This window comes from Silene latifolia, chromosome 9 (genome assembly GCF_048544455.1).
Source record: "Silene latifolia isolate original U9 population chromosome 9, ASM4854445v1, whole genome shotgun sequence".
In the NCBI taxonomy this organism is placed as follows: Eukaryota; Viridiplantae; Streptophyta; class Magnoliopsida; order Caryophyllales; family Caryophyllaceae; genus Silene; species Silene latifolia.
This window is the reverse complement of record NC_133534.1, coordinates 140,453,906-140,525,994: the sequence shown is the minus strand read 5'-3', so window position 1 is coordinate 140,525,994 and position 72,089 is coordinate 140,453,906. Positions and strand designations below refer to the sequence as shown.

General features: G+C 41.8%; 1 protein-coding gene and 1 non-coding gene across 2 annotated transcripts; one reads left to right on the top strand and one right to left on the bottom strand.

Moving 5' to 3' along the window:
* The first annotated feature begins 30,893 nt into the window (after positions 1–30,893).
* Positions 30,894–31,000, top strand: LOC141604395 (small nucleolar RNA R71). The gene has a single exon (XR_012526096.1). It is a non-coding gene; the product is annotated as a small nucleolar RNA R71 (small nucleolar RNA).
* A 35,719-nt stretch (positions 31,001–66,719) lies between these two features.
* On the bottom strand, positions 66,720–67,229 carry LOC141601666 (uncharacterized). The gene has a single exon (XM_074421959.1). The coding sequence runs from the start codon at positions 67,227–67,229 to the stop codon at positions 66,720–66,722; it is 510 nt and encodes a 169-aa protein (XP_074278060.1).
* Positions 67,230–72,089: the final 4,860 nt, after the last annotated feature.

The window sequence follows — 72,089 nt, the reverse complement described above, 5'->3', positions numbered from 1 at the left end:
ATTCCATATTTCTCAAATTTTATCTTTTGGCAAATCGCCTATCCAATGTAATTAATGTAATTTTTATTTATAGTTTATTGTATTTCATTCATTGCTTGTATGTTTCACATGTAAATGAGCATTAAATCCAACTTCGACATTAATTGTATGCTAATTATGTGTCAACCGACTTAGTTAATTCTCACATGTTAGGATTAATCTATGGATGTTGCATTGCATGCATATAGCCGACGATATATCAAGTACGAATAACTTCCCTAATCATTAGTAGAGGCCGCTATCGAGGCGGGCGGGATTAGGTGTTCGATCAAAAGAGCTTCCTAATACGTACCCTCACTCCTTACTCCAGATCTCCGTGAGCACCCGTGTTCATTGGCATCCACGAGAGTCATTCTAGACATAGAATGCTAAGGGTAACGATTGCTTAGTGTTCATGTCACTACTTTGTGTCTTGACATGACACGAGGTATTCGAACGGTTCCAATTTCCCATAAAAATTGGTGGCGACTCCTTACAAAATGCAAACGCTTGTTTTCGAGCCCCTTCACCAAGCGCCCCCGTGGGCGGCCCGCTGTCCACAGTAGGTACTTAAGAATGTTCTTGACAGCCATCCAATGTGATTCACCTGGATGCTGTTGGAATCGACTTGTCATACTCAATGCATATGCCACGTCCGGACGTGTACATATCATGGCATACATGATTGATCCTATAGCCGAGGCATAAGGAATCCGTGTCATGCGCTCTTTCTCTTTCGGTGTCTCTGGTGCCTGAGACTTGCTCAAGTGCACCCCTGGAGCCATAGGAAGAAACCCCTTTTTGGAGTTGTTCGTCCGTGAAAGTGATGAAATACCTATAGCCTTCTCGTGCGGTGATTGACATAGGTCCACACACATCCGTATGTATGAGTCCTAATAGGTCAGCAGCGTGCATTCCAACACCTTTGAAGGAAATACGAGTCATCTTACCGATGAGACATGATTCACACGTGCCAAATGATTGAAAATCAAAAGCCGAGATAGCTCCATTCTTTATGAGCTGTTTTACGCGTTTCTCATTAATATGTCCCATACGGCAGTGCCATAGGTATGTTTGATCTTTGTCACCAACCTTTAACTTTTTATTCATTACGTGTAATATTTCGGTGGTCTGATCTAAAACATAAATTCCGTTCATGGAGACTGCCTTGCCATAAATCATATCGTGTAATGAGAAAATGCAAGTATTATTCTCTATTACAAATGAAAAACCAAGTTTGTCAAGTGCAGAAACTGAAATAATGTTTTTGGAAAGACTGGGTACATAATAGCAGTTATATAAAAATAACTAAAATCCGCTAGGAAGCTGGATCACGTATGTTCCCCTCGAGACGGCAGCCACTCGTGCTCCATTCCCGACACGCAGGTCCACCTCACCCTTTACGAGGGGTTCGATGTTTCGGAGCCCCTGCACATGATTACACAGATGAGAACCACAACCAGTATCTAGTACCCAAGTTCCGTAACTTGCGTGGTTAATCTCAATCATATGAATAAAAGTAGAAGAGGAAGAAGACATACCAATAGGTTTAACGCGACCTGCTTTTATGTCCTCATGATAAACAAGACATGTGCGCCTCCAATGCCCAGTCTTGTGGCAGTGATGGCATTCCATGTTTTCGGTTTTGCTCTTTGTCGCGCCTGATGAGTTACTTGCCTCACCAGGCCCACTCTTACCGACCACGACTTCTTGAACTTCGGTTTACCTACGCCTAGGCGCTTGAGCTTTTCCCTTACCCTTGCCCTTGTTTGACACAACGAGAACATCCTGTTTCGAGCTCCCACTGAACTTCATGTCCTTCTCGGTCTGTACGAGAAGGGAGTGCATTTCATGGGGACTTTTCTTCAAATCATTCATATAGTAATTCGCTCTAAAGAGCGCAAAACCATCGTGGAGTGAATGAAGCATGCGGTCAATAACAATGTTCTCGCTGATTTTACAATCAAGCGCCTCCAGTCTCTCGACATTCTCAATCATGCTGAGAATGTGTGGGCTAACCGGTTGGCCCTTCTGGAGTCTCGCATCAAAGAAGTGAGTGGTATGCTCATAGGTCACGATTCTCGGTGCTTTCGAGAATTCCTTGGTGAGCGTGGTGAAAATCTTGTTTGCACCTTGGGCTATGAAGCGTTTCTGCAAATTGGATTCCATTGCAAAAATGAGTACGTTTTTAATCGCACCCGCTTCCATGACGAAGTCGCTATACGTGGAGACCTCGTTAACTCGAGCCGTGGGGCCTGGGGTTGGCGGGAGGGGCTCAGTCAGATACTTGAGCTTCCGTCCAGCAGTGGCAACATTCCGTAATGCCGCTTCCCATTCCGCGAAGTTTGATCCATCATTCTTGATCTAGTAGACCGATTCATCTCGATTCATAAAGATCCGAAGCCAGGACTCACGGTCCAATGTGGCACTTGGCATTGGGTCATCGAGGATGCCAGCCATTATGTTATTAGCAGTTTAAAAACGTGATCTACGCTGAAAAAGAAAGAAAAACAAAACGAAATAAGCAACTCATCGAGGTGATCTAAGTCTATTTAAAAATTCATTTTAATCGTGTAGACTCAATGCACTTGTATAATTGATCTCCCTCAAGAATAATACAAGTGATCCCAAGACTCAATTTCCGTAAATTGATAAGCCAACTGTTTAGCTAGTTCTTCCGTAAGAACTCTTAGTCGATAGATTTCCGTAAATCCTATCTATAGTCCACCATAATCACAGGATCGTACGAGTGACCATAGTGTTGAGATAAAATAAGTCAATCAGTTCCAACTTACCCGACGTAGAAGGGGTCATATTATGCCTACCGACGAAGAAGGGACTCATTGGAGTTTGACCTATAAAGACTATTCTCAATTTTGGTTTATACGAGGAAGATCCCATCAACTTAGTTTAAATTCATTTTAAGTGAACGAATAACTAGCAACTGCGTGAATGAATTAATTTAGATGATGGCTTAAATCGTGTGACATATGAATGTCATAGAAAACTAACGCGTGACCTCTATATGAGTCAGTTTTCATGCAATTATTAGGTGGTTTGGTTTTTAGGCGGAATATGATGCAATCTATCGTTACGAAAAATAAATGAAAGAATGCAAAACGTAAATAAAAATTCCTAGTGTGGCCTATCCTCGTAAAAAGAACATAATACAACTTTGGAATCCACCGTTGGACCCGAGAAGCTGTCTTGATGTTCCATCTTTGTCCATGCAGCGGGAGTGAGCATCCGATCTCCATCTTTAGTCTTCTCAAAATTACAATTAAAATTTACAAAATATAAACCTATTTACATTCTGAATAAAAACTGTAATTACAAAAAAAATACAAATGGAGATACGAGATCTCAAAATACAACCAAGACCGTATTCCATCATTACGGTAACACGTTCTACTAAGGCCACACTAAGTTACAACCGTTTGTAAAAAAGAATAAATACGTAATAAAAAGCATTCAACGCATTCAACAATAACGATAAAAAAAATGCATCAACTAAAAATTAAATTTATTCGTGACATAATTCCGTAATTATGTTAAAATTAATCCAAACCACCAAAGATAATTAAAATTATGTGATAAAACCGCTTCTATCAGTTTGATTTTAATTCATCATAATCCGTTACTTTAAATTGTTTTAAAATAACTAAATGGTACGTGAGTGAACCGTTTCACTATTAAGCGAATGCATAAGATCCGTGTTATGCACATGTTAAGGCCAAAAAAAATAAAACAAAATTTTTTTTTCTTCACGTCAGCCGTGAACAGTACCAGTAAATTTTTTTTTTTATTTTTTTTTATTTTGGAGCTAATGCCGAGAGCTCAAAAGGCCAAAAAAAAAAATTCAAGCGGCTGGAAAAAAAACGAGAGCCTCAACAAAACAAACTAAATCGATTTGTTAACAAACAATTGTAAATTGAACATAATCCGTATTAAAACAAAATTACAATTGACATGATCTTAAGATATTGTTATAATTATCGATTAAAATAACAATACGCAAAGAACAAATCGAAAAACAAAAGATCGTGTGATCATAACCATGTATGAACAAGGCACAGTTTTCAAGAAAGGAAAAACAGCCGTGCAAAAAAAAAAAAAATTCAGCCGAACATTTTTATGCAACAAGAGCAATTGATAGATCTTTAACATATTGCAATGAATATCGATTACAAAAACAATATGCAAAGATCAAATCGAAAACAAGACATGCAACAACCACAACCGTGTAAACTGGACACGGTTCCCAAGAAAGAAAAACGCAACAGGAAAAAAAATTTCTGCCGAGATCAAAACAGGCTGCCGCACGAAATTTTTAAGCAAAAATTATCGATTCAAATTCGTTTAATGAAAATCACATAGAAATATTTACGTGGCCTCGCTCTGATACCACTTGAGGGGTAATATCCGTATAATACCCTTAAATTATAGGACTATAACGTAAATTTAATATGCAATTTATTGTCATAAACGAAAAACAACAATGAAACGATAAATATTAAGAATCAACCTCGGGTCCTTTGTAGTGCGGCATAATGAACAGAAATCAAAGTAGATTTCCTCCTAATCGTTGCACCCAAGACCGTCTGAGACTATGCCCTTGTGCTAGAATTACTCTCTAATTGACTTGCAATATTGAGAGAGTTGTTATGTGAGTTTTTCCGATGTGAGATCTGAATTTTGAGAGGCAATGTTCTCAAAACCCTAATGATTTTTCAAATGAATAACAATTAGGTTACAAAAGAGAGAGAGCTCTCTTTTGTTTGCTTGGTTCGACCAAACCGAGTGGAAGAGGAGGAAATGGGCTTTCATTTTCTCCTTATTTTAACTCGTGGTCCGATGCTAAAATGTATATGACGCGGTCTTTATTATAAATCGTCATCGGTTATCGGTTATTAAAACATCAACTAATGACACGGATTAGTTGAATTATTAATACATGTCCGACAAAGACAATATTGTATAATTAATTCAATATACATTAATTAAATATAATCGTTTATATTTAATTTACGAATTAACTGTTTAATTCGCCTTAGCCCATTTTATTTAATCCGTATTAAATAAAATATCTCAACATCGCATTTTTGACTAATAACTCGGACTAATCGCTTAGTCAATTTTTCGGCATCAACATGATTGTATTTTCATACCGTCACATCTCTCAAACGTATCCTATAGGTGTGACTTTTAGGGACCAGTTGATCACCGCCATCTGTATGACAATAACGTCAAACTTATCTAGCAAGCCAAGCGTTATTGATAAACGTGGACCAACTGATTATGATACAAAAGTATACCCTTTGATCCTTTTAGAGATTTATAAGTCCTTGCACTAACTGTAAAGGACACCAGCCCCAACACTGAGGATGACCAAGACCCAGACCCAATCGAACTACCTCCCTACGTAGCCAAAGAAATATTACAGGAAGGGGAAGGGGGACCAGTAATAGAGGACACCGAACCTATCAACGTAGGAACCGAACTAGAACCCAAAGAACTTAGGATAGGGACTACCTTGAGCTCTACCGAAAGGGCCGATTTCATAGACCTCCTAAATGAATTCAAAGACGTTTTCGCTTGGTCCTACAAAGACATGCCAGAATCGACAGGATATTGCCGAACATAGGATTCCGATTAAGCCGGTGTTTCAAACTGTGAAAAGAAGCTTGACGAATGAGAACAGAATGGGCTCTAAAGATTAAGGAAGAAGTTGACAAGCAATTCAAAGCCGGGTTCATCAAAGTTTCCGAGTATTGATTTGGGTAGCTAACATAGTACCCGTACCCAAAAAGGATGGGAGAATCCGTGTTTGTGTTGATTTTAGGGACTTGAACAAAGCGAGTCCAAAAGATGACTTTCCTCTACCTCACATTGACATATTAGTGGACAATACTGCAGACCACGCATTACTATCCTTCATGGATGGATATGCGGGTTATAACCAAATCAAGATGGCCATGGAAGATATGCATAAGACCGCATTCGTCACCCAATGGGGAACCTATTGCTATACAGTAATGCCGTTCGGATTGATCAACGCCGGAGCTACATATCAACACACCGCAACTACACTCCTACATGACATGATGCACAAAGAAGTTGAGGTATACGTAGATGACATGATTGTCAAATCTAAGGAAAGAGAGGGACATATTGCGAACCGTCGCAAGTTCTTCGCAAGGCTACGAAAGTACAACATGAGACTCAATCCTCAGAAATGCACATTTGGGGTAACATCTGGCAAACTCCTGGGATACGTTGTTAGCCAACGGGGTATAGAAATAGATCCTTCCAAAATCAAAGCTCTGATTGAAATGCCACAACCTCAAACGGAAAAAGAAGTCAGAGGATTCCTGGGAAAAGTACAATACATAAGTCGATTCATATCGAAACTTACGATGATTTGTGAACCTATCTTCAAGAAACTCAAGAAAACAGACCACACCATGTGGGATGATGATTGTCAAAAGGCGTTTGACCGAATCAAAGAAATATTGGCTAAACCACCAGTACTCATGCCGCCACAACGAGATCAACCTCTTGGTTTATATCTCACAGTAACTGAAACCGCAATGGGTGCTATGCTGGCTCAAACTGTAGGAAGTGAAGAAAGAGCTATTTACTATCTAAGTAAGAAGTTCTTGGAATATGAGTGCAAATACTCACAACTCGAAAAGACATGCCTCGCTCTTGTGTGGGCAACGAAGAAGCTACGTCACTACATGCTTAGCTACTCCGTCAAGATATACTCCAAAATGGATCCAGTCAAATACCTCTTCGAGAAACCCGTCCTCAACGGACGTCTGGCAAGATGGACTCTGATGCTCTCAGAATTTGACCTTAAGTATGTGCCACTGAAAGTTATAAAAGGTCGCGCCGTCGCCGAATTCTTCGCAGAAAATCCTATCAACGACGCACAAACCGTAGATACTTGGTTATTTCCCGACGAGGATATACTTCAAACAGATGTAGACTCCTGGGATCTATACTTTGATGGAGCATCAAACTTAAGAGGATTCGGAATAGGAGTGTTGCTCATTTCTCCTGAAGGTGAGCATACACCGATTGCTGTCAAACTCGATTTCGAGGTGACAAACAACGCTGCAGAATATGAAGCTTGTCTCATTGGACTACACGCGGCAGTAAGCTTAGGCATTAAAAACCTCCGAGTACATGGGGATTCATCACTGATCATCAACCAAGTTACAGGATCTTGGAAAATCCGAAGTGAAAGCCTCGCACCCTATCAGGTTAGGATAGACCAAGTCGCTCAATTCTTTGATCACGTAACCTACCTACACCTACCTCGGGAGGAAAATCAATTTGCAGACGCTCTTGCAAAACTTGCATCTTTGATAAATATGCTAGATCACATGATGGAAATGCCTTTGTGCATCGAACGACGGTCAGAGCCGGCTTATGTCCACCAAATCACCGATGAAGAGGAAATCGCACAAGAGCCCTGGTTCCAAGCAATCCTGAATTTTAAGCTTAATGGTACATATCCACCGGATATGGACAAGAGGGGACAACGTGCTATACGCCTATTAGCTTCCCAATACATTCCGATGCAAGGAGAATTATACAAAAGAACACCTCTTGGTGTAGTCCTACGTTGCCTTGATCATTCACAGGCACGAAAGGTGATGGAAGAAGTCCACGACGGAGAATGCGGTCCTCACATGAGTGGGCCTATGATGGCAAAGAAAATCACACGTTTGGGATATTATTGGACCACAATGGAATCCGATTGCATCAAATACGTAAGACATTGCCACAATTGTCAAATCTTCGGGAATGTACAACATGTCCCTCCTTCACTGCTCTACACGATGACGTCTCCTTGGCCATTTTCTGCATGGGGAATTGACATAATCGGAAAGATAACCCCAGCCGGAACATGAGGTCACTGTTTCATTCTAGTGGCAATTGACTATTTTACCAAATGGGTAGAAGCAGCTTCCTACACTGGTCTTACGGCCAAAAATGTGGCAAAGTTCATACAAAACAACATCATCTGTCGATATGGTTGCCCACACGAGATCATTAGCGATAATGGGTCACACTTCTAAGCTGAAACCGAGCAATTGCTAGCCAAATACAAGATTAAGCATCACCACTCTTCGCCCTATAGACCACAGACTAACGGCGCGGTAGAGGCGGAAAACAAGAATGTTGTCACGATTCTCAAGAAAATGATTGACAACTACAGAGATTGGCCAAGCAAAATACCCTTTGCCTTATGGGGATACCGTACATCTGTCAGGACGCCCACTGGGGCTACGCCTTTCTATTTGACCTACGGCATGGAAGCCGTACAACCAGTCGAGCTAGAAATACCATCCCTGCGTATTCTACTAGAAAGTCAAATCCCGGAAGCAGACTGGAAGAGGGATAGATATGAAGAACTCATCCTCCTGGATGAACGTAGGCTACGTGCCTTACATAATGTCCAAACATATCAAGCGCGTATCAAACGAGCTTTCAACAAAAGGGTTAGACCAAGAAACATCAAAGAAGGAGACTTAGTACTCAAATCGGTTAGAGCTCTTTTACCTGTTGACCCAAGGGGAAAATTCAAACCTAATTGGGCCGGACCATTTCTAGTCAAATCCATACTCCCAGGGGGTGCGGTTAGAATTACAGACCTAGACCAACTGAAACGGTACTATGCCTAGAATAAGAACAAAAACGCGCCTCGCGTAAACCCACGTGTCGCTCTTGTGGCACTAAATAAACGGCCCCTGGCCAAGCTGAAATAAGCTAAATGTCACTATGCTCTTGCATTTTGACAAGTTTGTCATCCTCATATCATCAAATAAACTAAATTCGCACCTCCAGAGTAAGCAAAAGCTCATGCTTATTTTCTATGTTCATTACAAGCTCTTGCTTCGAACAATTATTCTTTTACATTTACTTGAACTACGCGCAAGGGTTTGATTTCGCTTTTTTAAGTGAATACGTAGGCAATCCTTCACGGGATTCAACCCATTATATCTAAAATGTAAATAGAAGGACATTTGCATTGCATTTGAAATTCGACAAGAATAATAAGTAGAAAATCTCAACGGTTTCATAACCATTTAACCTTTTATTTCATTCGTTTCCTGAATAATAATAGTACGTTACATAATAAAATAGAATAGGCTAGGATTCTAAAAATCCCTCCTTTTTATTACAACAACAATAATAATAATAATCAAATAATAAATAAAGACTCGGGCTATTCCTCCACCTTCCCCTTGCCCTTGTCATTCTTGGCATATTTCTTGTCACGACCTCGAGCTGGGCGCTCTTGCACCACTTCAGACCTAATCACCAACGGTCTTTCTCGAGGCCTGACTCTTCCATTCTTGCCAACCACCATTTCTGCGACAGGAGTAGTCTTTGATTTCTTTGAAGGATGAATGACTTGAAACCCGGCTTCTTCTTCTCCCTCTGTCAGATGCTTCTCCTTCTCTTTCTCTCCCTCGCGAACCTTGTAGTCAACAGGCTCGCGTTTCCTCAGTCTCTCGCGCTCTTCCGGAGTTGCAGCCTTTCTCCACCTCAGATAGGAATCCGACACCCACAAAGCATTGACGGAGAAGTTCAAGAACCACATGTTTCTTTGGGCCCATTTAATAGCCCACTCCCTTCGGCTCTCGGTAGTAAGCGCCATAGCGATCTGCAGACGGTGTCAAGCCTCGGGATAAATGCGCCCAGCCCAACTTGCCTCATCGGTCTTTCCGGGAAGATGCATACCATAAACTCCAATCCAGGAATGCGCACGGACCTAGTGGGATCCAAAGAAGACACTCCAGTGACAGACTTGAGGTGCCACCACGGTACGACCCACCTGATCAACGGGCCATCATCATTCCTCAACTTATTCTTCCAATAATCACAGACCCGAGTGAAGTCCACCATGTACAACCGCGTCCTCATCGCAATCGAGCGGGAATGATAGGAAAGTGCATGAACTGGGGGCTCGATCAATCGGAGCCGTTCCATAAGCCAAACCTACCAAAAGCAGGTATTAGACAAAAAAAAAAAAAAAAAAAAGAGAAAGATGTCTTTTACCTGCAAAATGACGGGACTCCCCAAGAACGGCAGATCGCGGTTGGATTTCCTATTATCCAAGCCCAAAATAATCTCTCCTAAGCATAAGCAAGCTGGGCTCCTGCGCAGCTCCATTTGCTCAATAAGGCCCAAAAGACGGGGATCACCTCTCAAGTCTTCATCAACATGCCCTTGGAAGACATACACATGCAACAAACAGAAGCCAAATGCCCTCTTCCTAGCAACATGAGAAACAGTAGGGTCGGCCCTGTTGATGAATCGGTCCACAAAGTCCAACATCCTCACGCCTTTCGGGGTAACTAGACGATCCACCTCAAGTCTGGTCAGCCCAAGCAAGTCTCTGAATTTGCTCTTATACCCTTGTGAAGTGGAAGGAATGGCGGGTAAATGTTCGGGATCCCACCCACCAATAGCAGCAATTTCTTCAGGAAATGGGCAAATGTCACCTCCTGGGAACGCGAAAACATGATAATTCGGGTCCCAATAGTCAAGGCAAGCATCCAAGAACGGTTTTACAACCTTAATGAGTTTCAAACTCAATAAAGACCCAAGGTTATAAGCACCCACGTCATGTTTCTCCATATTTGAAAATTCATTGGTCCATTCCTTCAAGCGGATCTCCAAAGTATTCATGATGACAAATTTTCTTTTGAAGATTTATTTTGGGAATTTTATGTGAATAGACGAAGAAGAGACGGAAGATTTATGTGAATTAAAGCTCCGTCGACGCTTCTATTTATACTAATTGCTGTTTCCAAAAATCCGCAGAACGGACCGGCAGGAACAGGCGCAAGACTGCTGCGCCTCTTCAAAAGGACGCAGCTCATGCTGCGCCTCTTCCCCAGTCTCACTTCTGTGATTTCCGCGTTGGATCTTCCCTAATTCTATAACGCACGATTTCCTATTCCTGCGGGGTTTTATTTTGGTAAATACGAGAAGTTTACCATGTTTCAAGTTTCCTAAAGTCGCGGGCACGCATTTCGAGGCGACGTTGACACCTTCGCCATTTCATCACACTTAATTCTTTTTTCTTTTTTAGGAAATGGTTTTCATTTTTTTAGGAAATAATGTCCATTCGTTTCTTTTTGGGAAATAATTTTCATTTGTTTTCATTTCTAACGAATTTCAGCATTTCACTTCTACATTTTCTAACTTATAGATTTCTCTTTTTCTTTTTTTTTAGGGGGTAACCCTCCCTACCGTCCGGTCATTTCCGGCAAAATTTTTGCATTTTTATTTTTGCATTTTTGTGTTCTTTTGAGTCTCATTTTGCGCTAATTAAGGCCATATGTATATAAAATGTATGTTTTGCGTGATTTCTATGTAAATTTCGGCAGCATGACGGCGTAAACCGTTGTCTACCAAACCTGTTCAAGAACTAACCTGCAGATACAAGCAACACAACCCAGCAGCAAAGGCACTCAGGCCATCGTATATACACCAAACAGAGCAAATGTACAAGCAAACCGGGGGCTTGCGCCCCGAACAAAGTCCAAAAGTGTTCAAAATCAGTGTCCGAATGTACAAGCAAACTGGGGGCTTGCGCCCCAAACAAAGTCCAAGAATGTTCAAAATCAGATGTCCAAATGTACAAAACTACACAAAACTACTGCTGGGCGCCCTCCAACTCGGCAACTCTCGCCACGAGAGCAGCGATCTCGGCATCCCGAACCTCGAGCTCCCTCAACACGCGAGCTGTCTCCTCCCGAGACTGGGTCAACTCTCGCTCCAGCTCGCGGTCACCCTGTAAACAGCAATAAATTGGCTCATGTCAATCAATTCAAGCAAAATTGAAGACAGAAAAATCAAAAAAATCAAAAAAGAGAGAAATGGGTGTAAGGTTCATACCTGACGACCTCGACCACCGACGAGTGCCTCAATGGCAGTAGCTCGCAGCCGGTTGGCCACCCTCCATAGTGCCACGAACCGGGACGGCGCGACCTGCATTTTCAAAAGAAATTCTCAGCAAATTGAACAAGCTCAATCAAACGTGTTCCTACACGAAAGTCATACAAGTTAGAGGCTCACCCTCCGAATCAGATGCTGCCAATCGTCTAGGCCAGCATCCGTCACAGCTACGTCAAAGTCACGCAGCTCGGAGATCGTCGTCCTCCCGGTCGCATCAGTGTACTCAAGGGACTCAGGGTACTCTGGGGGCTCGATGCCCGCCGCCTTGACCTCCTGCAAAGACAGATAGCTCTCTTTAAACCGATGATCTTTCATCGTAATTCTCAAAATCAAATCAAGAAAAAGTAAAAGATACTCACCACTACTGGCCAGTACGCCAAACTCCCGTAAAGGAACGCCGAGTAGTCCTCGCCGGGGAGAAGAAGGTCGTCGCCACTGGCACCAGCCAAGTCCACCTCCCTCTCAGCCTCAGAAGGCTCCCTAAACATCGTCCTGGGAGGATCGACGGAACCGTCAACGCGTCCCGAGAGCACCGACGAGCCAACCGCTCGCCCAAGTACCACACAGGACCCATCGACGTCCTCAACAGCAGCCGGCTCGGGCTCCTAGGTCGAAGGACCTCAGCGACAAAAGGAGGCGCTCCAGCGTACTCCGCCCAAGGTCTGGGCACCCACTATGACAAGATAAGGCAGAGATCATTCCTATGATCAGGTAAAGGCAAAGTATAAGAAATATAAGTGAATACGAATGGGATACTCATGCTGCTCAGCTGAAGGGCGTTCACGTGCCGCCGGTAGACGTTGTGAGAAGAACGCTTGCTCTTCGTCCAACACATCACCCAATCCCTCAAAGACGGGATATGCCCTCTCCGGCGCTCCTCCGTCCTCTTGGGCGCGAGACTCGGGAAGTAGGAGTACACCCACGCCTGTAAAGCAAAATAATCAATGACGATCTTTCGTGATTTGATAAAGAAAGGAATTTACTTTGGTCTAAAGGAAGGTTCATACCTCCAAAGAAGTAGTCCGGGTCCGACAAAGACTGGAGAAGTCCCCTTCTCCATCGACTCCGGACGAACCATGGCCCTCATGAAGCGGATGAGGACCGCAAAACCAGTGATGACCCGGTCCCAACGTCCTAGGGAACTCGGGTCGAAAGGAAGGGAAGAAGCTTCGTCGACGACCTCTCGCCCTTGTCTCCGAGGTAAATCGAAGACGAGAACCACCAAAGCCACCGACGAGCCCTCGCTCGGTGTGCGGGGAGGAGGAGCCGTCTCCCTCCCATCGATTGTCACCGGCGCGGGGTCTTCCCCGCAAAGTAGTCTCGAACGTAAGAACGGGTACCAAACCCAAGATCAGTGACCTTCGGCGACAAGTTCCAGCCGATCAATCTCTCGCCTCGGCCGAGTCCGCCCTCATGGCGTCTCCACCACACCATCTCCTCGGCCCCACACGGCAAACCAGAAATCATACCGTAATCCTCCAAAGTGACTCCCACCTCACCAAAAGGCATGTGAAATGTGGAAGTCGTATCCCAGAATCGGTCCAAGAAAGCGCGGACCAGGCTAAGGTTGGCCCGCAACTTCCTCTTCACGATATCCCTCCAGACCTGAACAAGAGGACCAAACGCTCCGCGCTCGATCATGGCCCTCTCCTCCGCCGACAGCCGCTCGTAGTGCGCCATCGCCGTCGTGTACCCCGAGAACGACCTGATGTTCCCGGCCTCCTATTATGATTTGAAACAAAGCTATCTTTAGTTTTGACTGAAATTTGAAAGAAATTTGGACAAAAAGAATGAAAGAGGATGAGTAGTGAGTAGTGAATTCCTATTTACCAAGCTCTTCACCGTCCTGTAGGACAGGTGACCCTCTGCAGCCCACACGAGGTGCCTACTCTCCCAGGTCTCAGCCCACGCAGGAGCTCCCCTCAGCTGATGACCTCCTCGCCCGACGTTGACCCGTCTCGGGGTCTCCTCCTCCTCGACGGCCTCCTTCTCGTGAAACTCAGCAGCCATCACCGCAGCGGTGAAGGCCTGCTCTAAAGCCTCCTCAACGGTAGCGGCGTCTATCTCCATGGGAGCTCTCCCAGAAGTAGAAGCCTCATCACTTGCAACGTTAAAGCAAATCCAGGCCACGTCACATGACGACAAGCCTTTGTTAAGGGGTTTTCGAGCCTTCAAAGCCCTGAAAACGCCCTTTCCTTGCCATCCTTGGCCATATTCCCATCAACCAAATCACTCATGTGATAAATTGGGTCAAGTCAAGTCTAATTCAAAGCCTAGTTCCGGGTTCAAGTCGAAAATTCGGCAGCATTTCGCTATAACGGCGATTATGCCCTAGAAAGGTGTCCTGAAAAAGTTGTCGCAAACCAAAATTCCGAGATGGTAAAAAGTTTACCCATCATTCGAGGATCTCAAGTATCAAATTTCATCGCAAATGGGCAATCCTAAGGCTATTTTCGAAGCAATTTACGGTTTAGCTGTAAAACTGTCTCAAAATTTCACTCAAAGGCTCAAAACTTGATGAAAATTCGAAGCAACTACATGGTTATGTTCCTAACATCACCTACTATCCATTTCTAACATCAATTTGACATGGCAAATCCATTTGGGGGAAAAGCCCCAAATTTTCGATCAAAAGGGTCGAAAACCCTAAATCTCGCGACTCAAAATTCAACAAATGTAAATGATTAATGCAAGATTAAGACACATACCTCGATTAGTCATGTTTAAAGCAAACTTTTGAATCAAACCTTGGCAGAAATGGTGAAGATTTGAAAGAGAAATGAGTGATTTGTGTTTCGAATACAAATGACACAATGCCTCTGATTTTCGCGTTTTTACGCAGGAAAGCCAAATTGGGGAAAAGACGCAGCAGGCGCTGCGCCTCTTCCAAGAGACGCAGCTCTTGCTGCGCCTCTTCCTTTTGTTCCCTCCATACGGATTTTCAAAAATTCGTTATAAGTTCGTTATTTGTGGGCCCATCTTTGGTGCGCCTCTTCCCCGATGCTATTTTACTCTTTTGGGTCCGTTCGACGATTTTCTTTCGTTCCGGCTCGCATTTCCAAGCCAGCAGCAGACTGTTTATTCCTTCCAAGACTCATTTTGCTTGTCGCAAACGAGCATTTACTTATTCACAAAAATTCGACGCACAATCATTATGTCTCAAGCGAGAGTAAGCGGATATACTTTCCCTCTCATGACAAGAAGAACAATCCCAACTATGTCTCTAGCGAGAGTAAGCGGACGTACTGTCTCTCTCAAGACGCGAGGATTAACATTTACCCAAACAGTTTTCCCTCCAGCAGTTCCCAGCCGTGTCCTGCTACTTGCAATATTTTCCCAAAGATTATCCAAACAATTTCCTCTCAGCAGTTCCCAGCCGTGTCCTGCCACTCTCAATGTTTCGTGTTTCCCCGCGGAGTCCGACAAGGGTGTCGTTCTCCAGAAGTTCCCAAACCCAAAGCCTTCTTTCTTAGGTTCGTAAACCCGAAATTAGGACTTTTTAACTATAGGATCCCAATCCTTTTAGGTTCACAAGCCTTCAAATTCCCCAAACCGATAGAGTTCCTATACCCAACCTCCGGTTTACCCCTTAAGCTGAACTTACTTTAGGCCTCACTCCCGTCAATGCTTTCCTTTAGGGTCCCATACCCTAGCACAATCCTTATATGTCCTTTAGGTCTTACCCTTAGCTCCCATGCTCAACCTTAGCTCCTACGCAACTCCGGAAGCATCTCGAGGAAGAAGTCTCAGGTATGGTCTCTTCTTATGGCTGGCGAGCCTCCTTACGTAGTCTAATGGACTTTAAACGACCCTCCCCGATAGTCGACAGACTCTAAAATGTTCCCGACGACAGGTCCTTGGTTCAGACCCCTTGAACCGCCTCGCGTCGCCATAGTCGTCAGGTTGTAATCTTCGATTGACCTGATGGCTATACTTTGACTTTCGCCTTGTCCAAGTCTCAGTCAATGTGGGGGCTCTGTAGATACCTCATTTCTGCACCTCCCGCAAACCACCCGGTGATGATTGGGCCGCATGTTTGATACGCGGAACGATTTGTGACAGTTCGTAAGATTATCGTCAAGTGATTGCTCAAATATTAATGTCGACCTCTTAGTTGTCATCTACGTCCTGATACGGTCGTTTTGGCAGTAATTAGAGTACATTCGGAGTCCGGGCCTAAAACCGTCTCCATTTTCTGATAACCGTTAAATCCCGAGTCAGAATGTTCTGGAACGTTCCGGATATTTCTATTCCATATTTCACAAATTTTATCTTTTGGCAAATAATATCCCGTAATATTCGTATAAGACATTAAGGAAATCGAATTATTTCCGTCCTACCATAACTCAAACGCGGAAATCTTTCTTCAGCAGGAGGAAACCTCCTGGGAATAGACGCGCGGCAGTCTTGCGCCTCTTCCAAGAGACGCAGTGGCTGCTGCGCCTCTTCCCAGGCCCTTTTCTGCATGTTTCTCGTATCTTTTTCATATCTTTCCAAGATTCACTTCCAAAGAGTCTCCGAAACCCTAATTCCTCCACGTGATTAGTATAAATAGGAGCCTTCGCTCCTCATATTTCTCACGCGAGTGTCCGCCCTTCTCTTCTCCCTTTGCATTCTAGACTTTGTTCTTACTTATTGGCGCCTACGTGCTTGAACTTTCGACCACGTAAGCTCGGATCTTTCCGGGTACCAGCCTCTCCGTTGCATGACCGACCAATTTGACCAACTACACTCAATCAACTTAATTAATCAATCGTTTTCCTCTTACGAGGGCACTCTCTTTGCATTCGCGTCGAGCATCACTAATCGATATCATAGTTCTTCTCGTTTCGTCAACATGTAAGTCTGAGGGTGTATAATCCTTATTTATTTATTGTATTTTACTTTTCGTATCATCAATTGTAAGGTTTACGTCGAAAATACCATTAAAACCGATTTCTAAAACCCTTTGTTAAAACCTGTTTTGCGGATTTCCAGTAGATAACCGTCGAGAAAGGACGTAGCAACTGCTGCGCCTCTTCGAAGGAGCGCAGTTCCTGCTGCGCCTCTTCGTGAGGCGGCCGCTGTTCCTGCTTCCTTTCTTCTTCGTTTGTCCTCTGTAGTTCGTATCCAAAATCCTTCTTTTGCTTATTCGTTTTTCTATTCTTCATCATGATAACATATTAATTTCACGTGTATATTAATTATCATCATTCACATGTTTAATTCATCAAATCCGACTTAAATCCCTTATAATCCAATATTCGCGGGTTTTCGTCATTAAATTCCATTCCGGGTTGTAGAGATTCAATTTGTTCATATTGGGTTTCTGGAATTCGTCTTTGATATAGTCTAATCTGTCTTTTTGTCATGTTCATCGCATATTCGTCATTAATCCATCTTATCTAACTTAGTTAATTGATTTCAATAGAGGACTCATTAATATTTTTCACTTCTATCATTATTTCATCATGTAAATAATTCGTTTGCATCCGTCTCATTCATGTTTTACTGTTTTTATGACCCATTCATATGTTAAATAACATGTTAATCACTTTCATCCGAGTAAATAATTTAATTGATCATTACAATAACCAATTGACATTAACGGCTTGCAATTACGGCTTCACAGCCAGAACTGAGCCAAGGAACAGACGCAGCGTCTGCTGCGCCTATTCCAAAGGACGCAGCTCTGCTGCGCCTGTTCCTGGCTGAGTTCTGTCCCTGAACTCCGTTCATTAACCGTATTATCGCCTTCTGTTCTGTTCGTTTATTTATTTCATTCTTTTATCTCTTTTTCTCAAATTATCCGTTTTAAAGGTATTTTCGACATAACTCGCCTATCCAATGTAATTATTGTAATTTCCATTATTGTAATTTTATTATTATTGTAATTTGTATCATTTGTATGTTCTCACATGTAATTGAACTTAAATCCTATTTCGACCCAATTGTATGCTAATTAATTGTTCACCGACTTAGTATTAATTATCACATGATAGGATTAATCTATGGATGTTGCATTGCATGCATATAGCCGACGATATATCAAGTACGAATAACTCCCCTAATCATTAGTAGAGGCCGCTATCGAGGCGGGCGGGATTAGGTGTTTGATCAAAAGAGCTTCTTAATACGTACCCTCACCCCTTACTCCAGATCTCCGTGAGCACCCGTGTTCATTAGCATCCACGAGAGTCATTCTAGACATAGAATGCTAAGGGTAACGATTGCTTAGTGTTCATGTCACTACTTTGTGTCTTGACATGACACGAGGTACTCGAACGGTTCCAATTTCCCATAAAAATTGGTGGCGACTTCATACAAAATGCAAACGCTTTTTTCGTTCTCACCAAGCGCCCCCGTGGGCGGCCCGCTGTCCACAAGAAGACTTGCTAACAATCCACGCACTTGAGAGAGATTTGGAGAGGATTAGAGTTAAGTTGAAGTGTTTAGGTTTTGTAAAAATGATTAGAAACTGTTAAACCACGATTATATAACTCTAATCCTTTCTTAATCAAACCGCGGAAATAACACTCGTCAGACCGGATACTCGGTCGAGTATTGAGTATACTCGGCCAAGTATCCTCTAATCGGTCGAGTATTTCCATACTCGGTCGAGTATTCCTGGGTAGTAAACTGTCTAGAAACACACGACACACCTACTCGGCCGAGTAAGCCATAATCGACCGAGTACAGATTTAGGGAAAATGGTAGTATTATAGTCTTCCCTTCTTAAAAAGAACTTCGTCCCCGAAGTTCACACTATACTCACAAAATAAGACCGACTAGAGCTAAACAACTCCCACTACATACCACAAACACCCAACACAACATAGCTAGACAAACACAAACATAACTAAACTAACTTAAATTAACTAAAAACAAACACGCGACCATCTCCTACCCCCCTGAAAAGATAATGGTTACGTCCCCGTAACCAAACATACCTGATCAAAAAGGGTGGGAAAACGCTCTCTCATAGCCTCCTCGGGTTCCTATGTGGCTTCTTCCACATTATGATTAGACCAAAGCACCTTAAGTAAGACGGTCTCACCATTCTTTGTCTTGCGTACTTTGCGGTCTAAGATCTCCTTTTGAACCTCGGCATAAGACAAAGACTCATCAAGCTCTATGTTCTCAACCTCAAGCACATGTGATGGATCACTCACATACTTCCGGAGCTGTAAAACATGAAACATGTTGTGGACTCGATCCAAAGCTGGTGGTAAAGCTAACCTGTAAGCCACCTCACCTACACGATCTAAAATCTCATACGGACCGATAAACTTCTTACTTATCTTACCTTTCTCTCCAAACCTCATCACCCCTCGCATTGGTGACACTTTCAAAAGGACTTTGTCACCAACTGCGAACTCGATGTCCCTGCGGTGCAAATCTGCATAACTCTTTTGGGGATCATGAGCTGCTTTCATCTTTTGACGAATCAGTCGAACTTGCTCAATCATATCTTGCACCATCTGTGGCCTCAAAACCACTGCCTCTGCGCTATCATCCCAAAAAACTGGACTACGACACTTCCTGCCATATAAAGCCTCGAACGGTGCCATTCCTATACTGGTGTGATAGCTGTTGTTGTAAAAGAACTCGATCAAATCCAGCCTGTCCTCCAAACTCCCACCGAACTCCATGGCACAAGCCCTCAACATGTCCTCCAAAGTCTTGATAGTCCTCTCAGTCTGACCATCTGTGGCAGGGTGAAAAGTTGTACTCATCTTTAAGGTTGTACCCATCAAATCCTGCAGCTCCCGCCAAAACCGTGATATAAACCTCGCGTCTTCATCCGACACTATATCCTTAGGTACCCCATGTAGCCGAACCACGTGCTTCTTGTAAGCCAATGCTAACTATATCTTGGTCCAAGTATCTTTAATCGGAATGAAGTGAGCTGCCTTTGTTAACCTATCGACGATCACCTAAATCATGTTGTTACCTTGCTGTGGCTTTGGTAAACCCACGATAAATTCCATAGAGATCGACTCCCACTTCCATTCAGGTACCTCGAGTGACTGAATCTTACCTTGTGGTCTTCGCTGCTCACCCTTTACCCTTTGGCATGTCAGACACCTAGCCACGAACTCGGCCACATCCCTCTTCATGTTAGGCCACCAAAAAGTTTTCTTGAGGTCCTTATAAAGCTTGTCACCTCCAGGGTGAACTGAATAAGGAGTGCAATGAGCCTACGTCATGATTACTCTCCTCAAATATGCATCATCAGGAACACACCATCTCCCATCAAAGTGAACACTCCCATATGTGTGGATAGAAAACCTGGAAACTGTGCCACTCTCCACTCGTGATTTCCACTCTTGGATCTTAGGATCAAGATCTTATTTCCTCTTGATATCCTCATACAAATCTGGCTCGATCGTCAAATCCCCGATGGTATCCCCTTTCCAAATCACATGGATCCCCATCTTGGACATCTCCTCCCTCAGCTTCAGCAAAGACATAGCTGTACACAATGAATGAACACTCTTCCTACTCAAAACATCAACAACAACATTAGCCTTACCCTCGTGATACATGATCTCCATGTCATAGTCCCCGATCAGCTCCATCCATCGTCTCTGTCGCATGTTAAGGTCTTTCTGAGTGTAGATATATTTCAGACTCTTATGATCTGAAAACACCTTAAAGGTTCCCCCGTAGAGATAGTGCCTCCAAATCTTAAGAGCAAAAACAACTGCACCCAGTTCCAAATCGTGAGTAGGATAGTTCTCCTCATACGGCTTCAGCTGCCTCGACGCATAAGCTATAACCTTCCCATGCTGCATCAAAACACATCCCAAACCATTCTTTGAAGCATCGGTATATACTTCAAAGTTCTCACAACCCTCGGGTAAAGCTAGGATACGGGCTGTGGTCAAACGCTCCTTTAAGGTCTGGAACGCCGTCTCACAACTCTCATCCCATCGGAATCTGGTCTCCTTCCTCATCAAAGCTGTCATAGGTCTCGCGATCATAGAAAAGTCCTTCACGAACCTCCTGTAGTAACCAGCTAGACCCAAGAAACTCCGAATCTCAGCAACATTCTTCGGTGATTCTCACTTGGTCACTGCCTCAATCTTGCTAGGATCCACTGACACACCCTTTTTAGATATCACATGACCCAGAAAAGCCACTTCCTCTAACCAAAACTCGCACTTGGATAACTTGGCATAAAGTTGATTGTCTCGCAAGGTCTGCAAAACTAATCTCAGGCGCTCCTCATGCTCTTTATTAGTCTTAGAGTAGACTAAGATGTCATCAATGAAGACGACCACAAACTTGTCCAAGAACGGACTAAAAACCCGGTTCATCAGATCCATGAAAGCTGATGGTGCATTCGTCAAACCAAAAGGCATCACTACATAGTCATAGTGACCATAACGAGACCAGAAGGCTGTCTTAGGAATATCCTCATCTGCTATCCTCAACTGGTGATAACCCAACCTCAAATCGATCTTAGAAAACACCCCTGCACCACTCATCTGGTAAAAAAGATCATCAATCCTTAGCAAAGGATACTTGTTCTTCACCGTGACACGATTCAGCTCTCTATAGTCGATGCATAGTCTCATGCTCCTATCTTTCTTCTTCACAAACAACACCGGTGCTCCCCATGGTGACACACTAGGCCGAATATACCCCTTATCTAATAGATCGTGTAGCTGTTTCTTCAACTCTTCCAGTTCTTTAGGTGCCATACGGTACAGTGCTTCGGATATAGGACATGTCCCCGGTTTAAGCTCCACATTAAAGTCGATATCTCTCTTAGGTGGTAACCCCGGTATCTCATCTGGAAAGACATCACTAAGCTCTCCACCACAGGTATATCAGATGCTGTCAGCTGCTCCACGCGCCGATCTCACACTTGGCAAAGAATCAAGGGGCATTTCTTCCTCAAACATGACTTTAAGGTCATTATAGCGATGAACTTACCCTTTGGCCTCACTACAAACCCCTTATAAGACACCCTGACACCCTTAGGACCCCTCAAAGACACTTTCTTTTGTCGGCAGTCTATCTTAGCATCATACTTAACCAACCAATCCATCCCGACGATGACCTCAAACCCATCCATAGGAAACTCTAGCAAGTTGACCGGTAAGTCTACCCCTCCAACCAACATGGACACGTCTCTATACAACTTAATACAAGACACCGACTCTCCCGAAGGTATAAACACATCATCTTTTACAAGCTCAAACTCCCCCAAACCCATAGCCAAGGCATGACCCCTAGATACAAAAGAATGGGTTGCCCCTGAATCAAACAAAACAAATGATGATGTACTATGAACGATAAAGGTACCGGTAACTACATGAGCATCATTCTCATCTTCCTGATTGCCCATCATGAAGAGCTTCCCGCTGCTTTTCTGACCTCCGCTCTGGACCGAGGTGTTAGAAGTAGTGGTCGTGTCCTCACTTAGGAGGTTTAGTTTTCGGTACTTGTCGTCAGGAGCACATAGACCAAAACACAATTTATAACTTCACAAAAAACTCTACAATTAATAAAGAGGCAAGTAAAGGTCGGATCCCAAGGGACGGGAATTGAGATGAGATTTTCTATTGCAACTAATGGTGTCTAAGGGTGTCACAATTTGGGGTTTGAAGTAGAAGATCACTAAACTAAATAGTAATGAAAGTAAACAAGCAAGATGATTAAAAAGGGATGTAAACAATTGATAAAAGGCACTAGGGTGTCAAGGGGTCATAGGGGATTCATGGGAATTGATCATACAAACATATTCTCAAATTATAAGCAAGCAATTATTGTTGTGATGGATCGAGTTGGTTTATATCTTACAATCCTAGGAAAGTTTGGGTCCTGGAGCCCAATCGATTAGATTGTACAACACCTACAAGTCGACTTAATCATTCCTACACAACTATATGCATGGTCTAATGAGACTCGAGTTGGTTTATGTCTTACAAGTCTCATTGAAAAGATAGGTGATGGGTAAAAAAATGCAAGGATTCATAGGCTCACATTTCATCAAACATAACATGTGCATAAGTTGAGATCACAACAAGCAAGCAAATAAACTATGAAAACATATTAGATTAAGAATGATTCATTCCCCATGTTGGTTTCCCCTAATTACCCATTAACCCTAGCTAAGGAAACTACTCACTCATTATCATATTGAACATGCTAGCAAGGTTGTCAATCATACCAACAAAGTAAAACATGATGAATAAATGAAAGTCATTAACAATAATTAAAAAGGGATTAAGAGAATTATACCTACTAATGATTCCAATAATAAAGCAAAGAATAATAGAAGTACTTGATGCTTGATTGGAAGGTTGTCAATCTCCCAATAATAACCCAAATAATCTTCAATTACCCAAAACAAAGGATGAACAAAAGAGAGATTAAGGAAATGAAACTTGTATTAAAACTTGATTAATTGTTGATTACAAGATTAAAGAGAGATTTGATTGATATTAACTACACTAAAGATTGCTAAGAAGAACATGCTCTTCTAATTAGACTAATGGGGTATTTATAGTGGGGATTAGGTACATAAATTAGGGTTAACTAAGGGCTTAAATGACGATTAAGTCCTTGAGGAATCGCCGGTCTCTAGGGAGACTCCGGTCTCCTTTTCGCCGGTCTTAGAAAAAGATGCGCATCCTTCCTTGAAGCTTGTAGAAGACGAAATGGCTGACAGACAATCCGGGCGTCCAGGGCACGGGACGGGCGGATTCTGGTGATTCTGGACGGGCGTCCAGCCGGGGAAGACGGGCGGATTGGGGTTGTTTTGGACGGGCGTCCTGTGGAGGAAGACGCTCGGATTACCCCTCTTGGATGGGCGTCTTGTAGACAATCCGCTCGGATTGTCGTACAGCTTCTTTCCTTCTTCTTTTCTTCCTTTTTCTTCATAGAATCCTTGAGGATTTCCTCGGGGATGCAAGGATCTTTTCTCATCATTGCCCATCTACTATGGTATGTACAAAGGCCTTCTAATCTTGTCTCTCCTTTATGCTTGGTCATTGAATTCAATCAATTTAGCTTCATTTTGCCATGAAAATGCAAGGTTTGCACTCCTTTCCTACCAAGGACACAAAACCTCAAAGAATATGCAAAACAAAGGACTAAAGACAATAAATGACCCAAATATGCACTAAAAAGCATGGGAACAAGGCTAATTCGGGGACTAAATGTGCTTAAATTATGGTCACATCAAATATCCCCAAACCGAACCTTTGCTCGTCCCGAGTAAAGAGGTGACAAAGACTAGGACCGTTAGTTAAACTAACCTAATAACATAGCCGATATGAGACAATTAGCGGGTCTCACTCCGCCCCTTCAACTCACAACAAGACAACCATGAGGTAGGATGCCTTCTTGCAAGGCAAGGTGGGTCTTGCCAAAATGGCGACACATCCAAACATTAAGCACACAAAATCAAGTAATGGATGTATCTACAAAAGAATAGCCACTTTCCTCATCTAAGTGGCGGAAATTATCTACAAGGGAAGCAATTCACGGGTGCACACTCCTTCATAGATGCAATTTCTTCAAACTACTAAGCCTAGAAGGATACCAATAAATCACCTCCAAATTGTGTCAAGCTAGGGCATCTTTGTCCTCAATCGTTAAATGCTTTCGTCAAGAGTAGACTCCCTATGGCGTTAGAAACACAAGAGGATCGCGGAATTCCCCCTCTTGCCTAGACAAGAAAAAGGGTCGTCCCCTCTCTACCATGCACAAAAATGGATACGATGGATAAAGGGATTAATAGATATTTTAGTTTCATTTTGGGAGTTTGCTTTGTTGTTATTTTTCCCCCAATTTCTTGTGGCAAATAACATTTGAGAACAATTTCTTGCCATTTCTTTTGATTTTTGGCAATTCAATACTTGACAACTTTTCAACTTTTTGCATTTTCTTTTGAACATTTTCAAAGTCACCCCATATGTAGTGAGGGTGCCTTATATTTGAAGCTTTAGGAGTTCTTTTTTTGCTCCTCTTTTCATTTGATGCAATTGGCAAACTTTTTCTTCTCTTTTCATTTCATTGAACTCAAATCAATTTCTTTTTGTGCCCATTCCCTTTGATGACAAAAATGTGGTAGAACATGGATGATGGATGCATGGTTTCAAGGGTCACCTTGGAATAAACGGTAGCCAAGGAGTTATCACACCACAAGGTACTCTTGACTAGGCCTTAATCCATGGGTCAAAGGATACTAGCATGACACATCCTAGGGTGTTTTACAAGTATTCTAACAAGCAAAGTATTAAGAAGAAAAAGCATCTACTAGGGCCTATATACACTTGTCAAGCTTCCTAAGTAGACGGTTTCACAAAATTTTTCTAACATGCAAACTACATGCCATGATGCAACTAACATATATACATCCTAATGCAATATGATTCTACCAACTAATATGACATATAAACTAAATGCAAGTCCTAAATTCACATTGTTTATACCACATCAATCAAAATAAAGCCACATAGTCATTAACATAAAGAGGAAAAAGGAGATTGGAAAGATCATACCATGCGGTCTTCAATATCCTCATGTCTCGGATGTGGCGTAGTCGATCAATGTGAACAAGGATAGAACAAATACAATATAACAATATATACACGACTACACTACAAAGGAAATGAACTTGTTTTTGGTTTTTCAATTTTTTCAATTTTTTCAATTTTTTTTCAATTTTTGATTTTTTTGGATTTTTGAATAAAAGTTAAGTTAGAATCCCCATCCCCACACTAATATGGGCATTGTCCTCAATGGCCAAAATGATGGGAAATTATGCAAGTATGATGCATGAATTCTACACTAAATGCAAGCTATACTATACTACACTACATGATGCATGGGTTTTTGTTTATGACGGAGAGCGTAATTTAGATTACCTCCCATTGCGTATGCATGTACTTCCCCAAACCGAGATAGACATTATTTCTAATGTCCTAAAGTTGGGGGTAGTTCATGCACACAAGATGCAATGCATGAAACTAAATTGTCATTTTGGATTTTCAAAATGGGAACAATAAAATAAGAACACCTCAATGGGGCCAAGGTGTTAGTCCTCTATGTTGCTAGGACTCTCCAACCATGATCAAGATAAAATAAATAAAACAAAGAAAGAAGTAGACAAACCTCAAGAGGGTAGGAGCCTCCAAAGCTTGCTAGTCTTCCACCATATCATCATTGTCATCATCTTCCTCAATAGAAGTGGACTCATCTCCACTCCCCTCTTCACTTCCTTGCTCACTTCCTTCATCACTTCCTTCATCATCCTCTTCTTCTTCATTTACCTCTTCAACAATGCCCTAAATAATCAACAACCTCATCATCGACAACCTCATCGTCACCCGGTCTCTCACCCCTAGATGCACTTCGAAAGAAGACTTCCCTATCCGCCCAACTAGGCAAAGGACATGAAGGATCAAGTAGTCCTTGCCTAGCTAAATGAAGGAGGGGTGGATATTGGGCCAAGTATGCATCTTCCCGATCCTTATAAGCTTGTTTGTGCATCTCTTGCATAAGTAGAGTCATGCAGTCATTGCCCACTTCAACACCTTCGGGTTTGAACTATTGATATTTGAATGGATAGGGTGGTGTGACAATGGAGGAGGAGGGCATTTCAATTTCACCCCTTTGTTGACGGATGATGTATTCGGCTTCCTTTGAGAGGGGAAGAAGGTAGTTTGTTCGATGGACACTCAAACGGCATATCTTGGAAGGCAAAGTAAAAGATCTAGCATCATTGATGAGCCACCCATATTTGGTGTCAAGAGGATTATGCTTGACCCACTTGTACTTGTTAATCATGGCATCCATGTCAATGAGATGACCCCCTTTTTTCGCCACATACTTGCTATCCTTGTTGAAATTCGGATCAAAGTACTTGGCCAAGAGAGTAACTAGACCTCTATTTACGATAAAAGCGGTGCCTTCCTTCCCACAATCAACATTGAGCCATCTTTCCACCAAAAGCCTTAGAGCATTGTAAGGCTTGGTGAATTCCCATCCAATATTTAAGGCCGACTCAAGTAGAACACAATCGAGCTTGGTAAAGTGGTTAGTGTCTTTTCTTGCAATGATAGTATTCCCGATGACCTTGTGCCACACTCTAATAACCGGATGGTGGACTAATAGGGCGCGACAAGCATGAAAGTTCTCAAATTTCTTCCCGGAAATTGCCTCCCAAAGAGGAGCGGGGTCATATTTTTCGGGCTTCTTATAATAACGAGGTGTATCACTAAGACCTAATACTTTACTCAAAACATCAAAGGTGATGCACATTGGCAAGGCAAAACTCGATGTATTCTCTAGTCTCTACCTTAGTCACTTTCAATGAACTTAAGAATTCCAAGGTAAGGGAGGGGTATGTCAATTCTCTTGTAGCAAACAATTTTCCCAACCCCATGGCATCAAAGAAGGCTTTTGTTTGTTCGAGGACACCCAATTTGTTCAAGGCATCTTCACATATGAATTTGGTGGGTATAATGGATTTCTTAGCATACTTGGCAAATGTATCCCTATGGGAGTTAGCAATGAAAATTACCTCCGGATAGTTTGATAATTGAGCAATTTCCGGAGTTGTTGTTGTTCTTGCTTCCAAGGGAGGATTTTGTTGTTGTTGAACTTCCAAGTTTGCACTAGCAACCACCATAGCCATTGAAGCTTTCTTTGCTTGAAGGCATTGTTGCCTTTTTGAGAGTGCCTTTGCCTTAAGTGCCTTTGTTGATCCTTTTGTTCTTGCCATTGATGATTATACCAAGAAAAGAGTGAAAATCTTCAATTTCCAATTATACCCAAATCGATTTTAAGATGAAAGGTTTTGCCTTTGTATTTCAAAAATCGACTCAAAGGTTAAAGATTTTGGTGCTTGGACTGATTATTGTTGGAAGAGGAGTGATTAATTGTTGTTGTAAGGAAGTTTGGATTTGATTTTGTTGAATTTGGTTGAGGAAATCTTGTTTTGGTGATGGAGAGGATGAGGGTTTTAGGGTTTTTGGTAGTGTTTTGAATGTATGAATTAAGGAATGAATGTGGGAGGGGTATTTAAAAACATCCGAAATTTTCGAAACTGCAGGGGAAGACGAGCGGATTCCCTTCGGGACGCTCGGATTATGCTCAATCTGGGTTCAGGAATTCTCGCCTAAAGACGGGCGTCTTTCAGCTGGGACGCTCGGATTCTTCAGTTGCAGGACGAGCGGATTCCTTTAAAGACGGGCGGATTCTGTTACAGCAAGTTTTCTTATTTTGCACTGGCAAAAAGACGGGCGTCTTCTTGCAAAGACGAGCGGATTCTTTCAGACGAGTGTCTTCTCTGCTGGGATGCTCGGATTCTCTAACAGTCCCAAAATTTTCAATTTTGCAGCTCAATTGGATGGACGGAGTCTGCCAAAGACGCCCGGATTCCCATAAGACGAGCGGATTCCCTTTAAGGACGCTCAGATTCCACCTGGTCTACCCGGATTCAGTTCCATCCGTGCACTTGAATATCTCGTGTCATTTTTCATTCTTGAAATCCCGTGTTCCTCATTGTAGGGGCACTACAAAGACATGAATAGCCTAGGCAATTGTTATCCCCACACTAAGCTAAAGAACTATACATCAATTAAATCATTAGTCCCTCCCCCACTTCTCTAAAAATAGATAATTATCTTGATCAAAGCATAAAAATCCAAAAATGACAAAAATGCAATGTAAGAATTAAAATGCGAGTTAGGGAGTTAGAAATATTTACAAATGGTGGTTTGGAGAGGACTCCCCCAAACTCTCATCCTTAGTGAGATGTCATGGGGGCATGTCCAAGGTGTTGTTGATGTTGCTCAACACCTTGAAAAAGTAGTCAAAAGCTTGTTCATTGTCATGATAAAGATCCTCGATAGATCTTTGCACTTGTTGTCCTTCATGTTGGTCTTGATCGATAGCATTACCAATATAGGGATTGAAAATCCCTTCAAACTCGTCGTCCCAAAGACCACAAACTTCATCTACTTGGTCACTAAAGATCTCTTGAGTTGATAAAGACAACTCTCCCACTTTCTTGTCTTGGCCAATGAGGCCATCTTCTTCATTGCTTGACTTTGGTGAGCTTTTCAAGCTCTCTTTGTTGCAATTCACTTGCTCTTTGAATGGGGCGTCATCGATTTTCTTCTTCCATTGGAATTCCGACTTCTTCCTATCATCCTTCCGGCTATAATGATCAACCATAAAACATGGTTCATGCAAACGGGGAGCTCTCATGGTCTTGTCAAGATTGAAAGTTATGCTCTCATCTCCCACTTCTAGAGTGAGCTCTCCATGTTTCACATCTATCACCGCACCCGCGGTGTGCAAGAAAGGTCTTCCTAGAATGATTGGAATGTTGGAGTCTTCTTCCATGTCAACAATGACAAAGTCCACCGGGATGAAAAATTTCCCCACTCTTACGGGAACATCTTCCAATATCCCTAATGGTGTCTTCGTCGATCTATCGGCCATTTGGAGTGTGATATTGGTGTATTTAAGCTCTTCCATCCCTAACCTTTTACTCACCGAGTATGGCATAACACTCACACTAGCCCCTAGATCACATAAGGCTTTTTTGATCGTGGTGTCGCCAATGGTACACGGTATTGAGAAGCTTCCCGGATCCTTAAGTTTTGGAGGTGAACTCCCTTGAAGTATTGCACTACTCACCTTAGTGAAGGCGATAGTCTCAAGCTTCCGGATCGACTTCTTCTTTGTGAGGATGTCTTTCATGTACTTTGCATAAGCCGGCACGTGATTGATTAATTCCGTGAAAGGAATCGAGACTTCCAAATTCTTCACAATCTCCATAAATTTTCCAAGTTGGTCATCAAATTTGGGCTTGACTTGACGACTTGGAAAAGGAAATCTAATCACAATGGGCTCCTTCTCCTTGGCCTTGTCTTCATTTTTCTTTGAAAAATTCTTCTTTTGATGGTTCTCCATCCTTGGAGTTTTGCACAACTTCTTCTTTGTCACTAGCTTCCACAACTTCATCCTCAACTTTCTTCTTCGGTGCTTCATATCTTGTACCACTTCTCAAGTGAATGACACTAACCGTTACATGTCTTGGGGGATTACTTTGAGGTGGTAATTGCCCCTTTTGTCTTTGTGAGCTTGATGATGCTAGTTGAGTCAATTGGGTTTCCAACATTTTGGTGTGAGCTAGGATGTTGTTGATGGTGATTTCCTTTGCTTGACTATCTTTCTGCATTTGAGTGAAAAACTCTTGTTGATTCTTTTGCATTTGGAGGACCGCTTTTTGAACATCAAAACCTTGGTCATTTTGTTGATTGTATGGAGTTTGATTTTGGTAACCTTGGTTTTGGTTGTAAAAGGGTCTTTGATTTTGGTTTCTCATAGGAGGTGGGGTGTATGTTGGTTGAGGGTTTTGAACATTTTGGCTTTTGTATGAGAGATTTGGGTGGAATTTTGTGTTTTCATTGTAATAATTGGAGTAAGGGGTACCACTCTTGTATGCTTGGAAAGCATTCACTTGTTCATTTGTTCCCCTACATTCACTTTGGTAATGTCCCAAAGTTCCACAATTCTCACATATCCCACTTGGGATTGATGAAGATGCCGTCATGGCATTAACATGATGCTTTGGTGATTTTGAGGCTTCTTCAAGCCTAGCCATAGCTTTTTCAAACTTCAAATTGACGGTATCAATGTGAGCACTAAGTTGAGCACCCAATTGAGTAATGGAATCCACTTCATGCTTTCCTCCTCTAGTAGCCTTGCGAGGTCTACTATATTGTGAGTTATGGACCGCCATTTCCTCAATCTTGTTCCAAGTTTGATTGTCGTCAACTTTTGTGAACATTCCATTTGATCCCATGTTGAGAATGTTTCTTGAGTCTTCATAAAGACCATTCCAAAATTGTTGTACCAAGAACCACTAACTAAGTCCATGATGAGGACATGAGCGACAAATTCCCTTGAATCGCTCCCAAGCTTCATACAAAGATTCTTCATCTCTTTGCTTAAAGCCCGTAATTTGAGCTCTTAGCATGTTAGTCTTCTCCGGTGGATAGAACTTTTTGTAGAAAGCCAGAGCTAACTTCTTCCAAGAATCAATTCCGAGAGTAGCCTTATCAAGGCCTTTCAACCATTGTTTTGCGGTGCCAATTAGAGAAAAAGGAAATAAGACCCATCGAATTTGATCTTGAGTTACACCGGTTTGAGAAATCGCATCACAATAGTCACAAAAAGTCTCCATATGAGAATGAGGGTCTTCACTAGGCATCCCCCCAAATTGGCTTCTTTCGACTAATTGGATAAATGCGGATTTGGCAATAAAATTTCCGGTTAAGTGTTGTGGTGTGGGAGTACCATTGGGTAGGTTCTCCTCGGTGGGTACAGAATGTGATGAAAACTTAGGCATTGTGTGTTGATTTTGTGTTGGATTTTGTGTTGGGTTCTCCTCACCTTCTCTTGCAAAAGGGTTGATGAACTCAATAGTGTTTGGTTGAATATCTACAACCTCACCAATACCTCTCAAATTTCTCCTAGCAAGTCTTCTATTGTTTGTCAAAGTCCTTTCAATTTCGTGATCAAAGGGTAACAAGTTACCTTGTGATCTTCTAGACATGCAAAATATAAAACAACTCGAAAATAATTAGAACAAACCTTGAGGAGTTTTACTTCCCCAAGGCCAATAAAGACACAACTAATAACAATATAAGAAAATCTAAATCAAGTTAACACCGTCCCCGACAATGGAGCCATTTTTGGTCGTGTCCTCACTTAGGAGGTTTAGTTTTCGGTACTTGTCGTTAGGAGCTCCTAGACCAAAACACAATTTATAACTTCACAAACAACTCTACAATTAGTAAAGAGGCAAGTAAAGGTCGGATCCCAAGGGACGGGAATTGAGATGAGATTTTCTATTGCAACTAGTGGTGTCTAAGGGTGTCACAATTTGGGGTTTGAAGTAGAAGATCACTAAACTAAATAGCAATGAAAGTAAACAAGCAAGATGATTAAAAAGGGATGTAAACAATTGATAAATAGCACTAGGGTGTCATGGGGTCATAGGGGATTCATGGGAATTGATCATACAAACATATTCTTAAATTATAAGCAAGCAATTATTGTTGTGATGGATCGAGTTGGTTTATATCTTACAATCCTAGGAAAGTTTGGGTCCCGGAGCCGAATCGATTAGATTGTACAACACCTACAAGTCGACTTAATCTTTCCTACCCAACTATATGCATGGTCTAATGAGACTCGAGTTGGTTTATGTCTTACAAGTCTCATTGAAAAGATAGGTGATGGGTAAAAAAATGCAAGGATTCATAGGCTCACATTTCATCAAACATAACATGTGCATAAGTTGAGATCACAACAAGCAAGCAAATAAACTATGAAAACATATTAGATTAAGAATGATTCATTCCCCATGTTGGTTTCCCCTAATTACCCATTAACCCTAGCTAAGGAAAGTACTCACTCATTATCATGTTGAACATGCTAGCAAGGTTGTCAATCATACCAACAAAGTAAAACATGATGAATAAATGAAAGTCATTAACAATAATTAAAAAGGGATTAAGAGAATTATACCTACTAATGATTCCAATAATAAAGCAAAGAATAATAGAAGTACTTGATGCTTGATTGGAAGGTTGTCAATCTCCCAATAATAACCCAAATAATCTTCAATTACCCAAAACAAAGGATGAACAAAAGAGAGATTAAGGAAATGAAACTTGTATTAAAACTTGATTAATTGTTGATTACAAGATTAAAGAGAGATTTGATTGATATTAACTACACTAAAGATTGCTAAGAAGAACATGCTCTTCTAATTAGACTAATGGGGTATTTATAGTGGGGATTAGGTACATAAATTAGGGTTAACTAAGGGCTTAAATGACGATTAAGTCGTTGAGGAATCGCCGGTCTCTAGGGAGACTCCGGTCTCCTTTTCGCCGGTCTTAGAAAAAGATGCGCATCCTTCCTTGAAGCTTGTAGAAGACAAAATGGCTGACAGACAATCCGGGCGTCCAGGGCACGGGACGGGCGGATTCTGGTGATTCTGGACGGGCGTCCAGCTGGGGAAGATGGGCGGATTGGGGTTGTTTTGGACGGGCGTCCTGTGGAGGAAGACGCTCGGATTGCCCCTCTTGGACGGGCGTCTTGTAGACAATCCGCTCGGGTTGTCTTACAGCTTCTTTCCTTCTTCTTCTCTTCCTTTTTCTTCATAGAATCCTTGAGGATTTCCTCGGGGATGCAAGGATCTTTTCTCATCATTGCCCATCTACTATGGTATGTACAAAGGCCTTCTAATCTTGTCTCTCCTTTATGCTTGGTCATTGAATTCAATCAATTTAGCTTCATTTTGCCATGAAAATGCAAGGTTTGCACTCCTTTCCTACCAAGGACACAAAACCTCAAAGAATATGCAAAACAAAGGACTAAAGACAATAAATGACCCAAATATGCACTAAAAAGCATGGGAACAAGGCTAATTCGGGGACTAAATGTGCTTAAATTATGGTCACATCAAGTAGTCGGCTTAGCTGCCGAATTCTAAGTCACACTGTTGTTCGGGCGCTGATAAGATCCTCCACTTTTGCGGTTGAAGCCGCCATTGTTGTTGTTCTGCCCTCCACGGTTACCCCAAGACCCAGATGGCCTGTTGCTAGCAAAGCTCTGGCTTAGAGTCTAAGAGAAATTCCCCTGGTAAGCTCCTAAAGCCCCTCCAACTTTGGCACTGGTGCAGTCGTACCTCTTGTGACCTACTCCCCCACAGTTGAAGCAAGTGAGATTGGGTTGTCACTAACACTCTGACCACCACCCCTTCCCCAAGCTCGAGATCCCCCAGAAAACCAAGATCCTCCAGAAAAACCCTTAGACTGACCATAGTTGCCCTTCTTGTGGCCCGACTGATGGCCACTCTCACTCTCTGCTTTCCTCTTTTCAGTGGTGGTTCTCTCTGTAGCCTCCTTAGATAGATCCACCAACCTCTCAACTTGCCCAGCCCTCATGTACACATCCTTCAGTTCTCCTCATACGGATTCAGCTGCCTCGACGCATAAGCTATAACCTTCCCATGCTGCATCAAAACACATCCCAAACCATTCTTTGAAGCATCGGTATATACTTCAAAGTTCTCACAACCCTCGGGTAAAGCTAGGATACGGGCTGTGGTCAAACGCTCCTTTAAGGTCTGGAACGCCGTCTCACAACTCTCATCCCATCGGAATCTGGTCTCCTTCCTCATCAAAGCTGTCATAGGTTTCGCGATCATAGAAAAGTCCTTCACGAACCTCCTGTAGTAACTAGCTAGACCCAAGAAACTCCGAATCTCAGCAACATTCTTCGGTGATTCTCACTTGGTCACTGCCTTAATCTTGCTAGGATCGACTGACACACCCTTTTTAGATACCACATGACCCAGAAAAGCCACTTCCTCTAACCAAAACTCGCACTTGGATAACTTGGCATAAAGTTGATTGTCTCGCAAGGTCTGCAAAACTAATCTCAGGCGCTCCTCATGCTCTTTATTAGTCTTAGAGTAGACTAAGATGTCATCAATGAAGACGACCACAAACTTGTCCAAGAACGGACTAAAAACCCGGTTCATCAGATCCATGAAAGCTGATGGTGCATTCGTCAAACCAAAAGGCATCACTACAAACTCATAGTGACCATAACGAGACCAGAAGGCTGTCTTAGGAATATCCTCATCTGCTATCCTCAACTGGTGATAACCCAACCTCAAATCGATCTTAGAGAACACCACTGCACCACTCATCTGGTAAAAAAGATCATCAATCCTTAGCAAAGGATACTTGTTCTTCACCGTGACACGATTCAGCTCTCTGTAGTCGATGCATAGTCTCATGCTCCTATCTTTCTTCTTCACAAACAACACCGGTGCTCCCCATGGTGACACACTAGGCTGAATATACCCCTTATCTAATAGATTATGTAGCTGTTTCTTCAACTCTTCCAGTTCTTTAGGTGCCATACGGTACGGTGCTTTGGATATAGGACTTGTCCCCGGTTTAAGCTCCACACTAAAGTCGATATCTCTCTTAGGTGGTAACCCCGGTATCTCATCTGGATAGACATCACTAAGCTCTCCACAACAGGTACATCAGATGCTGTCAGCTGCTCCGCGCGCCGATCTCACACTTGGCAAAGAATCAAGGGGCATTTCTTCCTCAAACATGACTTTAAGGTCATTATAGCGATGAACTTACCCTTTGGCCTCACTAAAAACCCCTTATAAGACACCGTGACACCCTTAGGACCCCTCAAAGACACTTTCTTTTATCGGCAGTCTATCTTAGCATCATACTTAACCAACCAATCCATCCCGACGATGACCTCAAACCCATCAATAGGAAACTCTAGCAAGTTGACCGGTAAGTCTACCCCTCCAACCAACATGGACACGTCTCTATACAACTTAATACAAGACACCGACTCTTCCGAAGGTATAAACACATCATCTTTTACAAGCTCAAACTCCCCCAAACCCATAGCCAAGGCATGACCCCTAGATACAAAAGATTGGGTTGCCACTGAATCAAACAAAACAAATGATGGTGTACTATGAACGAGAAAGGTACCGGTAACTACATGAGCATCATTCTCATCTTCCTGCTTGCCCATCATGAAGAGCTTCCCGCTGCTTTTCTGACCTCCGCTCTGGACCGAGGTGTTAGAAGTAGTCGGCTTAGCTGCCGAATTCTGAGTCACACTATTGTTCGGGCGATGATAAGATCCTCCACTTTTGCGGTTGAAGCCGCCATTGTTGTTGTTCTGCCCTCCACGGTTACCCCAAGACCCAGATGGCCTGTTGCTAGCAAAGCTCTGGCTTAGATTCTAAGAGAAATTCCCCTGGTAAGCTCCTAAAGCCCCTCCAACTTTGGCACTGGTGAAGTCGTACCTCTTGTGACCTACTCCCCCACAGTTGAAGCAAGTGAGATTGGGTTGTCACTAACACTCTGACCACCACCCCTTCCCCAAGCTCGAGATCCCCCAGAAAACCAAGATCCTCCTGAAAAACCCTTAGACTGACAATAGTTGCCCTTCTTGTGGCCCGACTGATGGCCACTCTCACTCTCTGCTTTTCTCTTTTCAGTGGTGGTTCTCTCTGTAGCTTCCTTAGATAGATCCACCAACCTCTCAACTTGCCCAACCCTCATGTATACATCCTTTAGATCGGTGATAACCCCAGTTGGTAACCTGTTCATGATCATGGATGCCAACCCCCTCTCGAAACGAAGAGCCAAACCCCGTTGCCCCAGCTGCATGTCTTCCGCATAGCGAGACAACTCAAGGAACCGGTGATAATACTCCGTAACCGTCATATCATTAGTCATGGTGAAAGAATCGAACTCGGATCTCATCTTGTGACGGATGTGTTTCGGCACAAATTGTTCCCTCATGGCGCTCTTCAAACTCGGCCACGATATAGCACCGAGCCCCTCATCCCTGTAGTATGCTTTGGCATCTTGTTTCATATTCTGCCACTACACTGCAGCCTCGCCCCTCACGTAGTACACTACCTGTTCAACAGCTAACTCCGGCGGACACTTCATTGCCTCAAGGAGACTCTTCATCTCACGTTGCCAGTTATCAAGCAGCTTAGGTTCTCTGGTGCCCTCGTAGGTTGATGGGTTAAAGCGGGCAATGATAGTGCTCATGTGGGTTGCATCCACCGGTTTTTCAGCCCCTTTACCCACATTCTTAAGAGCCTCAAGGAGAGCTTCTTGCTGCTCGATCATATGAGCGACTTCATCTGTGGTCATCTCAGATGCTTGGATATACGCGGCTGACCTATTTGGCGGCATTTTGATCTGATAAAAGCAAGGAAACGTAAGCACATAGCCTACGGCTCAAAATAAACATGACTCCCCGCCAAAGAAGTACTCGGCCGAGTATGGTGAGATACTCGATCGAGTATGGACTAATCGGTCAAGTACTATTATTACTCGATCGAGTGTTCCACTCCAGTAGCTGTTGGGGTTGGTGTCCTTAACAGTTAGTGCAAGGACTAATAAACCTCTAAAAGGATCAAAGGGCATACTTTGGTATTATTATCAGTTGATCCACGTTTATCAATAACGGTTGGCTTGCTAGATAAGTTTGACGTTATTGTCATACAGATGGCGGTGATCAACTGGTCCCTAAAAGTCACACCTATAGGATACGTTCGAGAGATGTGACGGTATGAAAATACTGTCATGTAGATGCCAAATATTGACTAACCAGTTAGTCCGAGTTATTTGACTAATAATTAGTCAAATACGTGATGTTGAGATATTATATTTAATACGGATTAAATATCATGGGCTAAGGCGAATTAACCAGTTAATTCGTGAAATTAAATATACGTGATTTATATTTAATTAAATGTATATTAAAATAATTATACAATACTGTTTTGTCGGACACGTATTAATAATTGACTAACCCGTATTATTAGTCGATGCCTTAATTTCCGATAACCGATAATGAGTTTATAATATACAAACCCGTCATATACATTTTAGTAATTAACGAACCGGACCTCGAGTTAAAACCAAGAGGAAGTGGAAGCCCACTTCCCTGTGTGGGTCACGGTTCTCGGCCGAATAGGAGAACAAAAGGAGACCTCCTCCTTCTGTTAAACCTAATGATCATTTTGAGAGAAAATTAGGGTTTCGAAAGAGCATTCTTCTCTGTAGAAACTGAGATCTCTCATCTCGACAAAACTCACATCAGTTCTCCCTATATTGCAAGGCAATCGGAGAACACTGTTCTAGCACAAGGGCATATCTCGGACAAAGTCTTGGGTGCAACGATTAGGAGGGAATCTGCTTAGATTTCTGATCTTTACGCCGCAATTAAAAGGACCCGAGGTTGATTTCTATACACTTATCGTTTCTATTGTTTTTATCGTTTTATGACTATAAATTGCATGTAAATTTTACGTTATAGTCCTGCATTTTAAGGGGTAGTATACGGATATTAACCCACAAGTGGTATCAGAGCGAGGCCACGTGAATTTTTCATGTGTTTTTCATAAAACGATCTTGAAACGATTTTGTTTTGGCTAAAAATTTGTCTCGTGACCTATTTTTCACTCGGCAGAATTTTTTTAAGTTGCTTTGCGTTTTTTTGTTTGCTTTGGGAACCGTGTCTTGTTTACACGGTTGCTCTTGATGTTGTTTTGTCTCGAAAACCAATCCGTGCCATGTTTTGCACATTTGTGTTGCTTCATATTTCATGTTGTTTTTTACATGTTGTTATTTTATACGGAGATTATAACAATATGTCATGTTTTATCAATTATCAAATTTGTTTTGATGCGTTTTGATCAAAATTTTAATTGATTTTATCTCGAAAATCAGTTTTCACGAGGGTTTTGGTTTTTCCAGAGGTTTTCAGCCACTTTTGCATTCGATCGAGCGTATTTCTACTCGATCGAGTCTTTGTTTTTGTCTTGTTTTTGATCGATCGAGTCCCTGTTGTACTCGATCGACCTTGTCTCAAAACCTTTTGCTCGATCGAGTCCTTCTTGTGCTCGATCGACTGTTTTCAAAACCCCTCCGCTCGATCGAGTTGTCCTCGTACTCGATCGAGTAGTGTTCTTGATATAGGTACTCGATCGACCACCGGTTTAGTCGATCGAGCACCTCCTGATTAGCATTCCTCTCGATCAACTTGCGATTCGATCGATCGAGCTCCCTTCAATCCCCTCGATCGAGCACTTATGTCCCTGGATCGAGGGATTTAAATCTTTAATGACTTTGAAAATTTGTTTCTTTTTGATTTAAATTTTCCTTTGGCTTTAATATGTACTTTATCCGGATATAGTACACTCGCTTAATAGTGAATCGGTTCACTCACGTACCATATAGTTGTTTTAAAGTGTTTTTAAAATAACGGATTATAATAGATTAAAATTAAATGATAGAAGCGGTTTTATCACACGAATTTTAATCATTAAAAGGTGGTTTGGATAAATTTAACATAATTACGGAATTATGTCACGAATGAATTTGTTTTAGTTGATGCATTTTTATTTATCGTTTTGTTGAATGCCGTGAATGCCTTTTAATTACGTATTTAATTTTACAAGCGATTGTAACTTAGTGTGGCCTTAGTAGAACGTGTTACCGTAATGATGGAACACGGTCTTGGTTGTATTTTGAGATCTTGTATCTCCGTTTTGGATTTTTCACTTGTAATTACAGTTTTAATTAGAATGTAAATAGGTTTATATTTGTAATTTTAAATTGTAATTTTTGAGAAGACCAAAGATGGAGACCGGATGCTCACTCCCGCTACTTGGATCAAGATGGAACATCAAGACATGCTTTTCGGGTCCAACGGTGGATTCCAAAGTTGTATTATGTTCTTTTACTAGGATAGGCCACACTAGGACATTTTTATTTACGTTTTTTGCATTCATTTATTTATTTTTCGCAACGATAATATGCATCATATTCCGCCTAAAAACCAAACCACCTAATTTATTGCATGAAAACTGACACATATAGAGGTCACGAGTTAGTTTTCATTGACATTCTCATGTCACACGTTTTAAGCCATCATCTAAATTAATTCATTCACGACAGACGCTAGTTATTCGTTCACTTAAAAATGAATTATAATTTAGTTGATGGGATCTTCCTCGTATAAACAAAAATTGAGAACGGTCTTTATAGGTCAAACTCCAATGAGTCCCTTCTTCGTCGGTAGGCATACTATGACCCCTTCTACGTCGGGTAAGTTGGAACCGATTGACCTATTTTATCTCAACACTATGGTCACTCGTACGATCCTGTGATCATAGTGGACTATAGATAGGATTTACGGAAATCTATCGACCAAGAGTTCTTACGAAGAATTAGCTAAACAGTTGGCTTATCAATTTCTTTGAAATTGAGTCTTGGGATCACTTGTATCATTCTTGAGGGAGATCAATTATGCAAGTGCGAGAGTCTACATGTTTAAAATGAATTTTAAAATAGACTTAAATCACCTCGATGAGTTGCTTATTTCGTCTTGTTTTTCTTTCTTTTTCAGTGTAGATCACGTTTTAAATCGCTAAACATCAAATGGTGGTTCAAGTGATAACCCAATGCCAAGTGCCACATTGGACCGTGAGTCCTGGCTTAGGATCTTCATGAATCGGATGAATCGGTCTACTCGATCGAAGAATGATGGATCCAACTTCGCGGATCGGGAGGCGGCATTACGGAATCTGCCGCTCGGCGACGGAAAGCTCAAATATCTACTTGAGCCCATGCCGCCACACCCAGGTCCCACGGCTGGAGCTAACGAGATCGCTACTTATAACGATTTCGTCATGGAAGCGGGTGCGATTAAAAACGTGCTCATTTTTGCAATGGAATCCAATTTGAGTAAACGCTTCATAGCCCAAGGTGCAAACAAGATTTTCACCACGCTCACTAAGGAATTCTCGAAAGCACCGAGAATCGTGACCTATGAGCATACCACTCGCTTCTTTGATGCGAGACTCGAAAGAAAGGGCCAACCGGTTAGCCCACACATTCTCAAAGCATGATTGAGAATGTCGAGAAACCGGAGACCTTTAATCGTAACATCAGCGAGAATATTGTTATCGACCGTATTCTTCATTCACTCCACGATGGTTATTCGCAATTCAGAGCGAATTACTATATGAATGATTTGAAGAAAACTCCCCATGAACTGCACTCCCTCCTCGTACAGACCGAGAAGGACATGAAGTGCGGTGGGAGTTCGAAACAGGATGTCCTCGTTGTGTCAAACAAAGGGAAAGGTAAGGGCAAAGCTCCGGCAAACCTATGAGTAGGTAAGGCGAAGTTCAAGAAGTCGGGTTCGGGGAAGAGTGGTCTGGTGAGTCGAGTAACTCATCGGGCATGACAAAGAGCAAGAGTGATAACATGGAATGCCATCATTGCCACAAGAATGGGCATTGGAGACGCACATGTCCTGTTTATCATGAGGACTTAAAGGCGGGTCGTGTTAAACCTGTTGGTATGTCTTCTCTCTCTTCTACTTTTATTCATATGATTGAGATTAACCACGCAAGTTACGGAACTTGGGTACTTGATACTGGTTGTGGTTCTCATCTGTGTAATCATGTGCAGGGGCTCCGAAACATCGAACCCCTCGTAAAGGGTGAGGTGGACCTGCGTGTTGGGAATGGAGCAAGAGTAGCTGCCATCTCCAAGGGGACATATGTGATCCAGCTTCCTAGCGGATTTGAGTTGTCATTATATGACTGCTATTATGTACCTAGTCTTTCCAAAAACATTATTTCAGTTTCTGCGCTTGATAAACTTGGTTTTTCATTTGTAATAGAAAACAATGCTTGCATTTTCTCATTACACAATATGATTTATGGCAAGGCAGTTTCCATGAACGGAATTTATGTTTTAGATCAGACCTCGGAAATATTACACGTAATGAATAAAAGGTTAAAGGTTGGTGACAAAGATCAAACGTATCTATGGCACTGCCGTATGGGACACATTAATGAGAAACGCGTAAAACAGCTCATCAAACATGGAGCTATCTCGGCCTTTGATTTTCAATCATTTGGCACGTGTGAATCATGTCTCATCGGTAAGATGACTCGGATTTCCTTCAAAGGTGTTGGAATGCGCGGCTGGCGACCTATTAGGGCTCATACACACGGATGTATGTGGTCCTATGTCAATCACCGCACGAGAAGGCTATAGGTATTTCATCACTTTCACGGACGATTTGAGTAGATATGGATATGTCTACTTAATGAAGCACAAAAGTGAATCCTTTGAGAAATTCAAGGAATACCAAAATAGGGTGCAGAACCTGTTGGGTAGAAAGATTAAAACACTGCGTTCGGATCGTGGTGGCGAGTATCTTTCTCACGAGTTTGATCAACACTGAAGGACCGTGGGATTGCCCTACGATTAACTCCACCGGAACACCTCGGTTGAACGGTGTATCCGAACGGAGAAATCGAACACTACTTGATATGGTTCGATCCATGATGAGTCACACGGTTTTACCCGATTCATTATGGGGTTATGCTCTTATGTCGCCCGCTCTAATACTTAACCGAAGTCCGTCTAAAGCTGTTGACAAGACTCCATATGAACTATGGAAGGGAACGGTCCCTAACTTGTCCTTTATACGGGTTTGGGGCTGCGAGGCTTATGTCAAGTGGAGACACGAAGATAAGCTCGGCCCGCGATCGGTCAAGACATACTTTATAGGTTATCCTAAAGGAACACGTGGTCATTACTTCTATTCGCCAACCGAACAACGCGTTTTTGTTGCGGCTAGTGCGACATTCTTAGAGAAGGAATTTCTCGAGAATGCGAAGAGTGATAGAACCTTCGACCTGTCGGAGATTCCAGAACCAAACACCGAGCAACCATTGGAGGAACCAATTCCTTCAATCCCGGCTGCGGTGAATATTCCTGAGGAACCTAGGAGGTCGGGAAGAGTCTCTATTCCTCCGGACAGATACATCGGTATGGTCGAGGAACATGACATAGATGACGTTCTACTCTTAACGAGTAGTGAACCCGCAACCTATAAAGGTGCCATGACCAGTTCTGACTCAAAGCTATGGCTTGAGGCCATGCAATCCGAGATGGACTCCATGTATGAGAACAACGTGTGGGATCTTGTTGACTTACCGGCTAAGGTTCGTCCCCTTCAATGCAAATGGCTTTACAAGATAAAGCATTCGTGGAAGGTCGCAAGATATCTACAAAGCACGACTAGTTGCAAAAGGTTTCACCCAAGTGCCAGGTTTGCACTACGATGAGATTTTTGCACCCGTAGTTATCTTTGCGTTCCATTCGGATTATCTTAGCGATCGCCGCTTTTCATGACTATGAAATTTGGCAAATGGATGTGAAAACCGCCTTCTTAAACGGCTTTTTGGAGGAAGAGTTGTACATGGTACAACCCGAAGGTTTCATCGATCCAGTACATCCTAAGAAAGTGTGCAAGCTTAAGCGTTCCATTTATGGACTTAAGCAAGCATCAAGGAGTTGGAATCATCGCTTCGACCAAGTGATAAAAGAAAATGGATTTACTCGATCTGTCGAGGAACCATGTCTATATATCAAGTCGAGTGGGAGCAAGATTGTCTTCCTAATATTGTATGTTGACGACATACTCCTGATTGGGAATGACATACCTCTCTTAACTTCGGTGAAAGTATGGTTGAAGAACCATTTCCGGATGAAAGATCCGGGAGAGGCACGAGAGAATTCTTGGCATCCGTATCTATCGAGATAGATCACGACGGATGTTATCTCTCGATCAGAGTCTTACATAGACAAAGTCCTAGAGAGATTCAAAGCATGACTAACTCCAAGAAGGGGTTCCTTCCCATGTCCCAGGGGTGCATTTGAGCAAGTCTCAGGCACCGGAGACACCGGAAGAGAAAGAGCGCATGACACGGATTCCTTATGCTTCGGCAATAGGATCAATCATGTATGCCATGATATGCACACGTCCGGACGTGGCATATGCATTGAGTATGACAAGTCGATTCCAACAGCAACCAGGTGAACCACATTGGTTGGCTGTCAAGAACATTCTTAAGTACCTCCGGAGGACTAAAGATTGGGTATTGACTTATGGAGGCTCTCAAAAGCTATGCGCAACCGGTTACGCAGATGCTAGCTTCCAAACGGATCGAGATGACTCGAAATCTCAGTCTGGATTCGTTTTTACTCTTAATGGCGCTGCGATCATTTGGAAGAGTTCGAAACAAACTGCATAAAGCAGATTCTACGACCGAGTCCGAGTACTATGCCGCGTCTGAAGCAACAAAGGAAGCGATATGGATGCGTCAATTCTTACATGGGCTCTCTGTAGTGCCTAGTTCGAATGACCCGATCACCATCTATTGCGACAATAGTGGTGCCATCTTCCAAGCTAAGGAGCCAAAGTCTAGCAACAAATCTAGACATGTACAACGGAAAGCTCATCTAATCAGGGATTACGTGGAGCAAAAGGAAGTAGTGATAGAAAAGATTGCTCTGAGATGATAACATAGCAGATCCTCTCACTAAAGCATTACGACAAGATAAGCATGAAGGGCACGTAAATTCCATGGGAATCAAACGTGTTCTTGAGTTGTAGTACTCTTTTATGGATCGATTCATTCTCCTTTGTACTCTATACGACATCATCGTTTTGATATTTTATATATATATTTTGTTTTTCATGTGGAATTGTACGACAATTTTGAACACCACAAAGTGAAATGAACAAACATCATATCTTGTTAGTCCTTAATTGCCCACATGAGTGATAACTCGGCAATTATTTCGTGACGTTGGTTGATGGTGGGTTCAACGAGCCATAAGTCAACAGGTTGACTGACCAATCACAGAGGCGATTTATACGGATATTTCGTAGGACACAATTGTGACATCGACGTGGAGTCCTAAATGTTTTATAACATTCGTTGCCCGGTCGTGGATAGGACTTCCATGGTGATCCTAAGAGTCGATTCTTTGACTATCGATTGTCTCTTGAGACTACGGCAGATTTTGGGTGACTTTGGTTTCTTTCTCACGGTCATCCGTAACAGGGGGCCAAGTAGATTTTTTTTCGGGTCATTTCATGCTTTGTGCTTAGATCGGAAGGAGTCGAGTTGAAGGAAATATTCAGCCTTTATCGGGTACTCGATATTTCTCAGGGCCACTCGAGGAGTCAGAATCGAAATGCATGGCCATGCTCGGATGCGGATTCGTTTTATCAGTTAAGTTACTCTCTAGTCGGGAAACCACTCTAGATACTGATCGATTGTAAAATACGACCTTTGTGGATCCAGATCTGCAAATTGTTTTACATTGAGTGGGAGAGATTTTAAATGAATATGAGAATCGGTTATCGCACCTACACTTGTTCGGACAAGTGGGAGTTTGTTGGAGCTTGTGTCCTCCAGTTAGTGCGGATAACGTCATTGCACATACACTTGTACGGACAAGTGGGAGCTTGTTGGGGTTGGTGTCCTTAACAATTAGTGCAAGGACTCATAAACCTCTAAAAGGATCAAAGGGCATACTTTGGTATTATTATCAGTTGATCCACGTTTATCAATAACGGTTGGCTTGCTAGATAAGTTTGACGTTATTGTCATACAGATGGCGGTGATCAACTGGTCCCTAAAAGTCACACCTATAGGATACGTTCGAGAGATGTGACGGTATGAAAATACTGTCATGTAGATGCCAAATATTGACTAACCAGTTAGTCCGAGTTATTTGACTAATAATTAGTCAAATACGTGATGTTGAGATATTATATTTAATACGGATTAAATATCATGGGCTAAGGCGAATTAACCAGTTAATTCGTGAAATTAAATATACGTGATTTATATTTAATTAAATGTATATTAAAATAATTATACAATACTGTTTTGTCGGACACGTATTAATAATTCAGCTAACCCGTATTATTAGCTGATGCCTTAATTTCCGATAACCGATAACAGTTTATAATACAAACCCGTCATATACATTTTAGTAATTAACGAACCGGACCTCGAGTTAAAACCAAGAGGAAGTGGAAGCCCACTTCCCTGTGTGGGTCACGGTTCTCGGCCGAATAGGAGAACAAAAGGAGACCTCCTCCTTCTGTTAAACCTAATGATCATTTTGAGAGAAAATTAGGGTTTCGAAAGAGCATTCTTCTCTGTAGAAACTGAGATCTCTCATCTCGACAAAACTCACATCAGTTCTCCCTATATTGCAAGGCAATCGGAGAACACTGTTCTAGCACAAGGGCATATCTCGGACAAAGTCTTGGGTGCAACGATTAGGAGGGAATCTGCTTAGATTTCTGATCTTTACGCCGCAATTAAAAGGACCCGAGGTTGATTTCTATACACTTATCGTTTCTATTGTTTTTATCGTTTTATGACTATAAATTGCATGTAAATTTTACGTTATAGTCCTGCATTTTAAGGGGTAGTATACGGATATTAACCCACAGTAGCCAACGTCAAAAACACAGAAAACATACTCAGTCGAGTATGGGTAGTACTCGGTCGAGTATGCCTCACTCGATCGAGTATGCTCTAATACTAGGTCGAGTGATCACAAACAGAAGCTACTGCTACGTACACCCCAAACAACACTCGGTCGTGTGCCTGGTTACTCGGCCGAGTACTGACACGTCTGTCGCGTACCTGTCAAAAATACCAACTGGCTCTAACTAATATAGCTAGGGAAGTCGGGTCGAATCCACAGAGAGGTAGGAAATTGTCGGCTAAAACTAGGTTCGTCAAGGTAACCAAATTGGGGGTTTATAAATGTGATTTCTAAACTAAGAGAAGGGAGAAGAGAAATAAAAGAGAGATAATAACAGATAGAGGAAAATAGCTAAGACAAACGGTTCACCATAATCATCCGGTCGAGTAATCTAGGTCTCAGGTCAATGCAAATACGGTCTAAGGGGTAGCGAATGTCACCTTTCGGTCCTTAATTCACCCTAAAGTGTAAACAGCGTAACTTTCGTCCTCACTGCAATACTCTATTGTTCGCTACTAGTCTACCTTTTCCAACCTTTCGGTCCAGGTCAAGGATCACTAGGAATTATAGGTCTAATTGCGTCGACTCAATTAGAAAGATACAGTTAATTGTAGCATTTAACCAACAGAGACAGTACCAGCATTAACCTAATAAATCGATTACTCTCCCTTCATATTACGGATCCCCTATAGCCTTAGCATAAGAAAAGTAGCTACTCATAACCATTGAATTATCAGTAACAACGAACAAATAATTAAAACTAGACATAATGATAAAACTGACAACAATTCGATTGAAGCAATGATAACAATTCAGAAGAAGGGAATAATTAAAAGCAATAATGAAATTAAGAATAACAGTAGATCGAAAATACTAATGGTATCCCAAATCCGAGTAGCAAAAGTAAAAGAAGGGCAAAATCCAAAGAACAGTGACAGAAATAGAGTCAAACTAACGTGCGTGTGGAAGAGATGAGTAACGTAGTTACTCTTCTCCAGTCTTATACTAGAAAATCATCCTAAAACCTAATCTATGGACTAATTACAAAAGCCCATAATATGATTAGGCGGAAATCAACTAAAACACACGAAACCCCTCGATCGAGCAGGAATAATCTACTCGATCGAACAATATCATCACCAAATCACTCGATCGAGTGAGAACAAACCTCTCGATCGAGCACCCCTTGCAAAAACTCCTCGACGTACTCCTTACACTTTCGCTCGATCGAAAGCGAGTCTTGAGTATATAGAGCATTCGATCGAGCAAAGAACCACTCGATCGAGCTATATGGGCACGTTAAACTTGAGATGCTTCCCGAATCTAGCTCACGCGTCTTCCAAGTGTTGGATTTCCAAGCTCCGGCTCCTTATCCTCCATGAATGCGTACAATTGGGACAATTAAAGCTCGATTTAGCTCCTCTTCGGTCAATTCCTGCAAAATACAATAAACGGACCAAAGTAGAATATTCGGGGGTATTTGTAGCCAGCTGCTACATAAAAATACAGAAATGCGTGTAAAAATGAGGTATAAACCTTATATAAAAGACACGCATCAAATCTCCCCAAACCAAACCTTTGCTTGTCCCTAAGCAAATATGAATGCAAACTAACGGTGAAGAACTGGACCAACGCATCGGCTACAAATCATCCACTAGAACCAATTTAATGCGATAACATGACAAAGTGGCAGTGAAAAGTGCAAACGAGTTAAATTAATGTTTCAAACTTACTGAACCGTCGACCTTGCAAGACTCAAAAGATATCGGACTCTCACGGGTCGCTCGTCACTCTAAATCAGGCACAAGGTGAGTATATATGTGAAAGATAGGAAGAAATCAGACACTCACCTAACTCGACCTATAAGAACATGCATGCAGTTAACATGAGTAAAGTCTCTATAACCGTACATATGCATTCCAACCATACTAATGACCAAGACACGTGCCGAGGACTTACATTTGGGTAAGTGAGGTAACGGGTAAGAAGGGGCTAAAATAAATTTGGATATGTGGGGTCAGTAGCCAAGCTAGCAACAACGGATCCAAATATAGACTGCATCCCAACTTCGTACTCATGACAGCAAGATAAAACGGTGCAAAATTATGCACTAACTCACAAAACACCAAAAATCGTCAACTCCCCATAAAATATAGATAAGACATGGGAGTGTGAATCATTGTACAATTCACATTCTTTTTCATTTTTGATTTTTTTTCTTTTTCCATTTTTTCTTTCTTTTTTCTTTCCGCTTTTTTTTTCGTTCTCTCCTTTTTTTTTCAATTCAACATTTTTCCTTTCTTTTTTTTCTTTCTTTCCCTTCAATTCTCCCACCATCTTCTGAAATCAGATAAAATAACCATATTGCAATAAAACATTCCAAGAACTACTCGTTACTAGCTCAGCTAGGGTATGAAGTATTATAGAAAGTAGTTGATAGGACAAAAGGGCAATTTGGCTATGCGAGGCTCATGGGTAGAGTGAAATAAAGGGGACTGCCTCTCCTAACACGTGTCACCATCCACAGACCGAATGCATACAGGTATTAAGAAGACTAGACTCATGCCTATGCAAATTGATGTTACATGTCTTAAAGAGAGTACTACTCACATCCTAAATGAAACCGGTCATGAATGTCACCAGTTTAATAAGCTCTAACCTCAGAATGTAATGTAGCTTGCCGACATAATGAATCAAGTCTATTCATTCAGATAAAGAATAACAAAAACTCGTAGATTATGCACATGACCACGCCAACTAAATGTCAAGAATATGCAGGGCTCAGGTAAGGGTTCAAAGTAGCGTCAATGTTCAAACGTTCCGACCCAAAATTAAACATGAAATTTGAAAATTTTTGTAAATTTTGTATGATTTTTTTTTGAAGTCAAACAAACAACAATGCATGCGGAAATAATAAACATGGAAGCAAAAATGCAAGAAAAAATGCAGACACAGATATGGATGCATACCTCCCCAAACCAAACCGTACAATGCCCTCATTGTACCAAAAATAGGGAAGGAAATGCAAAATGAAAGGGGAAGGAGAAGTGGAGTCGGAAAACTTACAAAACGTCATAAGGAGGTACCTCCCCAAACCAACCATGAACATGGGAGGTCAAAGAAAGTCAAGCAGTAGCTCCATAGACGTAAAACAACAGCTGGAAGTCAAAACCATTCGATCGAGCACTTGGAACAGCTCGATCGAATGAACTGCTGCATTAGAAGGGCTCGATCGAATGAAAAACCACTCGATCGAGTAGGAGCGAGTCAGGTTCTGGTCGATCGAGGAGAATATTACTCGATTGAGTGATAGCTGCCTCAGAAAGTGCTCGATCGAACACAAAATCATTCGATCGAGTACTTTGACCTGCAAAACACGTATAAAAAGCAAGAAAACAACGTAGGAAGTTCATAAAACCGCGTCTAAAGTTCAACGTAAGGCTAAAGAAAAATAAATAGTTCAACAGAAGTACGATAAAACAGTCCGGGCTGCCTCCCGGAGAGCGCTGGTTTAAGAGGTCTCGCACGACCTTTCTGGCATCAATTAACTGGCGCGTCGAGCTCGTCGAAGCGCAAGACTTCAACTCGATTGTCTGCTTCAGTCGCCTCGTGGTAATGCTTCACATATTGACCATTCACCTTGAATCTGCGCCCCTCGGAATCTTCAAGCTCCACAGATCCAAATTTGGTAACAGCTGTCACCGTATAAGGACCACTCCATCTGGACTTCAGCTTGCCAGGAAATAGTCTCAGCCGGGCATTAAACAACAGCACCTTTTGCCTAACATGGAACTCCCGAGGTAGGATTCTCTTATCATGCCATCTCTTCGTCTTTTCCTTGTAAATGCGCGAGCTGTCATAGGCATTAAGCCTAAACTCCTCCAATTCATCTAGCTGCAAAAGACGATTCTGACCACACAACTTAGGATCATAATTAAGCTCTCGAATTGCCCACCAGGCCTTACATTCCAATTCAACAGGTAAATGACACGATTTCCCATAAACTAACCTATAAGGTGATGCACCAATTGGTGTCTTAAAGGCAGTTCTATAAGCCCATAATGTATCATCTAGCTTAAGACTCCAGTCCTTCCGTGATTTAGAAACTACCTTAGACAAGATCTCTTTCAACTCGCGATTAGAGACCTCTACCTGACCACTAGTTTGGGGATGATACCCCAAACCACGCCGGTGTTGGACACCAACTCTAGACAGTATGGAAGTGAGTTTCTTTTCCTTAAAATGCATCCCCCCATCACTAATGATGACCCTAGGGACACCAAAACGGGGGAATATGATCTTTTTGAACATCTTTATCACGGTCTTAGCATCACAATGGGGTGAAGCAATTGCCTCAACCCATTTTGACACATAGTCTACAGCTACTAAGATGTACCTATTACCTTTACTGGATGGGAACGGTCCTTGGAAATCAATGCCCCAGACATCGAAAACCTCAACCTCTAGGATGCCGTTTTGTGGCATCTCATGTCTCTTTGAAATGTTCCCTGATCGTTGGCAAGCATCACAAGCTGAAACAAAAGACTTAGCGTCCGCAAACAAAGAAGGCCAGTAAAAACCAGACTGAAGTACCTTAGCCATGGTGCGCGATGGACCGTGGTGACCACCATATGAAGAGGAGTGACAGCCTTCTAGGACTATTTTTGTCTCCCACTGCGGAATACACCGTCTGTAGAGACCGTCTGCACATTCCTTAAACAAGTAAGGATCATCTCAAAAGTACTGCTTAGCGTTGTACAGAAAACGCTTCTTTTGCTGATGAGATAGGTCAGGCGGCAGCTTGCCACTGACAACGAAGTTACCTATATCTACATACCAAGGTTCTTGGTTAACAATAGACGATATAACAGCAATTAAAGTATCGTCAGGAAAAGAATCATCAATGGGTAAAGAATCTTCCCCTTCTTGTCGCATCAGCGACGAAGTGATCGCCTACAACGTTCTCGGCTCCTTTCTTATCCTTGATCTGCAAATCAAACTCCTGAAGAAGGAGTATCCATCTCAGTAGCCGTGGTTTGGCCTCCTTCTTAGCAAGGAGGTGCCTCAAAGCTGCATGGTCAGTAAAAACAGTGACTTCTGACCCAACTAAATAAGTACGAAACTTCTCTAAGGCATAAACTACAGCTAACAACTCCTTCTCAGTGGTAGTGTACTTCACTTGAGCCTCATCCAGAGTTCGGCTCGCATAATAGATAGCATTCAAGGCTTTGTCTTTCCTCTGGCCAAGCACCGCTCCTAGTGCATAGTCACTCGCATCACACATGACCTCAAACGGCAAGTCCCAGTTGGGAGGTGTATGATCGGCGCGAGAGACTAAAGCCTCGCTTTAACCTGTTAAAAGCGAGAAAGACAAGCATCGATGAACACAAAGGGGCATCCTTAAGTAGCAACTGTGTAAGTGGTTTAGCAATTTTGGAGAAATCCTTGATAAACCGCGATAAAAAGCCGGCGTGACCAAGGAAGCTCCTCACCCCCTTAACATTAACGGGAGGTGGTAATTCTTTGGATCACTTCCACCTTTGCTTTATCAACTTCTATTCCCCTATCGAAACTAAGTGCCCTAAGACAACTCCCTCGTTGACCATAAAGTGACACTTCTCCCGATTCAAAGACAAGGTTAACCTCAATACAAATGACTGCAACACTTTCTCAAGGTTAGACAGACAGATCGGAAAAATCACTTCCATATACACTGAAATCATCCATAAAAACTTCCATGATAGACTCAATATACTCTGAAAATATCCCCATCATACACCTTTAGAAGGTGGCAGGGGCATTGCACAAACCAAAAGGCATTCGGTGCACGCAAAAACGCCCTTAGGACGGGTAAATGTAGTCTTAGCTTGATCGTGCGGGTGGATAGGGATGCGAAAGAACCCGAATACCCGTCTAAATAGCAGAAAAATTTATGAGAAGCTAACCTTTCTACCATTTGATCAATAAAAGGAAGGGGAAAGTGATCTTTCTTAGTGGCGGCATTCATTTGTCTCGTAGTCTATGCACATCCGCCAACCGATTACTACTCGAGTAGGTATTAATTCATTCTTCTCATTCTTAACTACGGTTGTCCCTCCTTTCTTCGGGACCACCCGCTTTGGACTCACCCATCTAGAATTACCGACAGAATAAATAATACCGCATCCAAGACTTCATTACCTCGGCCGTCACGACATCTTGCATCTTCGGTTCAGAATGCATCGACCCTGTCTGCAAGGTTTGTGATCCTCCTCCACTCTATCTGTGCATACAAATATCGGGACTAATCCCCGTGATATCGTCCAGTGAATAGCCCATTGCTTTCTTGTTTTTCTTAAGTACTGACTAACAAAGAGGTCATCGATCATCACTAAGCTTGGCACTAACAATGACTGGATATTGCTCTGTATCGTCTAAGAAAGCATATTTAAGATGAGAAGGGAGAGGCTTACGTTCCGGTACCTTTACCTCAATGGAGCAAAGAGTGCTAATCATTTGTTCCACTTGTTCTCCCTCATGCTCATCTAAATCATCAACAAGCAAATCCACGCAGGCGTCATCGTCGTCTAGGCTATCTCGCACACTCATCAAAAAGCATAAGAGCTTCTAGTGGGTCCTTCATAAAAGAACCCGACCAGAATTCATAAATAGACTCATCAATGACATCGACCGAATAGCAAGTGTCCTCTATCATTGGGCGAGCTAAATCCGGCGGCATCGAACGTGATAGCGTCATCCCCTATCGCAAGAGTCGACGCCCTTGTCGACATCGATAATGACCCATTTGTACAAAGGAATGGTCTTCCTAAGATAATTTGTGTCCGAGTGTCCTCAGCTATATCCAAAACAATGAAATCTCTTTGGGATGTAAAGCTTGCCTATTTTCACGTGCACGTCCTCTAAAACACCTAAGGGCCTCCTAACGAGATCTATCACCATCGTAGGGTAATGTTAGTCACTTTGAAATGACTCATCTTCGGTTTCTTGCAGACAGGAAGGGCATGACACCGAACGGCACCTAAATCATAAAGGGCCTTATCAATAATCATATTACCTATGACACAGGTAATAGAAAAAGCGCACTCGGGTCTTTCATTTTGGAGGGGCCTTATTCAACAAAGAAATTACTAGACTCTTCCATAAATGAAATTGTCTCAAATTCACTCAAATTTCTCTTACGCGTCACAATATCTTTCATGAACTTAGCGTAAGTGGGTACCTGAGTAACAAGTTCGGAAAAAGGGACGAGTTACGGAGGTTCTTCACGATGTCCACAAACTTACCGTCTTGTTGCTCGATCTTTGCGTCCTTCGACGACTTGGGAAGGGTACCCTGGTAGCGATGAGTGGCCCCGCAACCTTTTCTTTACCCTTATCATTGCATGACGTCTCCACACGAGGGGAAGATGACACGGTGGCGGTATTAGATAGTAAATTAGGATCCCGCCACTTAAAGTCTTGGATCGAGTACTTTTATCAATCGATCGACTAATTGCTTTTCCTGTTTCACTCGATCGACCATGTTTGTCACTCGATCGAGTGATTTCTTCAGCGTAGTTACTCGATCGAGTAAGGTTGTCGCTCGATCGACCAACTTGGAATTCTGCGCTTCTCGATCGACCACCATTTTCACTCGATCGAGTGATAGGATGGTTAGAACCGCTCGATCGAGTAGAAAAGTCACTCGATCGAGTGGTTACAGCACACGCAGCAAGTATTTCCTTCAAAAACTCATCTAGATCATCATCCGAGTTATCATCAGCTATCAAAACCTCGTCTTCTTCATGAATAAGGTCATTTTGAAAATTCACTGCACTGACTGGGTCACAAACTGGAAGAAGCTTGGCTTGGTCTGTCGCGAGTGTTAACTGCGCGACTTGTTCTTTCAATTCCGATATAACCGTTTCAGATTGCCGTGACATACTCATCATTATGGATTTTAACTCGGCAATTTCTTCGTTTGCAGAAGGAGGAATCGGTAGCGGAGCTGGCGTGGAAGGCGCAGAGACGCTCTTTATCTCTTCATATAGCTGAGAGAAAGGAACCCCTTGCTTGTACTTCATATAAGCAAGGGCGCGCTCTACACTTGCCATACATTCATAAAGGTCGTGCCCTTCCTCGCCACATCTACCACATGGCTCTATATGCTCTGTAATCGTAGGCATCTTGGCAAATAAACTTCCAAAGCAACAACTAACCTGCAAAACTAATCAAAGATTTGCAGAAATGAGATCAGCCTCAAGGAATAAATTCCTTGGACGAGGGACAAACTTAATTAAAACAACAAAATTGCACCACCTCCCCGGCAACGGCGCCAAAATTTGACACGTCTGTCGCGTACCTGTCAAAAATACCAACTGGCTCTAACTAATATAGCTAGGGAAGTCGGGTCGAATCCACAGAGAGGTAGGAAATTGTCGGCTAAAACTAGGTTCGTCAAGGTAACCAAATTGGGGGTTTATAAATGTGATTTCTAAACTAAGAGAAGGGAGAAGAGAAATAAAAGAGAGATAATAACAGATAGAGGAAAATAGCTAAGACAAACGGTTCACCATAATCATCCGGTCGAGTAATCTAGGTCTCAGGTCAATGCAAATACGGTCTAAGGGGTAGCGAATGTCACCTTTTGGTCCTTAATTCACCCTAAAGTGTAAACAACTTAACTTTCGTCCTCACTGCAATACTCTATTGTTCGCTACTAGTCTACCTTTCCCAACCTTTTAGGTCCAGGTCAAGGATCACTAGGAATTATAGGTCTAATTGCGTCGACTCAATTAGAAAGATACAGTTAATTGTAGCATTTAACCAACAGAGACAGTACCAGCATTAACTCATATACTCGATCGAACAATATCATCACCAAATCACTCGATCGAGTGAGAACAAACCTCTCGATCGAGCACCCCTTACAAAAACTCCTCGACGTACTCCTTACACTGCTCGATCGAGCAGTCTTGAGTATATAGAGCATTCGATCGAGCAAAGAACCACTCGATCGAGCTATATGGGCACGTTAAACTTGAGATGCTTCCCGAATCTAGCTCACGCGTCTTCCAAGTGTTGGATTTCCAAGCTCCGGCTTCTTATCCTCCATGAATGCGTACAATTGGGACAATTAAAGCTCGATTTAGCTCCTCTTCGGTCAATTCCTGCAAAATACAATAAACGGACCAAAGTAGAATATTCGGGGGTATTTGTAGCCAGCTGCTACATAAAAATACAGAAATGCGTGTAAAAATGAGGTATAAACCTTATATAAAAGATACGCATCAAGTACCCGCCCTGCTCGGCCGAGTCATGCGAAAAACGAGCTGCAACTATCACAAACATACTTAAACATGCTTTTATACCAAGATATATACAGATTTTCACTACCCTTTTGAAAGCCACATAGTGAACACTTAACATGCTCAACATATCTCATGCTCAAGATCTAACATAGACAAATTTTCGATGCACCTTCCAAGTACTACCACGTTCCACTTCATTCATCATTTCATCCAACCATCACACAAGATTCAAGTTACAAGTACTAAACACACACACACACATGACTTGACATACAATCGTTCCCAAGACTCCCCCATGTGACCGGTTATAGATCGTAAGGGCCTCAATGCGACTTCGGGACGTCTCCCAAGTCTTTGTGGTAGCTCCAAACTTCTCTCCCCGGGTTCATTATATTTAGACTCCCTAAGTTCATTGGGTTCATTAGTTTTAGGTTCCAGAATCATCACTTTGATACCACTTTGTATCACCCCCCACATACCAAGGTGCCTTACCAGGACCACTCTAGCATGAGAGACCGTCACCATCTCGGTTGCCCGAGGTTAGTATATCAAAGTTACCAATCCAAAACATAATTATTAAAGTATAAATGATTAACTGGTTACATAGTTCAAAATCCAAAAACCAAAGTACATGTGACTAGTGTTCAACTAACTAAAACTGAATGCTAAAACTCTTGACAACGGCAGCTAGACTCGAGTGATGACTCCCCATGACGACCCCGTAGCTTGTGAACATCATCACCTATCACAATCTGCTTACCATCCCCGAATGGATCACCACAGATTTTATAAAACAACAACGGGGTCAGTTACTGTATAATCAAAATAAGACAAGTACAAAAAGGCAAACTGTTGATCATCATCCACCTCAAACACCCGATCTCATATCGTAACTGACTACACATTAAAGTGTGTAGCCTTACCAGATTACCCATCGCAACAGGTAATCCTCACCGCCAGTGGGAGACCGCAGCCAATCCCCACCTAAGCCCCACTCATCAACGTGCGATAACCCTGTTCATTAATGTGCACATCCCCTTCTTTGGCGGGTTCCACAGAGGGCAAAACTAGGGCATGAAGCTACTCCTGCAAGTGACTCCACTCAGGCGAGGACGCACCTCACGAACATCATCAACAACCATCACACCACCAACATCCACTCCAAAACACCAACAACGATCAACAGATAAACAATCGTACAACAACGCAAACAAATGCTTATAATGATAAACAGTAAACCGAGTAGGGAAACCCTACCTTAGCATAACTGCAATGAGAAACAAGCAAAGCAATCTAGGATGTCTCCTCTACGAAGTCCTCACCTAACAACAATCACATAAACTTCAATTACCATATGCAAAACCCCTTTTTCCCGCAATTCCCAAATTAGGGCAATCCCTGAAAGATTAATCAATGGAACTAATGAAATCAAGGACTTACCGACACCAATGATATAATGAATGATGAAGAAGACTTGCTAACAATCCACGCACTTGAGAGAGATTTGAAGAGGATTAGAGTTACGTTGAAGTGTTTAGGTTTTGTAAAAATGATTAGAAACTGTTAAACCACGATTATATAACTCTAATCCTTTCTTAATCAAACCGCGGAAATAACACTCATCAGACCGGATACTCGGTCGAGTGTAGAGTATACTCGGCCGAGTATCCTCAACTCGGTCGAGTATTCCCATACTCGGCCGAGTATTCCTGGGCAGTAAACTGTCCAGAAACACACGACACACCTACTCGGCCGAGTAAGCCATAATCGGCCGAGTACAGACTTAGGAAAAAACCATAGTATTACAATACCTCCTCCACCGTACTTGGCTCCCCAGCTGAAAGCCTCTTCTTGATGCGCGTGGTGAACCCCTTATCAAATCTCAATGCCAACACTTCTTCACCACAGTTCAGGTCTGACACATACTCAGCTAGCTCCATGAATCTGTTATGGTGGTCTTCTATCGTCATCTCTTCCGTCATCTTAAATGTATCACTCTAACATCATCCTACTCCGAACGTGCTCAGGTACGAACATACCCCTCATTGTGTCCGTAAAGCCCTTCCAGGTAACATAAGGTTCATCACTCCCCTTCCAAGCTTCCTTGATCACTGCCTTGTTACGATTCCACCACAATCCGGCCTTTCCTTTCAAGTAGTGAGCAGCCTGATCCACTTGCATCTCTTCGGGGCAGTCCAGCAGTTCAAATAAGTTGTCAAACTCCCTGCACCAATCTCCCAGTAAGGACGGTTCACCTAGTCCATCATACTTCATCGAATTATGATGAGCAAAGGTAGCGATTTCAAAGCAGCTGTCAACGCCTTATTTGTTGCGATAAGCCTATCAATTTCCTCTTGTAACATAGTTGTGAGTGTAGCTCTCTTTGGTGCCATTTTTGGGTTCTATTAAGAATAAAAAAAGAAACATAAGTTTTCGTTCAAAAGAATTTCTAAGCACAAGGTATATGATAAAATTCCTGCATACAAAAGAATGTGTGATTCGTCGAGCTGGTTTTTGTCCGACCAACCACCGTGACACGTCAAGACCTACGGCCTACTCACGGCTTTTCCTTTTTAATTGCCCAAAATATATCTGTCACGCATGCTTAGTCTCTAATTCATGCAATCTCATAATCCTATGCTTATAAGTTCAGGGCAACACATACCGCATATCTCTAGATATATAATTCTAAGCATGTAATTCACGTATATACCACCAATTTCATATAAGGGTGCAACAATTAAAATAATTCATGTTTCTTCAATTTATGCCATCGAGTATATGCCAAGAAAATTCCGTGATTAATTATGCCATAAATTAACACATGCTCAAAACAAATTCAATCCACCATATTTGCCATCTAATAGGCCACACGCCTCCTCCCTTTCATTCATCTCAAAGTTTTTTACCTTTTTGTTCTCATCCTGCAAATAAAGTTAGTGATTTTCGCAACTTGAGAATACAATTAGACCCTTATGGCAAAGCATCCACGCTAACTACCTCACTCTCTTAACCTTCCTCGAGGTGACCGACTCAAAACTGAAAAGGGCCAGATCAAGGACGTCTCCCTAACCTAAGAAAAGGCTCCTAAAAAGTTTCTACCCCGGGTTCATTTTATTTGACTCATCCTAAGTTCATTAGATTCATTTGTTTATACCTTAGGAATGTTTGCTCTGATACCACTTTGTAACACCCTCATTTATTTAGCAGCCTTTAGCAAGACATTCCCAGATAAATAAAGGTGTTACCATCTCAGTTGTCTGGGGTAGTAAGTATAAAAGACAAACAATTACCAAAGTATCTTAAGACGATATAACTAAACTGCCTCAAACGGTTTTATTACAAAAGTTCCAACGAGATAATTAAAAGACAAAAATTATGTTTTAATACAACTGCAACGGAAATAAAATAAATAGTGTCTGAATAACTAGGTGATCTCTAGACTCTGACGAAAGTCATACGTCCCAAGCTCCCTCCAAGCATCCAGCACATCTCAAAAGCTAACCTGTCAATTAATCTGCTCCCTAATATTTGGTTAATCACAGGTGTTCACGAATACACGGCCAACCACGAGGTTGAGTAGGATAACTAAACAATAATAAGTAAATATAATAAACATGCACCACAAATATAATGAAAGAACTCGTGCCAAACACCGTCCCTCACGGCATAACCGTGTGCCACAAACCGACATAACACAAGCACTGCTTTGGTCCACGGTCACTCCAACACCATCGTGCCTGGCCGACATCAATCGTGCAGGTCCACGGTACTTCCACATCCCTGTGCATGGGTGACCAATAATCTCAATCACAATACCAATCCTCTTTCAAGATTCCAATAAACAACAGAGAACCAACCAGCAGTGACAATAATATAATTATAAGATGCTCAACATAACAATTGTAACAATACTCTCATGGTGGAATAATTATCATAAAAACAATGCAATAACAATTTGTCTCATGCCAACACTGCAATAATAATTCATCTTACGATAACCATGTAATAATAATCCGTCTTATAAGAAATTCATCAATTCATTAATTTATCAAGTAAGCAAGGTTGAGTAGATATCCTACCTTTAGCAAATCTTAACAATTCAACAATTAAACTTAAAAAGCCTCTTCCACAAATCCACCACCTAAACAATAATTAGATTGTATACAATTATAAACTATTCTTGTTGATTAAATTAAGATGTAAACTACCCAAAACAATCTCCCAAAATCGTCCCAAACAACACCCCACACACGGCTAAACCTGACGGTGCTCAACCCATCGGTCAACGACCCTCACGGTAGTGGTCAAGTTCAACGGTCGCAGCGGTCAAGGTCGGTCTTTGGTCAAACATAAACAATTGATGTAAAGCGATTAGATACTTACCACAATTAATTTAGAGCGAGGTGAAAACTCCGTCTTAAAGTTGTCTTTCAAAATTACTCTTCCTCTCAAGTTGTATGTTGAGTTTTTGATGTGGAATAAAAGTGATGGTGAGGCATGAGTTGAGTATTTATATAAACTTGGTAGGTGGTAGGAAGGTTCTAGGTAATTGTTTTAATTAATTAAATAATCAAAATATCTAGGTAGTATAGATAACACCCAAACGACATACACCTCCCCCTTCAGTCGGTCCAACCGTCGGTCAATGGACTCGGTTTTATTATTTTATTTTTCTTTTTTTTTTACGACAACAATATTATCACATCTTATAAATTATAAATTATACTCCCTCTTATTCGCTATAATGTTCCCCCTTTCCCGAAACGGATTATTCAAGTAATGTTCCCCTTTCTTTTTTTGGTAACTTTTACTCTTATTTTATTCATCCCTCTCTCCTATCACCAAACCTCACACAACTCTTTTACTCCTATTTTATTACTTTTCTTAATGTTTTTGCCCCACAACTCCTTATTTAACTCCTAATAATTCATCTCTCTCTCTCTCCTAACACCAACCCTACCAATGTCTTTTATTCATTTTTAATAGTATTCCTTAAGTATCGTGGCAAAGACAAAGGGGAACATTATAATGAATTGGAGGGAGTATATTAAAATTACGGAGTATTACACTCCTTCCCCTTACCCACATTCTTATTTGCGTCAGTGAGCGTCTCCTGCTGCTCGATCATCCTAGCTATCTCATCGAGGCTCATCTCAGAAGCCTGGATATAAGCGGTAGATCTCTTTAGCGGCATTTTTTAGCTGATATAACCAAGACAAACGTAAGCACATAGCCTACGGCTCAAAACAAATATCACATCCGCCAAAGAGGTACTCGGTCGAGTACCTGGAGGTACTCGATCGAGTACGAGCTACTCGGTCAAGTATACTGACTACTCGGCCGAGTACTCCAACACCAGTAGCTGATCTAAAATGCATATAAAGCATACTCGGTCAAGTACCTGATGTACTCAGTCGAGTACGCCCCACTCGGTTGAGTACTGCCCCTACTCGGCCGAGTGGTCATATTCCAGTAGCTACTGCCAAGTGCACAGATACCCTCACTCGGTCGAGTACCCTCTACTTGGTCGAGTACCTTCCACACTCGGTCGAGTACCTTCCACATTCGGTCGAATCATGCTAAAAACAATCCCTGAAACACACACCCAACAAGTATAAGAACGTAAATACAAACCAACGGCCTATTCATATGTTTCTATAACCTTGTATGACAAAACGTAATCAACCAATCATACATCATGCCTTTCTATATCACTTCAATTACTCCACAACATATGCATCCAATTCATGTCATACCATCTCGAACCACAACATGCTCATCCACACTATTCATACACAGATATAAACACAAATATACACCGATCGCCAAGACACATTCCGTAGTGACCGACTCGAATTTGTGTGGGCAACATTGCGGTTTCGATATGTCTCTCAAACCTTTGTGGTATCTCCGAACAATTCCTACTCGGGTTCATTTTAATTAGACACCCTATATTCATTTTGTTCATTGGTTTTAGGTTCCAAATATGTCGCTCTAATACCACTTTGTAACACCCCCATCTACCAAAGTGCCTTACCAACGCCCTAGCATTTCCCTTTATCGCACTGCCAACAAGAGAATATAACATATCTTGCATTCCTTAAAACCTCTCGACACCTCATGCTCTATAACCTATGCAAACCACACGACTCCAATTGGTACCATACCACTAATCCTTACCTCAACCCCGCACCTAGACTATAACAAAAGCCAACAAAATCTCTCATGTTTACATTCATGCCTTTAACCACCATTTCAACATTGCCCTCCCTAAGTCCTTTACCTTCTTTCGCCAATCTTAATCATAACCTTATGCATACCTTACCAACACATATCACCTTACTCCCTTAAAATACCATAAGTGAACCCCTAAACAACAAACTAACTACCAACGAGCATTTCAACTTTTATTACTTCCGTTACATTCCATAAATAAATACAACTTTCCTAGAATCGTTCCAACATCACATATATTTGGTCATCTCACGTTAAATCCTTTCACTCCCCAAAATGTCTCTCTAACTCTATCTTACAAATCTTAAATAACTTCCTACTCATATACTAGTCTAGTACTTCCTTATAGTTCTACTATACATAGCTCATACCATTATTTGCACTAAGTTTCATCCATACCCCTTTTTCCTCAATTTCACTTACTCATAACACTTTCTTATACAATTAATGTGGATCTTTCAAATAATAATATTCTTATCCTTTTCAATCTCAATACACCATATGCATAAACAACAATCAATGTCAACAATCCTTAAGGTCACATTAACCCTCATATTTACCTTACTCTTATTAAACCACCTATCAACCCAAATCATTACTCTTACTATTTAATCCTCAAGGCTCGACTATTTTCTCTTTGCTCCTTAACTAATTCCCAAAAATTTATAATAATAGTTTTTCCCTAAAACATACATCAATTATTTTCTCTCTTAACTAACACTTTACTCATACTCGTCTTTTTTCCAATTCTCTTTTACCACAATTAAATTCATACAACCATTAATATACCATCTTTATCATATATTCATATCGCTTAGTAATATCTTCTAAAAGCCAACATTTTTTTCACCATGTGAACTTTTCAACGAACACACACCCTAAGGCTGCCTCCTAATAACCCAAATTTCTAAGCATACCAACCATATAAAATTCTAGATGCCGGCATAAAACAAATTAAGCTCATTAAACACAATTCCCTTCCATTCAATTATAACATATTCCCTCTCACAACCTTTACCTCTTTTAAATTCTTCACCCTTACATTCATTGTATCCACTTCACTAACTAACCAAATACTTTACTAATACGTTACTAAATGCCATGACAATAACACCCATTATATCTCATGACTTACCTTTTATCGCACTAATCCTCAATCTCACTTCCTCACAACTCACTAATCCAATCCTTAAGGTACCAGATTACTCGCTAAAATAAAGGAAATACTCATCCTCTACAAGTGTAAATTATTTTGCCACAAATCTCGGCCATACACGACCTAAACACAAAATCACGGCCTAGCCATGATTTCTATTTCCACTAATCATGAAAATTATCACATTATAGCTAAATAACTACAACTACACATGATTTCAGGACATCAGAGTCCACATATCACTAGACATGAATTATTATCTACTTTCACACATTTTAAGCATCCAATATCCATGGCATCCAATGAATTATAGTAACATGTTTCTATCAATATATAACTTCAATTCAAACCAAAACATCCTTAAGCTGATTCATACACTAATCAGACTATGAAAAATTCACGCCACAACCATATATCACACGGCCCTAAGCCACCTTTTCAAGGTCACACATTATACTTACCTTTACTCCACATCCTGCAATAAGGTTAGAAAAATTCCTAACTTAAAACATCCATAGACCCATATTTAATCAAAATTCTTTTAATTTACCCATCTCTCGTTATCCTTCCCCAAGGTGTCCGGTTCAAAACTGAGAGGGCCATGGTACGAATTAGGCGCGCTTTCCTAACCGTACTAAAAGGGCTCCTAACAGCTTCTACCCGGGTTCATTTTATTAGACACATCCTAAATTCATTATTGTTTATCGGTTTAGGCCTGAGGATTTTTCGCTCTGGTACCACATTAACAATAATAATAATAAGGTGAACTCATATGGCAAAGGATCATAGGGCACCCCTTTCTTAAACATGACTTTAAAGTCATAGCTGCAATCATCTTCACCTTTGGTTTTACAACAAATTCCTGATATGACACTCTAACTTCCTTAGGACCCTTTAAGGACACCTTCTTCTGACGACAGTCTATCTTGGCCTAATACTTGCCCAACCAATCCATCCCAACTTTGACTTCAAACCCATCCATAGGAAACTCAAGTAAATTAACTGGTAAGTCTACTTGCCCAACCACCATAGACACCCCTTTGTAAAACTTATGACATGACACGGACTCCCCCGACGGTATAAACACATTGTCTTTTACCAACTCGTAATCTCTTAAACTCATGGTTAAGGCATGACCTCTAAACATAAACGAATGGGTTTCCCCATAATCACACAAAACGAAAGTCGGTTTATGATTAACAAGAAAAATACCAGTGACAACTTGCGCATCATCCTCAGCTGCCTGTTTATCCATCATAAAGAGTTTGCCACTGTTCTTCTGACCACCTCCCTTGACCGTAGTCGCTGATGTAGTAGGCTTAGCTACCGAATTCTGAGTCACACTATTATTCGGGCGTTGATAGGATCCACCATTATTGAGGTTATAGCCGCCGTTGTTGCTGCTCTGAACTCCCTGATTGTTCCATGACCCAGCTTGGCCTGTTACTTGCCAAACTCTAGCTCGGAGTTTAGGAATAGTTCCCCTGGTAAGATCACGGAAAGCCTCCTCCTCCTCCTCCTCCAGCACTCAAACCTCTTGTGGCCTACCAAACCATAGTTAAAGCAATGCAAGGTAGAGTTATCGTTCATACTCCGACCACCTCTTCCTCACACACGAGATCCCCCACTATAGCTAGACCCTCCAGAATAAGTTCTAGCCTGGTTGTGGTTACCACGCTTGTAGCTCGATTGGTTACCACCCTCACTCTCAGCCTTACGCTTCTCACTTCCCTTTTCCTTGGCCTCCTTAGCCATATCAACCAACCTCTCTGCGTGGCCCTCTCTCTCATAAACTTCTTTTAGATCAGAAATCACCCCACCTGGTAGCTTCTCCATAATCTTCCAACATTAGCCCTATCTCAAAACGGAGAGCCCGACTCCGTTAACTCAGCTACATGTCCTCCGCATAGTGCAACAGTTCATTGTACCTATGATAGTACTCAATCACGGTGATGCTATCAGTCATAGCAAAAGTATCAAACTCAACCCTCAACATGCTACGGATGTTCTATGGAACAAAGTGGTCCTTCATCGCCCTCTTAAACCGTACCCAAGGAATTGCAGGTTGGCCCAAATTTCTATAATATGCCCATGCACCCTCCCTCTCATTGTGCCACCATACCCTAGCCTCATCTCGCAGATAGAACGCAGTCTATTACACCATCATATCCGCCAAACAATGGATCACTACCAATATATTCTCCATCTCCCGGTGCCAGTTGTCAAGCTGTTTAGACTCGCTTGTACCCTCATTGGTGGTAAGGTTAAAGTGGGAAATGATGGTGCTTAAACGGGATGCATCCACCGCTGTCTCCTTGTAACATCCCCATTTATTTAGGAGCCTATAGCAAAACATTCCCAAATAAATAAAGGTGTTACCATCTCAGTTGCCTGAGGTAGTAAGTATAAAAGAGAAACAATTACAAAAGTACCTTAAGACGATATAATTAAACTGCCTCAAACGGTTTTATTACAAAAGTTTCAACGAGATAATTAAAAGACAAAAATTATGTTTTAATACAACTGCAGTGGAAATAAAATAAATAGTGTCTGAATAACTAGGTGATCTCTAAACTCTGACGAAAGTCATACGTCCCAAGCTCCCTCCAAGCATCAAGCACATCTCAAAAGCTAACCTGTCAATCAATTTGCTCCCCAATATTTGGTTCATCACAGGTGTTCACGAATACACGGTCAACCACGAGGTTGAGTAGGATAACTAAGCAACAATAAGTAAATATAATAAACCTGCAACAAAAGACAACGAAAGAACTCGTGCCAAAAACCGTCCCCCATGGCATAACCGTGTCCTACAAACCGACATAACACAAACACCGCTCATGTTCACGGTCACTGAAACACCACCATGCCTGGCCGACCACAATCGCGCAGGTCCACGACACTTCCACATCCTAGTGCCTGGCCGACCAATAATCTCAATCACAATACCAATCCTCTTTCAAGATGCTAATAAACAACAGAGAACCAACCAGCAGTGACAATAATATAATTAAAAGATGCTCAAGACAAGAATTGTAACAGTACTCTCATGGTGGAATAATTGTCATAAAAATAATACAATAACAATTTGTCTCATACCAACAATGCAATAATAATTCATCTTACGATAACCATGTAACAATAATCCATCTTATAAGAAATTCATTAATTTATCAAATAAGCGAGGTTGAGTAGATATCCTACCTTTAGCAAATCTTCACAATTCAACAATTAAACTTAGAAAGCCTCTTCCACAAATCCACCATCACCATCTAAACAACAAAGAGATTGTATACAATCATAAACTATTCTTGTTGATAAAATTAAAATGTAAACTACCCAAAATAATCTCCCAAAATCGTCCCAAACAACACCCCACACACGGCTAAACCCGACGGTGGTCAACCCCTCGGTCAACGGTCTTCACGGTAGCAGTCGCAACGGTCAAGTCCGTATTTGGTCAAATGTAAACAATTGATGGAAAGCGATTAGATACTTACCACAATTAATTTAGTGCGAGGTGAAAACTCCGTCTTAAAGTTGTCTCTCAAAATTATTCTTCCTCACAAGTTGTATGTTGAGTTTTTGATGTGGAATAAAAGTGATGGTGAGGCATGTGTTGAGTATTTATATAGACTTGGTAGGTGGTAGGAAGGTTCTAGGTAATTGCTTTAGTTAATTAAATAATCAAAATATCTAGGTAGTATAGGTAACACCCAAACCACAATCACCTCTCTCCTTCACTCGATCCAACCATCGGTCAATGGACTCGGTTTTATTATTTTATTTTTCTTTTTCTTTTTTTTTTACGACAACAATATATTTATTCACATTTTATAAATTATAAATTATATATTAAAATTACGGAGTGTTACAGTTTTCCATTTTTAAAAAGAACTTCGTCCCGAAGTTCACCACAATTCACTACCTAGCTAAACAATTAAACGATAATTTCTACGTAACTTTAGTTAAATTATTTTATTCTTAGGACCAAAATTAAACGCAATATTACATTCTACCTCCGTAAATGAAAAGGTTATGTCCTCGTAACCAACATACCTGAAGCAAACAAATCGGGATACTTCTCTTTTATCTCAGCTTCAGCTTCCCAAGTAGCCTCTTCTACTTTATGATTAGACCAAAGAACTTTTACCAACGCAATCTCGCCATTTCTAGTCTTCCTCACTTTCCTGTCTAATATCTCCTTAGCCACCTCCACATAAGATAAATTCTCATCCATCTCAACTATCTCAGCTGCTAACACATGAGTAGGATCACTCACGTATTTCCTCAATTGTGAGACATGAAAAACATTATGAGCTCTTGCCAAGAATGGTGGTAGTGCAAGACTATATGCCACTTCACCAACTCTGTCTAAAATATCATAAGGCCCAATGTATTTCTGGCTCAACTTTCCTCTCTTGCTAAAACGCATCATTCCTTTCATTGAAGACATTTTCAAAAATACTTTGTTCCCTACAGCAAACTCAATATCACTTCTCCTTAAATCAGCATAACTCTTCTGTCGATCCTGTGCAGCTCTCATCTTTTGTCTGATCACATGTACCTGCTCAACCATTTGCTGGATCAATTCCGGCCCCAATGTCAAGGCATCGGTGACGTCGTCCTAACAGACTGGACTCCTACACTTCCTTCCATACATAGCCTCAAAAGGTATCATACCAATGCTAGCATGATAACTGTTATTATAAGAAAACTCTATCAAGTCTAACCTCTCCTCCCAAGATCCTCCAAACTCCATGACACACGCCCTTAACATCTCCTCTAATGTCCGAATAGTCCTCACAGTGTGCCTGTCTGTCGCTGGATGAAACACGGTACTCATCTTCAAAGTTGTACCCATGCACTCTTGCTGCTCTTGCCAGAACATGGAAATAAATCTCGAGTCACGATCAGAAACTATATCTTTTGGAATTCCATGCAACTCCAAGTATCCTTCATAGGAATAAAGTGTGCAGTCTTAGTCAGACGATCTACTATCACCCAAATCATATTGTTGCCCTTATGAGTCCATGGCAAACCACCAATAAAGTCCATAGAAAACTCTCCCACTTCCATTCAGGCACATCCAAAGACTGTACTTTACCCTGTGGTCTCTTATGCTCACCTTTCTCCCTCTGACAAGTTAGGCATCTTGAGACAAATTCAGCAACCTCTTTCTTCATCCCAGGCCACCAGAACGTTTTCTTCAAATCTTTGTATAATTTATCCCCTCCAGAATGCACAGAATATGGTGTGGAATGTGCTTCAGTCAAAATCTTTCTTTTCAATTCCTCGTCATCAGGTACACACCACCTCCAATCAAATCTCAAGCTGTGATCTTCATGCACAGAAAAACGTGACGCCATGCCATCTGCCTTGGCCGTGCGCCACCTCATGACCTTCGGGTCCCCTTTCTATTTTTCTCTAATTTCGGCGTACAACTCCGGCTCAATGGTTAAATCCCCAACTGAATCCCCTTTACTTATCACACAAATTCCCATTTTCTCTATCTCACCTTGCAACTTCACGCGCGACATAGATGAGCATAAAGCGTGAATAGACTTCCTACTTAAAGCATCTGCCACTACATTAGCCTTCCCTTCATGATAAACTATCTCCATATCATAATCTCCAATTAACTCTATCCATCTCCTCTGCCTCATATTAAGTTCCTTCTGAGTATAAATATACTTAAGACTCTTATGATCAGAAAATACCTTGAAAGTAGCCCCACACAAATAATGCCTCCATAACTTTAAAGCAAAAACAACCGCCCCCAGCTCCAAATCATGCGTTTGATAATTTTCTTCATACGGTTTCAACTGTCTTGAAGCATAAGCTATCACTTTCCCCCCTTGCATTAGCACACACCCCCAACCCATTCTTTGAAGCATCAGTATATACCTCAAAATTCTCACTCCCTTCAGGTAAAGCTAAGATAGGAGCTATGGTCAAGCGTTCCTTTAGGGTTAGAAAAGTTGTCTCACAACTCTCATCCCACCTAAACCTGTTCTCCTTTCTCATCAAAGTCGTCAAAGACTTAGCTACCTTAGAGAAATCTTTCACAAATCTCTTGTAAGAAAACTCTGCATGTCAGCCACGTTTTTTGGCCTCTCCTAGTTAGACATTGCCTCAATTTTACCTGGATCAACAGACACTCCCACCTTCGACACCACATGCCCCAAAAATGCTACTTATCCAACCAGAACTTATATTTACTCAACTTAGCATACAAGTTATTCTCCCTCAAGGTCTGTGATACGTGCATTTTATATAGTCTTTTTGGCCTATCTATGCACGTATTTCTATGCTATTATCGTAGTTTTATGCTACGAAATGGCCCGAATATGCTACTTTGGGTTATTTTGTCTTATTTGCAGGAATGAACCCAAAAGTAGTGAAAACGAGCCATTTATCGTCCGTTTTGCATGCATTTGAAGGAAGAGTGAATTTGGAGCGGAAATATTGCCGTCTTGGGATGCGTGAAGCTGTTTCGGGAGCTAAAAAGGATAAGTCAAAGCTGAACTAACGAGATTATGAGCTTCTGAAGTCAAGAAGCACCCGATCGAGTGATTTACTGGTCGATCGAGTGAATTTAGGTCGAATAATAAGTCGATCGAGCACTTTATATGGTCGATCGAACAGTTTCATATTAGTGTTTAGTCGATCGAGCACTTCTTTTGGTCGATCGAATGGTCTGAGCTCTGATTTGCTCGATCGAGTAGTTTTAAACCACTCGATCGAGTGGATTCTCCTATGGTCTTGGGCTTTTTAGTTTGTTTCCGTCATTAGGTTAAATAAATCCTATTTTCTTAAAAATAGGAAGCTAGGACGTCAGTTTAAAGGGGGCTTCTCCTCTCTTATCATACTTCTCACTATCACACGTTACTTTTCCTCTGGTTACTGTTTAATACTACTTTCTCTCCATTTTCCGGATCCTTTCCACTGTAACTTTCTTTCTTCCCCTTTTCTCTCTTTATTTAATGTTTATTTCTTCCCCCTTTGCTTTTGTTCTTAATTTTATTATGTTTAGCTAATTTCCTCTTGCTAGGATTAGGTGATTCAATGGACTAATGTTAATTGCTGATTAGGTTTATAGATTTGTCGTTGTTGTTTTAGTCTATGTTGTTAATCACTGCTATAATTGTATCCTGCTAGTTGAGTCGACGCAATTAGCCTTTTAGTTTTGGTAAGCCTTGACCTAGACCGAAAGGTTGGAAGGGGTGAGACCCGCAGTGAACAATAAGATGCTTTAGTGAGGGCGAAAGTTAAGCTAATAGCATTTTAGGGCGAATTGAGACCGAAAGGAGATATTCATTGCCCCTTAGACCGACACATCGACTGATCTGTAACCTTAACTGCGATTGACTGACGTTCATTGATGACCCGAAATCCTAGTCCTCTCTCCCTTGCTTGTTAATTCCTCTCATTTCTATTTCTCTTGCTTTATCTTATTTAGTTTAGTTCAAACAATCAAAACCCCCATCCTGTGACCTTAGACAGACCGAGTTGACAAGTAGATAGTGACCGCCTCCCTGTGGAGATCGACCCTACTTACCGCTGACTTCTGTTAGTAGTAGCTAGGTATTTATTTTTGGTACATAACGACCGTATCAAATTTTGGCGCCGTTGCCGGGGAAGCAATTATTTATTTATTTGTTTTATTCTGTCTATTTTTAGCCTCAGGGGATTTTTCCCTTGAGGCCGTTCTAATCTTTTCTTTAGTGTTGTTTTGATAGGCCTTACTGGTTCTACCAAGACAGTTCTAGGTGAAAGATCGTCAATGTAACACCCCCATATCCAAAGGAGCCTTAAATAGGCCTTCCTTAGCATATAAGGGCGTTACCATCTCGGTTGCCCGAGGAAAGCAGTTATCAAACGTCAATAAAAGAACTATTAATTTATATTACAAGTGATTCAAACCAAAATACAATACAAAGGTACAACTCAAGGACTACTCGCTATGACCATCATATCTCGTGAAGACTCATTCCTGCCCGGACCTCAGCTATCAACAACACAAACACCTGCTAAGACCGACTGCTCACCATAAGGGATCACGGCAGACACATAACAAACAAACAACCAAACAAGGTCAGTACTGAGACAAGACAAGACAATGGCAACTACAAACAACAACACGAACAACGACATCAGTCCCAACCGCAATCACAACAATCCAACCAAATCTGTCACTGACTGTCCACTGGACCAGCCCTGCCAGTGGGGGACCGCAGCCGTTCCCACCTAAGCCCCGCTCATAATACCGAGCGATAACCCTGTCCATTAATGTGCACATCCCCTTCCGTGGCGGGTTCCACGAAGGGCGAAACTAGGGCGTGAAGTCACTGCCGCAAGTGACCCCACTCAGCCGAGAACGCATCTCGAGAACCATCAACAACGATCGCAACCACAACCACAACGCAACACAATTACTACATCAGACAACCATAATACTACCATAACGACCGACACACTAGACCATCTACAGAAACTGAGTAGGCGAACCTACCTTTAAGCAACCGCAACCAATCCACGCCGACAGATAACATATCCAGCGACCAAGCAAAGCCTATAACCACCATACAAATATCTATTACTAACAAACAAACCCTAACTATAGAGACAAAGGCACGGATGATGATTATGACATACCTATTAGGGAGAAACTCAGCAAAAGACCGCTACCCGACTCAAGAGACATTCTCCTAAGGCACAAGAATCTTCACAAAGGTTTCCATGGAGGTTCTGAGGTGAAGGGAAGGGAAAGAGGCGACTGAAAGATAGGAGGAAAGTGGCGGAAGTGATTTGCGGATTTAACAAAACGCGATATAAAACCCTCGCTGAAAACCCGGCACTCGATCGAGTACCCAACCTACTCGATCGAGTGGCCCCCTACTCGATCGAGTACCCTAGCTACTCGATCGAGTAGCCCCTACTCTATCGAGTACCACTCTTAACACGCAGCTCAAACAGGTTTTGGCATACTTTCCTAAGAATACTTCCGGTCCCAAGGTCGGTCAACGATGGTCAAAGGGTCCCTAAAAGGGCGGGTATTACAGTCTTCCCCCCTTAAAAAGAACTTCGTCCCCGAAGTTCACCTCACCCATCTCCCGCTCGAGACACGAGAACAACACGTCCTTACTCATCTTCCCGCTCAACCCATTACCCCTTGTAAACACCATCCCCCCCATGTCATCATCAACACCGTCCACATTTATACCTATCGATTCTTGCCACTATCATGCAAGCTTTATCACAGTCAACCGTTATTTTATATATATATAAAGCATCCAACTCGCAATGCGAATCGTCACTCACGATCTCCCAACATACAATAATTACTATCCAACCATCAATCTAGAACATGTCTCATATCAACTTTCATGTGGTACAACTAATG

Bases quoted from the DNA above. Each gene is read 5' to 3' on its own strand.
- LOC141601666 (XM_074421959.1), bottom strand. From the start codon at position 67,229: ATGAGAGCTGCACAGGATCGACAGAAGAGTTATGCTGATTTAAGGAGA.